Source organism: Arachis ipaensis, chromosome B5, assembly GCF_059453495.1.
Source record: "Arachis ipaensis isolate K30076 ecotype BB chromosome B5, ASM5945349v1, whole genome shotgun sequence".
In the NCBI taxonomy this organism is placed as follows: domain Eukaryota; kingdom Viridiplantae; phylum Streptophyta; class Magnoliopsida; order Fabales; family Fabaceae; genus Arachis; species Arachis ipaensis.
This window is the reverse complement of record NC_142440.1, coordinates 138,170,864-138,242,952: the sequence shown is the minus strand read 5'-3', so window position 1 is coordinate 138,242,952 and position 72,089 is coordinate 138,170,864. Positions and strand designations below refer to the sequence as shown.

Here is a 72,089-nt window from a genome sequence, read left to right as displayed (position 1 = left end):
GAGGTGGGTTGCATAAGGATCATTTCCAAATGGACCTCTCTTGTTGATTTTATCTTTCAACCGTGTGTCTATATTTTTTTAAGAGATTTGTTTTCTTTGGGTTTACAGATTTTGCTCGGATCTGATGGAGCAACTAGATCTATAGTTGAGACTCAGGCAGAGGAGATTAAGAAGCTTAAGCGTACGGTCGATGGTCACGGAACCCTACTGGAGATACTGTGGTCGGAATATGCAAAAGGACGAGAAAGGCCACTAACGCACCAGGAGAGGTATGGTTCAACTAAAGGTCTTGCTGTTCACGATGCAAAGAAGCAAAAGAAGGAGTGGCACCGAAAGCTGAAGCTGGCCTCTGAGGATGTCTATGCGGTGGCTTTAACCAACGATGTCGATGCTATAATAGCCAAGATCGGCGCTGGGATGAATGCTGTAAACACAAATCCCGACCTTGCAGAAAATACTGACAACAACAAGGGTACAAGGCCAGCAGCACAGTCTAGCACTGTTAAGCAACAACCACTCAAGGTAACAATGCTGCAAGGATTCACTGTTGGTCTCTCACTTGAACACTGTTTTATTTGGAGGTTCTTAACATGTATAGATTTTTTTATCACGAGCTAATGCTTCTTTGTTTCCCAGATTCATTTAAAAAAACCTTTGAATTACTCTATAACATTTTTTACGTATACAAGATCTTGTTATACAATTAAGAATATCTTGTAAACCAAACTTAAAAAATACATGTCAATAATGGAAAGAACTTATACTCGAGAATTGGAATGAACTAACACTTGAGAAATGTTTACTAGAATAGTAAGAAAAGATAATGAAATGAAGGTGAAATTATAATACTCCAAGCGGGCGAACTCAAAATCAGTGCATGCGTGTTCGTGGTTGAGACAAATGTGTGAAAACTTATATTTCTCTCGATGGGTTACATTGCAATGCATCGCCTGGTGATACAAATTCCTGGACCTGAGAGATTGTATATCATCTGATATTTCTTTATCCTTAAAATGAAATCAAAAGTGGGAACAGGAAAATTGAAATAAATTTATAAATTGCATGGCTAACAAATAGAGATGCTGCTGTCTTTCAATCTGCCCTCAACTGCAAAACTATTTCTTCCAATATATGTAGGTATAACAACACCATAATTTAATTTTCATGCTAACTTGGATGCAGCTGCACGATTCCGGGCATTAGCCGGATTAACGGAATACAAACCAAGGAAATTTAGAACGCTTAAAAAGTTGGTAACGTATAAAACATTTTTCCATCCATACAAAGAACACCATGTGCTCAATACTTTCAACAGCGATCTTGTAACAACCGCAATATTTCCAACACCTACAACGAAGAACCTCACATTAATCCAAACTCACCCAAGATCAATGAATCACAGTAACTGCTTCTACTCCACAATGACTATAACAAAATCAAGTACATGCAGCTAATTTGCAAGTTCCATAACAATAAATTCATAATACAAACAGCGCCATGAAATATCATCAAGAAATTCTCAAACACAATCCCTGCCACAAAGCATGTTCTATGGATGGAGAAATCAGAATACGAGTAACAATCGAAAGGGAGATTACCAAGCCACAAGTCGATTACCTCTATGTTCCAGTCGACGGTGTTACCCACTCCGCCCATGTTCCTGGTTTGGCTTTGCGCTGTGCCTATTACATGGTCCCATCTGTCGTTTGCTCCGCCATCTTGCTCACTGCAACTATCATCTCCCTCTTCTAACTGTTTGCCTTGATCAGCGTACAGGTTAAAGTGTGGAGAAACAGCCTACATGACAACAAAATTGATATAAAATTGCTTACATAATGAGGTAAAACTAATTTAGTAGTGAATATAGGGTTTGCAACCAAGTGTTTACCTCGAGTTTGCTAACTCTCGTTTCCTTCCTGGGACAGTGTTTATATCTTGTCGAGGTTAAGATTTTTTGTGGCTCCGTGCACCTCCGCTTTGTGTGCCCGATTTTCCTGCATCTCGTGCACTTTCTTTTTCTACCTTTGTGTCCCCGTGTGCTGGGTGCCCCTTTGGTGCGCACAACGGTTGGATTCTGAACAGCACAGGCAACGTTCGGACTCCTATCCATCGTGTTATTGCCGCTGCAGGCTTCTAGATCACAGCATATCTGCTTGATCCCGCTCATGCATTTCTTGTACAGATCGTCGTTTTGAGATCCGACGAACAACATCCACTGTGAAGTAGCATGCAGGGCTCCATGTCTCAACAAGAAACCTCGCTCATCCTCTAGTCCCATCTTCTCAGTGTATTCGTTGACTGTCTTCACATCCTTCCTCCATCGTCTCAAAATCAAGCTTTCGGGAATTCTTTTTACGTGCTCGTGCTTCATGACAAAAAAATATGCCTGCAAGGAAAACCTTCTTTCTCCCAAAATCCACATAGACATACCAACCTACCTCTTTTTGGATCGTACAATGCCACCACATTCTGACCGGGGAATTCATACTCCTCAACTGTGTACACCATGGTTGTTGAGACCCTTCGTTTGCTTACGAAGTTAACGACCGAGATAGACTCAATCTCCTTCTTCACTTGTGTGAATATGACCTTTGTGTACACCGATGCAGCAAACTGTTCGATGGGATCAAGACTGGTCGTCATAACGGGAACACCGTAAATTGAACTGAATTGTGCAACCAGCTCACTATTCTGGTACTCCCGTACTAGTAGCTCCAGATTCTGCACAAGCTTTAGAATAGTGTGCCTAGACGACAGAAATTTTTTTAGATGGAAATTGATGCCCTCACACCGAGACGTCGTGCGAAACCCAGCGTAAAACTTGCGATGCAAGTACGCATTTGCCCACATCTTCCTCTTTTCATACAATTGTAACGCCCAATACTTATTAAGTAACCCATACTGTTCAGCAACTTATGCCCATTCACACTCAAACTCTTCAACCTCCATGTCAGCATACAACCACTTGGCAAAGAAATCACAGAACATCTGCTCGTTGGTGTTCGAGGTCACATTCTTCTGCAGATGCCATGCATACAACCTATGGGTTGCCCGAGGCAATACCTCCCTAACTGTAGCAATCATTGATTCATCCCCGTCGGTAACGATTACAGAGGACAACTTCCCACACATGACTTCTAACAAGTTCTCCAACATCCACTTGTATGAACTGATTGTCTCATCTAAAACCAAACCGAAACCAAAAATTGTTGTTTGCTTGTGATTGTTTGAACCTAAGAATATGACAAGGGGTCTATTGTACTTGTTCTTCTTATATGTCGAATCGAATGCAACAACGTCTCCAAAGTGTTGAAAGTCAACCCTGCTAGGACCATCTGCCCAGAACATGTTTCCCAACATACCTTCTTCAGTCAAATTGTACCGGGCCATAGACATGGGATCAGCAGCTGCCTTGCCTTCTAGGTATACTATAGCAACGTTCATGTCTCCATCAACCACCTTTGCACGCTTCGACCGATCCATATAGTTGTATGCGTCTTTCTCGGTAAAACCCAAAGAAGAATAACCACCCGCAATCCCAGCCATGTACCCCAATATCTTAGATGTCGGCAACCCATACATATGCATTCCATCCATGTGGGCCTTTGCAGAACCCGATATCGCCCGGAAACTTCGGATCATATGAACCATTCCCATCGGTATCAACTCGTGGTTATGCTCGAGGATTACTTTCTGAACCTTCCAAACCGAGCTACCCTTATCAAGGTATACAGACATCAGGGCCTGGCAATTCGTGCGTGTCTCAGGCCTATGGCATCTCTTCCTGTCTAGTCTGTTGTAGTGTTTTCCATCCCTTAGGCCAGCCCGATTACAGAAGAACCTCCTTCTCACTACACTCCCATCTTCATCCTTTGCATAGTCTCCCTTACGGACCCCAAATCCATTGCATTTTCCTAACCTACCATAAAACTCATATGCACACTCTTCACTTTGAAACACCTTTTTCATTATATCCTCTGCAGTCAACCCAGTCACGTAACCATATTCACGATCATCTTCATCCGACAACAACTTAACCTTTCTTAAGTCATTCTCGTCAACAACGTTGTTGTTTGAAAGGCATAACTCATTTCACTTTCATCTGGAGACAAACCGTTTGCCTTGCCCATCCCACCATAGCACTCCATCTATTAAGTTGTAATAGTTGGTTTTTTAAATAATAACTTTTTTCTGCTATAAAAATACACAGCCTTAACCTCTACACAACAACAATTTAACAAACAGACAACCACAACACCTAAATAGATAATCTGGCAATTGAAATTGCAAAACCCTAAAGAATTTTGCAACTTAAAAGGGCAGCAGCAAACCAATTTAACACACAGTCAACTTTACAAATTCAAGTAAAGGAAATCGGTACAGAAATCATCAATTATACAAAAATTTTAACCACAATATTGGAATAATAATTAACCATATACTTATTCACAAGGTATAATATCAATGAAAATGTACAAATATGCATTGAAAATGTACATAATTTCAATAAAGATTACTAAATAGAGGCAAGAGAGAACAACCATCATTCAGCAACAAACACTACAAAACAGCAAAAAAAAATCACACTATTACCAAAGTCAAAAAGAATGAAAACCAGATAAACACAATCATAAACACTGTTACCAAATTAAATCAAAAGTCAACCAAATTTCACCTTGAAAATCCAATTAAAAAAACCTCTTCAGTTTCTACCCTAAACACCAATTAAATCACATGAACCAAAATTAACTTGAGGGAAAACACAAATTTCATAAGCACGAGAAGTCAGTTATCATTTATCACAAATTTCATATCTAAAACACAAATCAAAACTCAATGAATCAGAGATATTCAAAATCACAAATCACTACTTTAGCCTTCAGAGACATTCAAATTCAATAATCCAAGTACTTCAGAGATATTCAAATTCTGCCTACAGCATTCAACAATATACAAATTTCCACCATTAGCATCAGAGTAAGCTTCTGCCATTAGCAACCATATAGTGTAAATTCCGCCTAACAGAGTGAGTTTCCACCATTAGCAACCATACATACAAATTTCTACAGAGTAACATAGCATTCAGAACCATACATACAAATTTGCAAATACAAGATGGAATCAAACTTCAAACCAAGACTGAAGATCAAAGAAGAAGAATCCAAGAATTGAACTTCAGAACAAAAATGCAAGGCAAGACCGAAGAAGACTTGAAGAAAAAAGAAACAAAAATTCAAGAAGAAGACCACACCCTCAGTGAAGATGAAGACGATAAGCCACTAACCTGGGTCCGTGCCGAGAAGCCAGCGGAGATGAAGACCCGATGAGGACCTACCGAGTTACTGCGTCAGGCGGTGACGATGGAGGATCTGGGTTAGGCGGCGAGGATGGAGGAAGAAGCTGCGGTGCTGAGGACCTGGGACGGCGTCGGCGCTGAGGACCTGTGTTAGTCGGCGACCATGCAGGGCTAGGCGGAGGGCAAGGCCATGAGGGTTTCTTTGATTCTGCATTCTCCTGTACGTGTATGAATGAATGATTCAGGGACAAGGGGAGGGAGTTGGGTCACGAAGGAGGGTTGGGAATGACCTGGGCCCCTTTTTTTTTTTTTTTTTTTGTTAACAGATTAAAAAATAGCATCAAAACATTTTTGTCCAACAACGAAAAACGGGCCAAGACTTGGGCCCCTAATCAGCCAAAACTGATTACTAATTATAACACCTAATTACCCAACCTAACTATGCCTTCCCTCACGTGCTTCCATCAACTTTTCCTGCAACTTTTGTGAAAATCTGATCAATTTATCCCCTCCTTATAGCACATGTCATAGCCACAGCTTGCCACCCATTATTTACACATGTAGATACTATCTTGCTGTCTATACCAAAGACTTTACCCATAACTATATGATTATTAGTGAACAAATGAATTATTGGATAAGGTATTAATAGCACATTTGAAAAATTGAAAGCGATGAACTCGTGATGGGGAGACAATAGTAATGAGTGAATATATGAAAGTCTCTACATAACATTTGTTTGGTGCCGCTAAGTTATTAGAACTTTTTATTTTTTAGTATATTTGACGAAATTTGAAAAATAAAATTAAAAATATTAAAAAAATAAAAAATATATTTTTTAAAAATTATAATTTATATCTTTTTAAAAGATCTATTTTACATAAAAAATATTTATTTAACATAATAGATAAATAAAATATACTTTTATATTATTATATTTAAATATAATTATTAAATAAAAAATATTTTTTATGAAATAATCAAATATAAATTTATTTTTATTTTTTAAATAATTTTTTAAAACAATATTTAAATTATTTGGGGGGTAAAAACTCACCCAACAAGTCTATAAAAGAAAAGAAAAAGAAAGAAGGGTAAAAAAACCTACTTAGTTAATTAGCTGATACTTAATTAGTTGACAGGCCATTTTCTTTTAATAAATATCTAAAACCCGTTTATGAAACTATGATTCCTACCTATTTAATTCTGTTTTTTAATTAGTTGTTTGGATAAAACACCATCTCTTAATATGTTCAAGTAAATAATAATATTAAGGTTAAGTATGATTTTGGTCTCAAATTAGGGGTGCATATGGGTCGGGTAAAGTCGGATTTGATGTGACTCAGACCCGACCCGAAATATACACCGGGTCTATTTATTAGACCCGAACTCGACTCTAGATCCGATGAAACCAATACACTTTCGGGCCACAATTATACCGGGTCGTTAACACTACATTACGTTGATACCTTCTTGTAAGCTAGCATGTAAAAATATCCAAATTTTCAAGACTCCAACCATTATTTAACATGGTAAAATTCACTTTGAAAAATATAACAAGAACCAACCCTTCTTTAAAATTAAAGTATAAGCACAAGCAATACTAAAGCAAAACCACAATCAATACTAATATTGTCTAATAATACCAAATATTTAAATCAATACAAATAACACAATATTATGCATTAGTCTAAAGTCTTATGCATTCTAAACATAAAACATTAACTTATAGTCTTATAATGACTAATAATACAAAATATTAAGGTTTACAATACTTAAATTCCACATAAGAATAGTCATGATCCATCACTAATAACACAAAATATTAATTGTGTATGATGACCGGGCCACCGGGCCAACCTCGGGTGACCCGAGCTATGGCCCGGACCCGACCCGAAATAATGACCGGGTCTATTTTTGAGACCCTTACCCAGCCCTAAACCCGATGAAATCACACCAAATTAACCCCTAAAGTGTTCGGGACCAGGCCGGGCCTTCGGACCGGGCTGGGTCTGTGCACCCCTATCTCAAATGTATAGATTAAAAATATTTTTTATTTCTAACCTTTTTTTTGCATGCAACATCATTCCTAAAGTTCAAATTGATTTTAAAATCGTATTTCGGATAATTATACCCTTCTCTTTCTTCACCAAAATACTCAGCAACAACAATAAATGAATCAGAAGCAACAACAATGAAGTTATCTCTTCTTTTTTTCTTTTTCAACAATAATAATGAAACAAAAAATCTTTTTTTTTCTCTTCAGCAACAACAATAAAGCAAAAACAAAAGCAGAATTCGAAATAGAAGAAACAGAAGCATAGGTAGAATTGAAAACAAAAGCAGAAGCAAAATTGGAAATAGAAATAGAAGCAGAAATATAAGCAAAATAAAAAACGTCAAAAATAGAAGTAGAAGAAACAGAAGTAGAAGAACAATGGATTAGAAAAATAAGAAACAGAATAAAAAATAGAATCAGAAGCATCTCTGCTTCCTTTTCTTCTTCTTCACCACAGCGCCAGTGTAACACCCTAATATTCATATCCTTATGCTCGAGTCATAAGTCAATGATAATAAGGTGGTACGACTCTCAAGGTGGATTTTTAATACATAGTTATAAGTATAATTGAAAGGAGTATTAATCGAGAAGCCTGAAAAGAGTAAAAAGAAAATCGCGAAGTCGTATTGCTCACATATCGGCAACTAAAACATAAAGCGTGAAGTCGAAAGCGATATACTGATAAAGGCATTAAGGAGAATAAGAGAATGATAGTATATAGACATATAACATAAGTAAATAGCCACTAGTCGCGACCCGCGAAGTTTAGGCTGGCTAGGGTACAGTATAACAGTAGTTAACAATAGTATCTCCTAATATCTCCCAAACGAAACACAAAAACCTCTACAGGCAAGTTCAAAAGAGTTCAATACATAATATAGGCATTTCAAAATAAAGGTGGAGAGATTCTAAACAAAATATAAAGTAGAGAATATAAAGATCTTTGCCATCTCTCAGATGAAGCACAGCTCACTTCTGAGCACCTGGACCTGTATCTGAAAAATAAGAGATATATATGGACTGAGAACCCCCGACCTATGGGTTCCCAGTACGGTAAAAGTGTCAAATAAATACAATGCATTGTAATAAAAAATCTCTAAGCATTTTAAACTTCCTTTCACCAAATATTCACCCTATGTTCTCGCTAATCCATAAACAGGCAACTGTCATAAGGAAATGTTAAATCTAATTCATATTCCTCATGCTTCCCAACTTTCTAACTCTTTGACAATTCACAATTAGAATTATATCCAAAACCATCACCAACTATTTTGTCTCCGCAATTCTATATCAATACCTCATATCCTCACCTGGAGCAAGTGAAATCACTTCACTGCGTCTACCCAGGGAGCGCAAATTGTCTCATTTTCTACCTGGAGCAAGTGAAATCACTTTACTGCGTCTACCCAGGGAACTCAAATTACCTAATTCAATAATCATCATTTTAAATTAATCATATCATTATTCCATTTCAACAAGAACAGCCCCCAGCGTTAACCGACACCAGCATGAGTGACTTCTCAGTTGTACAAACACAATCAATACAGACAAGTAATACACAATTACGGTACAAGTAGAACAGATAACATATAGTCAGGTAACATAGCATATATGATATAGCAATCCAAACAAATAGGCAAACCCAAACAATTCAAACATACGCAAATGATGTATGCTTACCCTATGGCTTATGATATCATCTGTCAGTTATATAGTCAACCCGACACGTCCTGGTAGCTAACCATTGGACTGTCCCTTGTCGCGCATCCCCTACTCGAGTAATTCTCAACATAAACATATAACACCATCACTGGTGTTTATCCACGGAAGCGAGGTCATCCGGAAATTTCACAGTGTCTGACCACACTTATGACATGGAGTCAACAGAATCTCAGATCTCAACCTGGAGCAAGTGGAGCCGACCCACTACATCTACCCAAGGAAGTCCGAAACTCAGATAGTTTAACCAATCTTAAATCCACCTCGACTGGGAGCAAGTGGGGGCTAACCACTACATCTACCCCAGGAGTTGTAAACCAAACCCGGAGCAAGTAGAATCAATGCCACTGCATCTAGCCAGGCAGGTATATCTCACCACATCTCGGAGCAAGTGGATCAATGTCACTACATCTACCCAGGCAGGTATTTAAAAGCTCAACCTGGAACGAGTGGAACCACCACTACTGCTGCTACTACCCAGACGTCACAATCTCTAACCTGGAGCAAGTGGGACGTACCACAACCCTTTCTACTACCCAGGCATCTCAAACATACATTTATTCAAGACTCCATAATTAAACTCATTTATCATAATCCTCCTACCCCATCTCATACCCAGAGCAAGTGGACAACGCCACTGCCCACTACCCGGGGTCACACATCACATTCAACATTTTTCCATCATTATTCATTCACCACATTTAATCATTAATCATATACATATACATACTCAGCCATAATTCAATTCTTATCACAGCCATCTGGCTCATACTATGCACAGCACTTCCACTACCATCCTCAGCAACTCATACAATCATCATTACTCATCATTCGTTATTGATTCTCACTTTAATTCCTCCACAAGTTACCACATGTCCTAACTTCTTTTCATTACTAGGAATACTATAAAAATTTAGGACTTAAAGGATGAAAATGGAGGCTTAGAAGTCTGAAATTCGGCTTAAAAAACTCAAAAATAAACTTTTTGCTGAAAACAGGGTTACGCGTGCGCGTCGACCACGCGCACGCGTCGAAAGCGGGAAAAAGGAAGTGACGTGTGAACATCGTCCATGCGCACGCATGGGAAACAAAAAGGTAGCGCGACGCGTGCGCGTCAGTCACGCGTACGCGTGGGTGGTTTTGTGCTCCTCGCACAAAACCAGTACAATACCAACGCAACTCTCTGGATTTTCTACTGGGCACTTGCATCAATACAGCGACGTGTACGCGTCATCCAGGCGCACGCGTGAGAGAGTAAAAATCGTAAGTGACGCGTTCGCGTCAACCATAAATGCGCGTCGGCCATGCGTGCGCATCGGAGTACGTTTTACCAAAAATTTTACTAAGTTAAAAAGCTGCAGGATTATATTTTCAAACCCCAAACTTCCGACACACAAAACTTATTCTACAAAATTTCTTTTTCAACCATTTCTAGTCCGTTGGAAAGATCGTTGAATGAACTTTCATAAAAATCTAATTTCGAAGAATTCCTAACTCCGATGACCGAGTTACAGACTACTGAAGTTGGTCAAAAATCATTTCTTACCCAAAAATAGAAATCACCAATTTTTCCAATGTTCACAAGCCAAATTCATTTCCACTCATCCAAATGACCACAACCCAACCACATTCACATAATTACACTCAATCAAAACCAAACCTACCTCATCTATACAATTTCACCCAAAACTATCAAATTCCACATCTCAATTCCTCAAACCTTATTATTCAATAATCAAACCAATTATTCACACATTCAATATCTAAAATCCATCCAATCTCTTATATCATCACACAATATACACATCAACTTACCTTCCTTACCTCTTTTCGGCCTCTGCCCCAAGATTCATGGCCTCCGCCCCAAATTCACAATTTAAATGCATATTCCACAAACCAATATTCATTATCCAATTCATCAAATCCTCAACACACCAAACATACAAATTCACACAATTCTCAACCCAATCATTAATTTACATTACATATCAACTATGCATATTAGTACCAACCATTTACACAATCCAAACTTAATCCTAGGGGCATCCAGCCTAGGATTTCTCATCACACCACACGGTACTTAAATGAAACTTAAACCGTACCTCTTGTAGCCAAAATAATTGAGCTTCTTCTTGGAAGTCTCCACCAACCCTTAGCTCCAAGCCTCACCAAAGCTCCTCAAGTAACACCAACCTCCCAATTGTGCACCAAAATCACCCAATACTCTAACATAATCAATTTTCACACTTATAATCAACCTAGGATTCATGAAATTGATAAATCACAAGGGTTTGAGTACTTCTTACCTCATCCTGAATGAAATAAGGAGAGAACCCACTTAGAATCCATGTTAGACTATCCCTAAATAACCAAAATCACAAGATTTTAACATTAACTACCCAAAAATGCATAACAGTAGAGAATTTCGAAAACTGGACAGAGATGAATGGAATACTCACCACAAAACTTAGATATAATTGAAGAGGATAAGAAGAGCGATGCGTGGCTGTAAACGGCTTGTCAATCAGAGTTTCGGAGAGAAAGTTATGGTGATTTAAAGTTTGGGAAGCTAGGTTTCCTTTCCCTCTTCTCTCTATCCTCCCCACACCCCTTCTTTTAGGGTTAATGAGCTGAAATACTCATAACTAATATTTATATATGTTGGATCTTGTGCCCACTTGGGCCTGATTCACTTGGTTTGGTCCGTTGGCCTAATTTTGGGCCAAAACCTCTAAGATTAGAGTTTTAAATTGTATTTTAAATATTTCTATCTTCCCAAATTATAAATTCTTATTTCTTAAAATTATTCACTTCTAATTAATTTTCTCAGCCACAGTACCGGACAGATTGCAACCGGTACTTCCGGTCAAATTTCCAGTGCGCATTTTTATTCAGAAAACTATGTTTTCCGACTCAGAAAAATCCACTGAGTCCAAATATCGTATTTAAATTATCAAATTCCGATGGCTAAATTTTCTAACCATATTCGCTTCTATTTAATTTATTTTTAATTAATTACGGTTTGACCGGGTTTTATATTCTACCCACCTAACAGAAATTTTCGTCCTCGAAAATTCGCTATCAAATCTTCATATAAGCTCTCTCATATTCAACCAACCTCTTACCATTTTTTTTTACCATTCTTTAACATCAATTCTAACACCCTATTCCTGATTCCAGCTTAAGCTATATTTATCCGTTATACTCTTAGCTTCTTATATGTTTCTCTCAATAACTAACCAAATGTTATGTTCATCTCACCCTTCATAAAGCTTTCTAAGCTAAAACAACTGATTGATATCATAACTTAAGATTTCTAAACTCTTTAAGTTCTTTCAGAATTCCGGCAGAACCTCCCTTATAAAATTTGGGTTTACCGCCCTTCACGGTTTCCCTTAAATTAACCTTATTACAACCTTAACGTTTCAATTTACTGTCTTCCAACTCCATCATTCAAAGTCCAATAATTTATCCATCAAAATTTAGGCACGAATCCAATTACACGTCTAGTTACTTATACAACCACTTTAGAATCAATCTAAACCCATAGCCACAATTAAACTTAACTACTTGCAAATCACTATTGGCATTAGCTCACTAAGCCTGTCAGGTATCCAAACCTAAAGTATTTCTAATCATTCTCCACAACTCCCATTTGCAACTATTTCATTTTAATGCTTCCAAAAACTTCTGCTGCGTGACTCTGATTTTTCGTCTAGTACTAATCCTATCACTTATTTTCTCAAGTACTAAACCACAACTTAGCATGGCCGTCATTCACTAGATTTCTATCTATGATAGCCAAAATCAAATACCAACTTAAGCGTACTTTTAGCACGTTGTTACCAATCATTCACTTAGATTTTTCCAAATCGTCGGAACTAGCGGTATCCTCCGTCGTCATAGTGAACACACGACCTTGTTGTTGGCCCTTGGCAGTATTCCGATTGACCTTCTCAGGACAGTTCCAAGACATGTGTCCAGCTTCTCCACAACTATAGCAAAGTCCCAATCCAGCTTGACACGGAGTTTCCGGATGGTAGCTTCCACACCGCCTACAAGTTATTTCATTCTGAGGTTGCTTTCCGTACCTCCTCCCTTGATGATTGTTGTTGTTGTTCCTTCAGAAATTGTCTTGGGCTTCCTGAGGCTGTGGATTATAACCTGCTCTCTTAAAATCTTGACCCATTGGAGCAAGGTCCCTCCCTTGGTTCTGTTGAAAAGGTCCCCTATGACTTTCTTTCTCCGCAGCCGCCTTTTCCACACACTCTTCAGCAACCCTGCTCTTATTCACCAACTCTGAGAAAGTTTTGATCTCCATTGGTCCCACTAAACTAAAGATATCGCTCCGGAGCCATCCTTCATACTTAATGCACTTTTATTCCTCGAAGTCCCCTAGAGTTCCCTGACACATGCGGAAAAACCTGAATAGCTCCTCAAATTTGTCTATATACTCAGATACGGACATAGTACCTTGCTTCAGCTGCAGTAACTCCAGTTCCTTGGCCGTCCTGGCAGAACTCGAAAAGTACTTCTTATAGAATTCCACGTGGAAGGCATCCCAGGTGAAAGGGTTCACCCCGCTGTAAGAGACGTCAGGCTCCCTGCCACCAATGCAATGCTTCCCCATTGAGCAGATAGGTAGCAAATTTAACACACTACTCATTAGGTACCAACTGCACTTGCAGTGCTCGCTCCATAGCCTAAAACCAGGTATTGGCTTCAGTCGGGTTGGTAGTTCCCTTGAACTTAGGTAGATTAACCTTTAAGAAGGTTTCCAGTGTCATCGGGCCCTGAGCTCCACTTCTGCCATTGTCATTATTGTTTATCTGTTACCCAAGAGCCTCCGTAGTGGCCTGCATAGCAACAACCATGTTCTCCAATACCGCCATAAAATTTACCGGGTCATTTGGGTTGATTCCTGGTCCCTGAGTACTAGTACGACCTCTCCTACGGCCTCGACCTCGTCCATGAGTCATCATCTGGTTCCTATACACACCAAACAATCGATATCAAGGTGATCAGACTCAATATCTCAAGTCAAGTGCTTCAAATTACCAAAGGTATATTCATGAAATTCATGCTAGATGTATCGGTTGGATACCCCAACTAGCACAGGCACAGACTCATAGTATGCATTGAAGCATAAGCAGTTCCATCCCTTAGGCTCACGAGGACGAACTACTCTGATATCATAATGTAACACCCTAATATTCATATCCTTATGCTCGAGTCATAAGTCAATGATAATAAGGTGGTACAACTCTCAAGGTGGATTTTTAATACATAGTTATAAGTATAATTGAAAGGAGTATTAATCGAGAAGCCTGAAAAGAGTAAAAATAAAATCGCGAAGTCGTATCACTCACATACCATCAATTAAAAGATAAAGCGTGAAGTCGAAAGCGATATACTGATAAAGGCATTAAGGAGAATAAGAGAAGGACAGTATATAGACATATAACATAAGTAAATGCACACTAGTCGCGACCCGCGAAGTTTAGGCCGGCTAGGGTACAGTATAACAGTAGTTGACAACAGTATCTCCTAATCTCTCCCAAACGAAATATAAAAACCTCTATAGGCAAGTTCAAAAGAGTTCAATACATAATATAGTCATTTCAAAATAAAGGTAGAGAGATTCTAAGCAAAATATAAAGTGGAGAATATAAAGATCTTCGCCATCTTTCAAATGAAGCACAGCTCACTTCTGAGCACCTGAACCTATATCTGAAAACAAGAGATATATACGGAATAAGAACCCCGACCCATGGGTTTCCAGTATGGTAAAAGTGTCAAATAAATACAATGCATTGTAATAAAAACTCGCTAAGCATCCTAAACTTCCTTTCACCAAATATTCACCCTATGTTCTCGCTAATCCATAAACAGGCAACTGTCATAAGGAAATGCTAAATCTAATTCATATTCCTCATGCTTCCCAACTTTCTAACTCTCTGACAATTCACAATCAGAATTATATCCAAAACCATCACCAACTATTTGTCTCCGTAATTCTATATCAATACCTCATATCCTCACCTGGAGCAAGTGAAATCACTTCACTGCGTCTACCCAAGGAGCGCAAATTGTCTCATTTTCTACCTGGAGCAAGTGAAATCACTTTACTGCGTCTACCCAGGAAACTCAAATTACCTCATTCAATAATCATCATTTTAAATTAATCATATCATTATTCCATTTCAACAAGAACAGCCCCCAGCGTCAACCAACACCAGCATGAGGGACTTCTCAGTTGTACAAACACAATCAATACAGACAAGTAATACACAATTAAGGTATAAGTAGAACAGATATCATATAGTCAGGTAACATAGCATATATGATATAGAAATCCAAACAAATAGGCAAACCCAAATAATTCAAACATATGCAAATGATGTATGCCTGCCCTATGGCTTATGATATCATCTGTCGGTTATATAGCCAACCCGCACGTCCTGGTAGCTAACCATTGGACTGTCCCCCTGTCGCGCATCCCCTACTCGAGTAATTCTCAACATAAACATATAACACCCTCACTGGTGTTTATCCACGGGGGCGAGCTCGTCCGAAAATTTCACAGTGTCCGGCCACACTTATGACATGGGGTCAACAGAATCTCAGATCTCAACCTAGAGCAAGTGGAGCCGACCCACTGCATCTACCCAGGGAAGTCTGAAACTCAGATAGTTTCACCAATCTTAAATCAATCTCAACTGGGAGCAAGTGGGGGCTAACCACTGCATCTACCCTAGGAGTTGCAAACCAAATCCGGAGCAAGTGGAATCAATGCCACTGCATCTACCCAGGCAGGTATTTAAAAGCTCAACCTGGAGCGAGTGGAACCACCACTACTGCCGCTACTACCCAAACGTCACAATCTCTAACCTGGAGCAAGTGGGACGTACCACAACCCTTGCTACTACCCAGGCATCTCAAACATACATTCATTCAAGACTCCATAATTAAACTAATTTATCATAATACTCCTTCCCCATCTCATACCCGGAGCAAGTGGACAACGCCACTGCCTACTACCCGGGTTCACACATCACATTCAACATTTTCCCATCATTATTCATTCACCACATTTAATCATTAATCATATACATATACATACTTAGCCATAATTCAATTCTTATCACAGCCATCCGGCTCATACTATGCACAGCACTTCCATCATCATCCTCAACAACTCATACAATCATTATTACTCATCATTCATCATTGATTCTCACTTTACTTCCTCCACAAGTTACCACATGTCCTAGCTTCTTTTCATTACTAGGAATACTATAAAAATTTAGGACTTAAAGGATGAAAATGGAGGTTTAGAAGTCTAAAATTTGGCTATAAAAACTCAAAAATCAACTTTTTGCTGAAAACAGGGTCACGCGAGTGCGTTGCCCTCGCACACGCGTGGAAAGTGGGAAAAAGGAAGTGACGCGTGAGCGTCATCCATGCGCACACATGGGAAGCAGAAAGGTAGCGCGACGCATGCGCGTCAGTCATGCGTACGCGTGGGTGCGTTTTGTGCTCCTCGCACAAAACAAGCACAGTACCAGCGCAACTCTCTGGATTTTCTACTGGGCACTTGCATCAATACAGCGACGCGTACGCGTCAGCCAAGCGCACGCATGAGAGAGTAAAAATCGTAAGTGACGTGTGCGCGTCGGCCATGCATGTGCGTCGGCTAAGCGTGCGCGTCGGAGTACGTTTTACCAAAAATTTTACTAAGTTAAAAAGTTGCAAGATTATATTTTCAAACCCCAAACTTCTGACACACAAAACTTCTTCTACAAAATTCTTTTTTCAACCATTTCTAGACCGTTGGAAAGATCATTGAATGAACTTTCATAAAAATCCAATTTTTAAGAATTCCTAACTCCGATGACCGAGTTACGGACCACCGAACTTGCTCAAAGATTATTTCTTACCCAAAAATAGAAATCACCAATTTTTCCAATGTTCACAAGCCAAATTCATTTCCACTCATCCAAATGACCACAACCCAACCACATTCATATAGTTACACTCAATCAAAACCAAACCTACCTCATCTACACAATTTCACCCTAAACTATCAAATTCCACACCTCAATTCCTCAAACATTATTATTCAATAATCAAACCAATTATTCACACATTCAATATCTAAAATCCATCCAATCTCTTGTATCATCACATAATACACACATCAACTTACCTTCCTTATCTCTTTCCGGCCTCCGGCCGAAGATTCACGGCCTCCTGCCCAAATTCACAATTTAAATGCATATTCCACAAACCAATATTCATTATCCAATTCATCAAATCCTCGACACACAAAACATACAAATTCACACAATTCTCAACCTAATCATTAATTTACATCACATATCAACTATGCATATTAGTACTAACCATTTACACAATCCAAACTTAATCCTAGGGGCATCTAGCCTAGGAATTCTCATCACACCACACGGTACTTAAATGAAACTTAAACCGTACCTCTGGTAGCCAAAATAATTAAGCTTCTTCTTGGAAGTCTCTACCAATCCTTAGCTCCAAGCCTCACCAAAGCTCCTCAAGCAACACCAACCTCCCAATTGTGCACCAAAATCACTCAATACTCTAACATAATCAATTTTTACACTTATAATCAACCTAGGGTTCATGAATTGATAAATTACAAGGGTTTGAGTACTTCTTACCTCATCCTATATGAAATAGGGATAGAACCTACTTTGAATCCATGTTAGAGTATCCCTAAATAACCAAAATCACAAGATTTTAACCCTAACTACCCAAAAATGCGTAACAGTGGTGAATTTCGAAAACTGGGCAGAGATGAATAGAATACTCACCACAAAACTTAGATATAATTGAAGAGTATGAGAAGAGCGACGCGTGGCCGCAAACGGCTTGTCAATCGGAATTTCGGAGAGAAAATTATGGTGATTTGAAGTTTGGGAAGCTAGGTTTCCTTTCCCTCTTCTCTCTATCCTCCCCACACACCTTCTTTTAGGGTTAATGAGTTGAAATGCTCATAACTAATGTTTATATATGTTGGGTCTTGAGCCCACTTTGGCCCAGTTCACTTGGTTTGGTCCATTGGCCCAATTTTGGGCCAAAACCTCTAAGATTAGAGTTTTAAATCGTTAAATTGTATTTTAAATATTTCTATCCTCCCAAATTATGAATTCTTATTTCTTAAAATTATTCACTTCTAATTAATTTTCTCAGCCACAGTATCGGACAGATTGCAGCCGATACTGCCGGTCAAATTTTCAGTGCACATTTTTATTCAGAAAACTACGTTTTCCGACTCAGAAAAATCCACTGAGTCCAAATATCATATTTAAATTATCAAATTTCGATGGCTAAATTTTCTGTCCATATTCGCTCCTATTTAATTTATTATTTAATTAATTACGGTTTAACCGAGTTTTACAGCCAGCAACAACAATAATAAAATCAGAAGAACGTAATACAAAGAGATCAAAGATCAAATCAAAAACAGAAAAAATAATGAACAATAAAATCAGAATCAGAAGTAAAATATCAAATTAGAAGCAGAAGTAGAACAAATCGGAATCCTAGGGAGGACCAGCGGCGAAGACCAGAAGCATTGACAGCAGTGGCAGCAGTGGCGGAGCGCGACGGTGACGGGGCACCCCTCTTCCTCTCCTTGGCCGTGTGTTTTCTCTCTCTCTATCTCTCTCTCTCTCTTCACGAGCTCTTCGACGACAGCAAGGCGTGGCGAGGAGCAGCGGCGAGCGGCAACGAGTGAGAGGAGAATGAGCAGAACGACGAACCTTCCCTTCTCCCCACCTTTCTCCCTCCTTCTTCCCTTCCCTCCTCCTCGCGTGATTTCCTTCCCCTTTTCATCCGTTTTCTTTCTTCTTCTTTTTTTCTTTTTTCATTTTATAATTTTTTATTTTGATAAAAAAGACTATTTTAAAATTAAGTTAAATCTTAGGGACGATTTTGGATGTAAAAAAAAGTTGGAAATGACAAAAATTTTCGACCTATAACTTCGAGACCAAATTTATACTTAATCCTAATATTAATATTGAATTCTTTTATTTGATCTTAAATATTATCTTGGTCGTTCGTGTAATCTTTTATCTACTTATTCGTTTGCTTGTTACATTCATGCATGACACGTACGTGGCATTATTTAGAAACGATTCACATCAATAATTTACAGTTTTTGCTTTTTTGAAAAGCGATGTTTGAATTGATGCTCTTAGATGTAATAGTCTTACACATTTAGACTATAAATAATTTATGAATAACTAAGATCTCAGTGATATTTATGAATGTAGTGAATATGATAAAATAATGAATAATAATAGTGAATATAAAATATTGATATATTCCCAATTCATCAATCACCATCAAAATAATCAAAATCTTCGGAAGGTAACACATGCATGATGATTCGATAATAATATCTTAATTTCAATCACTAATTATATAATGACGAACAATAAGGATGTTTATTAAAAAAGATTTTACATTATTCGAATTGCAAGTTAAGATAATTACACCGACAAAACACAAGGCCCATTGTTATGTAAGAAAAAATGAAATAATAAAAACAAGAGGGAATAGTTATTTTGGCAACGGAAAGATTTTGATTTTGTTAAAATAATTTTTAAAAAAATGTTACGACAAAATAACTCAAAAAAATTACTAACAAAATGACCCTGAGTTCAATAAATAGTTAATTTATTTAGCCAAATGTTAAGAATACTAAACAATATGAATAATGGATATGTCAGATATTTAATTCAATAAGTATGCATATGATTATGTTTATTATTTTTAATTGAATGATTATTTCTTTTGATTCGATTTACTCATACACAGTTAACAATAGTTGGATGTTCAATTCACTAGGTGTGCAAATGGTTATCCTAATATTAAGATTTAGGAGGTAATTTGAGAGTTGAGTGTTTTTTTACTTTATTTGGTCAATTCTAGAACCCATTGTTCACATTGTTTACGAAAGTCATTGTCTACATAGCAAAACCGAAAAAAACCGAAATGTTAATTTTTTTCGGTTTTGCTATGTAGACAATGACTTTCGTAAACATAGGCTTTAAAATTGGTTCAATAAAGTAAAAAAATACACTACACCCCTAGGAAATAACGAAAATCACAAGTGGAGAAGGGAGGTTACCATATACGTAACTGCATTGTTCACTAAACTCATTGTCTACCTATACTTTTTCTAATTTTTTTAGGTTTAATTACTCTTCAAGTTCCTATAGTTTTACCAAATTTTTAATTAGGTCCTTATACCTTTTTTTCTTTTCAATTAGATCCCTAGATGTTTTTTTTTTCAATTTAGTCTCTATTAACGTTAAACGTCAAAAAAAGTTAGTGAATTGAGAAATTACTTGTATACCCCTGTCTTCCACCTATAAGCACTTCGTATTTTTAATATCTCTGAGATTTCTCTTCTTTTCCATTTTTTCTTCTTTCAGATTTTCTCTTTTGCAAACCTATAGATCAAAGTCAAGGAACCTCTTTCATTCTCTCTTTGAGAAGTTGTGTTTCGAGGAACTCCAACCCGAAGGAAAGAAGACACCTATGTTTTTGTGGGGAGGCAGTAACTGTGTGCCCTTCATCGGCCGTTTCTGACTATTGTAAGAGGTATGTTGCTTGTGGGAAGATTTCAAAATGCAACTTTTTTTAGTGGATTAATAATTTTGAGTGGATTGGTGATGATGACGGTTCGAAGAATGAGTGGCCAAAGGAAAAGGAAAGGAGGGCTTACTATTTTTTTGGTGACACTCTAATTCTTTAAACTTCTGGAACAACAAAAATTTCTAATAGAAGATTTATTTTTTGCCCTAACAGAAGATGCAATTTTTTTGAGTGGGTTGATAAATGTGGTGCAACAAAAAGTGTAACACCCTACCACACAAAACTTTACGCCTAGGACATAAATCAAAGGTGGTGAGGAGATACGACCTCAAAATAAAAATACGTAAATAGATATATAGGAAGAATAGCTTAACTAGGAGCCTTGGGAGAAAGGTTGAACAAAACAAGACTGAAAGCGTGTCACACTCGAAAAGCGATTGGATAGAAGGCTTATACAGAAAATCAAAGATACAAGTATATAAACAGAGTTTCAAAAAATAGATACATAAGCAAGCTCTAAACTCAACCTGCAAAATAAAGGTCGGCTAGAATATATATATATATATATATATATATATATATATATATATATATATATATATATATATAACCCCAAAAATAAACCAACAGATAAATATAAATCATGTTTCTCCAAGTCAACCTCTATATATATATATATATATATATATATATATATAACCCCAAAAATAAACCAACAGATAAATATAAATCATGTTTCTCCAAGTCAACCTCTAAGAGGGACAAAATATAATGTATACAAGATGGAGAATTTATACACATATTTAAACATAAACCAAATACAAACACCAAGTCCCAAGATAGTTCTTCGCTTCCAAGAGTCTCCAGAATGTTTAGTGCGGTGCCTCGCATCCTGCATCTGAAAACAATAATATATGTATGGAATGAGAATTGGGGATTCTCAATATGGTAAAGGTGCCTGCATAGTTAATATATAAGGTCCCGAAAAAGTAAGAGACATTCCTAAAACTCCAACATTCAAAATTAAACTTAAGGAAAATAAACTAAACTAGAAAATAGGTAACTGTCTAAGGTTCTCAAGTCCTGAATCAACTTATAACTTAACCCTTCACTTTCTACTTTCTCCAACCCTCTGAAACACTGGTGCATAAACAATCAATACAGACAAAGCAAACACAAGTAAGGTACATATACAACATATAGCAAATATAGCAGTTAAGCAGAATAATCACATAGGCAAGCCCAATTAATGCACAATCAAATAAAACACACATATGCATATGATGTATGTCTGTCTTATGGCTAATGAGCCTCATCTGTTGGTTATATAGCCTACTCGACATGTCGTGGTAGCTAACCATTGGACAGAACACCAAACACGGAGCAAGTGGGACAACGCCACAACCCTTGCATCTTACCCGCGTACCTGGAGGAAGGGGACAACCTCACCCTTGCCTCTTACCCAGGTGGTGTTACAGTTCTCAACCCAGAACAACCGGTAAGAAACTCAACCCTTGCATCTTACCCGGAATCTTGAACTCTTCCAGAGCAAGTGGATAGCACCACTGCATCTTACCCGGCTTATCGACTCTTACCCGGAGCACGTGGATAACACCAATGCATCTTACTCAAAGTCTCAACTTATACCCGGAGCGAATGGACAATGCCACCGCCTCTTATCCGGTCACATATATCTCAATATCATTCAATTTTATTCAAAAATCATACTTTAAAATCATAATCTCATCATTCTTCATTCTCATTCAATCATCATCATTCCTTCCATTCCGTTCATCAATAATTCAAACTTAAAATATAATTCATTCTTTTTTAAATAAATCAAACTCAAAACGTATCCTTTTCTTAATAACTCAGAATCCAATCATATAATCCTTAAAACCAAATTTTTCTAAATAATCACTTCAAACAAAAACTTCAGTAGTGTTATTTAATATGTTTTTCTGTATCTGTCCTGTTAATCATATTTTACTTTTTTTACTTCTTTATTAGTTGGAATTGCAAAATATATGTCATAAAATGGTTGGAAACAATCGATCCCAAAAAGATCAAAAATAAAAAAATACAAATGTAAAAACTGGAAACAGGTAAGTATCATTAAAACATAGTTGATCCTCTACTTCTAAATTAATACATATTAATAAATTTTGGTTTATTTTTTAGTTTAATTAATACATATTAATAAATTTTGTGTTATGATTTTTGTCGCTGTATACATTCAATCTGTTTTTGTTGATGATTGAGTCTTTTTGACTGCTTGTTCAAATCTAAACTAATTTCGGTTCATATCTTTGTTCATTTCGCTTCTGAAAATTTAGGATGAACCTTAAGTCAGAATGAAATGAACCGAAATTTTTAAATGATTGCAACATACAATCCATGTTCAAAAATAAGTTGATTTGGGTTAATTTCTTAGTTCATTTGGGTTCATTTCTTAGTTTATTTCGGTTCATATGAATAAATTTCTTTCAATTGTAGGAACAAGTTGATGCTTTCAGGCATGAATATGGTCCAACTATTCTCTTGGACAAGATAAATAAATTGAGAGACAAAGTCATCCAGGGATCTGAAGGCATAAGAATCTCAAAGTCATCTGATGTCCTCTCAAGTCCTTTTTGTAGATTCTCAAATAGGGATATAGAAAGTAAATAGGTTCAACCTTCTAAAATGTAACGAATTTCTATTAACATTCTTGAACACTATTTTGTAAGAAATTGTAAATGTTAATATATATATATATATATATATATATATATATATATATATATATATATGATTTATTTGATGGAAATGTCTGATCTGTATTGAGATCACATTAATTTGAATGAATCTAGGTTCACATTGAATAGATTGAATGTATTTATCAAACCTCAATAGTGGCAAAACCACAAATGAACCGAAATTTAGTCACAAATGAATCAAAATGTATTATAATAAACACATGAACTGTTTACTACAACATAATTGCAAAAGCTAATTTGGAAAACTAAAAGTGACTATTCAATAAAACATAACACAAATTAGAAATTAACCCTCATTTTCATCAAAGGAGAAAATATTATATGAGTAAAACATTAATGAACCGAAATTTATTTTACTAAACACCGTAAACTTCTATCATAGTGTGTCATATCCTCTCCAGGATAATTCATATCCTATGCATGATAAAGGTTGGAGCTTGACTAAATCATTGATCCACCATCTAAAAAGTAACTTCAAAAGAAGTAAATCATATATTAGCAAATGTACTAACATACACAAACACATCTTTGCCTAATCAAAAGCAAATCAATGTTACCTCACTTAGAGCTGCCTTTTTCTTTTTCTTTGATGCATTTGTGATATTTTTTTTCATATTCGATCCCAGTCTATTATTGGAATGTCCTCTTGTTCTAACACGTGGTGGACTTTGAAGCTTGTTAACATCATTCAATGTAGCATCTTCATGAGATAACGAACATTTACTTTTACTTTTCGCTTAATATTCTTGCATCTCAGCCATGACATTATCAAAAGCGTGGTGCAGAATTACAGTAAACTCCTTAGATGATGTTGCAAATTCACAAATATTGTGCGAGAAAAACACCAAATCATCAAATCTCTTGTTTCTTGTCTCCGATAAAGGCTCGTCTTGGCTGTTCTTGATATGTGTATGCCTCCTCTTTACGTTCTTACTCTAGTTGCAATATATATTTCGGTGTCATTTTATCTACTCACTCTAAGCTTAAGGCACTCAAAGAATGATAACACAATATACCCCTTGACTAAAACAATAAGCACTGGCATTTTACTTCGCATGATATCGCATCATACGTAACAACAAACTTGTTGAACGTCGAGCCGTAAAACCTAGAGCAGACTGCGCTGATCTTATAATGCAATTTACCTTTCCTCTAAATTGTGCTTGAACTTCCCTGAACTTCTTACGAGTATACACATGCTGAAATTGAGCCTCTATTGATGATTTTACTGCACAAGGTATGACAGTATGAAAATCTGCAGCATCAAATTCTCTCTCTCTTTGCTCTCTACTTCCTAAGTAATTATCATATTACTTCACAAATTGAATCAATGAGCTATTGCATGTAATAAACTTGTTAAAAAAATATGCATGCTCTCACTCCTTTGTGTGCTTCTCATCCGAACCCAAAAGTGGTGATCAAGATAAATTGGAATCCATAAATGACGATCTTCAAATAGATCTGCAAATGAACCGAAATCAGACACAAAACGAACTAAAAGTTATACCCATTTTTACCGAAAAAATAAGAACATCAATTAATTCGAATAAAACCTCGGTTACCTGAAATCCACTTATTACCTCCAACACCATACTTCATGAGAAAATCATTCTAAATTCTGTCAAATGCATCTTTTGTAAACGAGTTCTAAACAACATGAATCATCTCTTGTTCAATTTCTTTGTGTCTCTTGTAGCCATTTAATTAATATAGAATCTTCTTCAGAATATGACAAATACACTACCTGTGAATTGTTGTTGGCATACAAGTCCCAATAGCCTTTTGCATCGATGCACATTGATCAGTAAGAATCTCTTTTGGTGTCTTTCCTCCCATGTAATGAAGCCAACATTCAAATAACCATTTGAATGACTGGTTATCCTCATTTTTTTTTATCAAAGCACATCCAATCAGTATCGACTAACCATGGTAATTCACACCTACAAAAGATCCAAAAACCAAATTGTACCTATCGTGAACACCAGAAGAAAAAACTATTATGAACGAAACTAGTTATACGTATGAACCGAATACTATATCACAATGAACTAAAACCAGAATGGCAAAAATTACCTGTCTGTGTTGTAAGTCGTATAAAATGAAACAGCATCTCCAAAATACTCATACGCAGCCATGTTTCTTGCATCAGCCCAAAATACATTTTTGATAGAGTGATCAACTTCAAGATTAATCTCAAAAAATAAATTTTGATTCTTCTCTTTCATTTTTTAATAAATACTTTTCAAATTCTTTGGCATCATCTTATTCAGAAACATTCCTTACTTTCCTTGTAATGTAATTTCTCACATCTTTTCAATAAAACTTAGTTCACGATGACCACCCACTGCTGCTACAAATGACTGATACGTTTTACTCGGTCTAATTCTGGCTTTCGCGTTATTTTCAATGGTACGATGCACAAACATGCTTAGTTCCCTGTGTTGTTTAAGCATCTCTACTCGATCTAGACAGCAAGGATGTGAATGATTCAGAACAATTTTAGAAATGATCAAAAGACCATCGTCCTTCAATATATGTCCATAAATCCTGGTTGGACAGTTTATTCCTACTGAGGGGTTTGTCTTTAGAGTTGGAAATATCTTAGATTTCCATTTTCTCTATCTACTACATGTAATTAATTGATTCTTAATTTCATCTCCTTTTCGATTGTTCCTTATTTTCGTAGAAAAACCAGCAAGTTTGGAATAATCTTTGTAGAACTTTCCAGATTCTTCAAGTGTCTAGAAAGTCATCCCAATCTTTGGGACAAATTGTTCATCGACAACACACCTGAATTGTAAAATGAACCAAAATATTATCACAACACCATTGTGCAATAACAAATGAACCAAAAATTGTACATTCTATAATTTAGATACTCTTGCGTTCTATCTAAATTCAAATTCATAAACTACGGTGATTTTAGCAAAGAATGATGAAATTACTCATTATCACTTTATTCAATTGCATTCCATTCCATTCAATTCAAAATTATTGAAGAATGAACCGAAATGTTATCATAACAATACCATTGTGCAATAATAAAAGAACCGAAAATTGTCCATTCTATAAATTCAGAAACTCTTGCGAATATCCAAATTCAAATTCATAAACAATATTGATTTTAGCAAAGAAGAATGAAATTATTCATTATCACTTTATTCAATTGCATTAGATTCCATTCAATTCAAAATTATTGAAGAATGAACCAAAATTTTTTCAAAACAACACCATTATCTAATAACAAATTAACCGAAAATTGTGTTCATAAACAACACTGGTTTTAGCAAAGAATAATGAAATAATTCATTATCACTTTATTTAATTGCATCTAATTCCATTCAATTCAAAATTGTTGAAGAATGAAACTAGATAAAATTAAGAACGATCCAAACCTCGTCTACTTGATTTGATTCAGAAAAATAATCCAAATCTCTCTCATTCAAATGATTTGAATTTGAACCATTCATTGTTTTAGAAACAATTACATTATTCGATTTCACAAAAAAAAACAAAGGCATATCGAAATCTAAAGAGAAAGAGAATAAAATCAAACAAGAACGCAATAAAATTGAAGAAAACGAAAATCTAAAGAAAAAGAGACAATAATCAGACGAAAATACAAAAAAATTAAAAAAGAAGGGAAATAAAAATGAAGCTTTATGTTAAAGAAAAACGAAAAAAAAAAATATGTTAAAAATCTGTTATAAATAAGTGGTGCGGTGCGTGACTCTAAATAATTTAGATGAATTTGATTAATGAAATTACTTGCATATAGAATTTTATTGTATATATATAAGGAATCAACTGCTTATAAATCAACGAGACTGCATTTGACGGTGGGTATTTCCGAGCAAAGACAATATTCAAAGTTTTCTATGACAAAATTAAAATAATAATAAAGTCCACATTAACTGTACTTAAGGTAGAGCGTGATAACTGATAAATGAACGTCATTATCAAACCTATATGAAGGAGTTTGTGTGATTGAGTCATTCTCCAAGGAGTCAATACTATTTCCCTTTGTTTTGATATAGCTGTGAAGAAAATGGACCGTCTATAGTTGAAGTAATCATGAATTTGTTACCATAAAATATCGTATTCGGGGGAATGGATTCTCTCAATTGTTAAAAAAAATTGAGAGTGTAAAGTGTGATTTTTAACCTTCTACTATTTTCTCTCTCATATTTATTTTTGGTTCCATTTATAAAACTAATAATGAGAGATTACAATTTACTTTTTTAATTATAAAAAAAAATAAAGAGGATCCATTCTCATATCCGGGGCTCTAATTCTGACACTTGTTGCAGTTTCATATTGGGAGCAATAATTTATTCCTAAATTGGAAAAAAAAAGTATAATATAGTCCTAATGTAGGAATCATACTTTCCATCTTAGCGCAATCAAATTATATAGGTTTTGGACAACAAATGGAACCGTGACATATTCTATATTCTTTATAGTGGAATTACCTATCAACTAGCTAGAGTTTAAAATTTCGAACCCAAATATTCGTGTAGCTGTCATAAGTTAACTTACTATGTAAACATGAATTTCTTTTAATGAGATTAATTAAATTTGATAAACGTTTCAGAACAAACATTTATGTATATCTTATGTATTCATGTCATTAAAAGCATGTACATATTACAATACCCACGTCAAAAATCATATTTATGAAGATGTTATAAGACTAGTTGACAATGTATCGATTTAAAGCACGATCATTTCATTATTATTTTCTCACCAAATTATTACCTTTTAAGAATTTCAGCGTCTGTTTTAGTTCTATTTTTATATCCGATATTTTCATATTTTTTATTTTCTGTTTACATGGTTCCGAAGCAATACCAAACATAAAATAAGAATATCAATTCTTGTTTTCTTTTACTATTTCTCTACTGATTTTAAAAATAAGAAAAAGAAATATCTAACCTTTTGTTGGCATGGTTAGATAATAAAATAGAAAAAGTCTATAGAGCAAATATTAATTCAACCAATTAATTTAGAAATCATCCAATAATTAGAAAATAAATATAGAAAAGTCTAGGGGCCAGCAATTTTGTGAAATTCTGACCAGCATGTAACCAGCAAAGAAAAGTTAGTCATTGGATAAAATCTCACACCCATCTCACACCATTAAAATCATCATTAATGGCTATTTGATGACTACAAATCACAAAGTTGCTGGCCCCTAGCATTCCTCAATAAATAAATATAAAAAAACATCCAAAATTAATAATAATTAAAAAAATTCAAAAAAAAAAATAAGATTTGAAACTTGAAAGTGAAATAAAGTAAAACTAATTTGAATTTAGAATTGAAGGTTTAGAATCTAAGATTTAAAATTTAGGATTTAAATTTTAAGATTTAGAATTTATAGTTTAGAATTTAAGGTTTAGGATTTAAGATGGTCGACCAAAAGTGGTATGCGGTGGTTGGCCGACGGTGGTGGTAGCAAGGTGCCGGTGACAGTAGATGAAATTGTGGTGTTGGAAGTAAGAAAAAAAAGTTATTTAAAAAAAGTGAATGAGTTTATTTGGTTGTAGCTTAATAATTGATTATTGGTTGAAATTGACTGATTTTTTGTTAGTTGGGTGATAAATTTAAATAAAATAAATAAAAGATAATCCTAGTAGCTTTATCTAATTTTCTGTTTGGTTTCGTCCATGATAATTTAAAGTATATATTATTTAAATTTTATAAAAAGATATATTTTTTATAATAAAAAAAAAAAGAAAATATCATTTAAATATCTTATAGAAAAAGAAAGTGTGGTCTCATAAGATAACCCTAGCCACCAGCTTTGTCTGATCTTCTGCTTAGTTTTCATCCATGATAATTTAATTTTCGGCATAAGAAACATAGCTTAGCTTTCGGCAAACCTATGTTGGGTGCTAGCAATGCAATTAGGATTAGAATGCTAATGGTTGCACATGGGAAAGAAGCGCAAGAAGAGCAATGAAAATGACCAACAATTCGATATCAACGCCAAATCCAAACTCGGTTTATGTGAGTTATAATTATTTTTTAGTGGTACAAAATTATTTTTCATCAAATTCTACGTCCCTTATCTTCAAGTTGCGGCTATCGGTGGCATTGAGTCAAAAATCTCAACATGCACGCACTCGGTTTTAGGCTCATCTAGTATAATATATAGAGTTAAATAATTATTATGCCAGCAAAAATTGCATGAACAAACAAACAGAACAACTTGTTCACTTTACTACCAAGAAAACTTCACCGCCAATGATTAATGGCAAGTTTTATTTGGAGCTAAAATATATAGAAACTTTATAACAAAAACTAACAAGAGTGGTGGAAGATTATGAAGTTGCTAAGAAGTTTGAATTAGTTTGGTGGTATATGTATGTTAAGAGAACAAAAACCATCGATTTGGCATTATGTATAGTGCATGTGCTTGATTGATTGGAATTGGAAAATGTAAAGGATATTTCCTTTCATGCCGAACTCCACAGAAAGACAAAGTCGGTATATATATTGAAAACAAAAATAAACTACTCCGATCTCCATGTGAATGATCTTTGGTTTTGTGTTAAGAAATTAACACTCCAGCCCAGATTTTTTTCTGTTGTCCCCCAAAACATGTCATTAACCAATTACTAACAAAGTCAATTTGCGAAAAAATGGTTGTCACAATTGAAAACAATTTCGTTAGGTAGACAATGGAGGTTGTGAACAATGTGAACAACGGACTGCACACACAGGTCCAATTACCATGAAAGACACATCCCATCCTAATTACCTAGATTTTCAATTTCACTTTCATCGTTTACTATTATCTACTTTCAGTTTTACTTACCCTAAACCCTATTTTCACCACACTCAGTACACCGCCGCAGCAACTATGAACGCTCATCACCGCATCCTCTGTGACGCCAGCACGAAGCAGCTCAACACAGCATTCAGTCGCCGCCATTGTACCGCACATTCAGAGTCGCTGTTAGACTGGCGAACATCTACCCTTGCTTCGACAGTGGGCCATCGCGACTTCTCCCCATCCATTGCATGTGGCTGTTCTTCCCACCTTAAAGGCACGGATTGCCATCGCTACCTCGCCGAGACAGCGTCTTCGTCCCGTCGCTGCCCCGACACTGCACCTCTGTCCCTGTGTCAATGCCACTTGGTCGTACGTCCTGCTCTTACATCGCGCCTCTTCTCAATGTTCCTTCATTGGACTACATAAAGTCAGTATAAAGTTAGGTTTCTATTCTACAGAGGATGTTTGTTTGAGTCCTGTAAGAACCGGAATAACCGCTTTAATAGAATAATAATTTTTAACTTCTCGGAATAGGTTCGAAAATATAGAAATTATATTTTGAAAATAAAAGGGTGAAATTTAAATTCAATGAATTTTCTGAGTGGAAAAATATATCTTTTACAAAAAATTTTTGTAAAAATGCGTATCAGCAGTTAAGCCGGCAGTACCGGCTCTAGTCTGACCAGCACCGCGTATTGAGAAAAATAAGATTTTGAAAATTGAATTTATTGTTTTGAAAGGACAAAAATAATTTAGAATTGAAAACCGGGCGCTAATCTTAAAGGTTTTGGCCCAAAGTGAGCTAAACGAACCTAAAACGCTAACGGGTTAGACCAGACCCAAATTGGGCCCAAGCCCAACATATATAAACACTCTTTAATGAGCACTCAGCTCATTTCCACCCTAATTTGAAGAAAGGGGCACTATAGTGAAGAGAGGAAGAGAGACTGAGATTTCACTATTCATCTCCTCCTTCATTTGGCCATAATTTGAGCTATGGAGTTCCGATTGACGAGTTATTTGCAGCCACGCGAAACTCTCGTCAAGTCTGTTATTTCTAACTAAGTTTTTCTGGTAAGATCTCGCGTCCCCTGCTCTAGTTTTCTTCCCTAAGTAATTTCACGTTTTTACGTTTGGTTTTTGAGTAGATTTTGTGATTTTGGTTGTTTATGGATGATCTAGCATTGGAATATTATTGGACTTTGCTCCTAATATCGTTGGGTAAGGTAAGTCTCATCAAACTCTTGTGATTTGATGTTTTGGTTAGCTATAGTGTTGATTTTGGTATGTTATATGTGTATAACTTGATTTTGGTGAGTTTTGGAAGTGGTGTTGGTGCTTGAGGCTTGTTGATCTTGTTGGAATCAAACTTTGGGTGTTTGTGCTTTTGGAAAATCGGCCAACGTATAGTTTCAATTTTCTTTATATAATATGTAATACTTCTAGACACTTAGGCTAGTGAACTCTAAGATAGAATTGAATGATGTTGGTGCATGATTAATTATGTGTAAATTTATGTTTGATGATGAAAAAGATGATATAGAGTGTTGGAATGTGTGATATATGAATTATGTTGATAATATGAAGAATATTGGTGTTGCTTATGATTATGGTGATTGATGAAGGATATTAATGAATTATGATGTTGTTGTTGGTGAATGGCATTGATTATTGAGATAGAGATTGAAAAATGATAATTTTGAGGATTTATGGTGAAATATGATGAATGATGTTTATGATGAGTAAAATTGTGTAATTTGTTGAAGACTGAGATCTTGAGTTGGGAATTTTTGTTTTTGTTGAATTATGGTAGAAAGATTGAGTGAAATAGAGGTTGAGTTGATTGAAATGCAATGGAATGGTAAAGTGTAGTGTGTGGTAGTGTTTTTTGTTGAATTGAGTAGGTCTTGGTTTGGTTTGGTTTTGGAATTTGGAAACTAGAGAACTTGATGTTTTTGTGTAAAACTTGATTTTGGTGAACTTTGGCGGATCATAGCTTGAGCCTCAGATATTGAAATTGAATGCTTTTCAAGAGCTTTAAAATGATATAAAATTTGAGGGAAACAGAGTTTTGTAGAGGACGTTATGAGCATTTGAAGTTTGGTGTAAAAATCTTATTTCTGCAGCTTTAAGATTTTTTTAAGTTTATTACAGCATGCGTACGCGACCCAGTACACACAACGCGAGCATTCCATTCGGGTTGAAGCACTCGCGTACGCGAGCAGGGTGCCGCATATGCAGACACATTCTTTTTCAACGAGTGCGTACGCACGGCAGGGGTGTGCGTATGCACAACCCCTGTTTTGCTGAAAAATTACTTTTCTTCGTTTTTCAAGGGTTCTCTAGCTTTCTAAACTTCTTTAAAGTGCAGTTTGAGATTACTACATAGTAATTAGGCCCTAAGACTAATAGAGATGGGTTAGTGAAATGATTTGGTAAATTTTTGTATGGATTTAGAAGATGGAGATTTAGGTTTTTAAAGTTGTGAGTATATGGGTGGAGTGTCACGTGGGTGACGACTATGAGAACTTGAAAGTGATGACAAGCTTGCGAAATTAAGAACTGATGGTTGTTATGATGGTATGGAACTCGGAAATGAATGAGGGACTTGTTGGTTATTGAAAGAGTGTGCAGGGCACTATATCCCTGGGATGAAATTATGTTTGATAACCTTTTCTGCCGCTTGAGTGTGCAGGACACTATATCCCTGGCGTGACAGATCTTCTGTCGCAGGAGTAAGACGAGCACTATATCCTTGGGATGCGCATGATATGATAGTGTGCAGGGCACTATATCCCTGGCATGGCAGAGAGCCAACATCCCCGGAGATGTGTCGGGTTGGCAATTTGAACCGACAAGTGATATCACGAGCCAAATAGGATAGACATTCATCATATGCATCTTTACATGCTTGCTTGCTATGATTATTTGAGTTATGCCTATTTGAATAACATGCCTAAATGCTAGTTGATTACCTGCTATATATATGTATACTACTTGTGTTTTACTTGCTTGCATTATCTGTGATTGTCTGGTGCTGAGGAGGTTAGGTAGGCGGTGGCGATGAGATCGCATGGAGGGTAGGTTGGCGAAGGCTGTGGGATACAGCGGTATGATTGGTATTAGTTAGAAATCCCCTAAATTTAGATAACCCTTGCTATGGTTTATGGTTTGTGTTATTTATTTTGTTAAGCTTGAATATCTGTATCGGTGTAAAATTCTAGGATTGCCTTTGGCGTCCCGGAACCTAACATCTTATATACTGGGCACTGTTACTATACTGAGAACCTCCGGTTCTCATACCATATGTTGTTGTTGTTTTATAGATGCAGGTCATAACCCACCTCGGTGAGTTTGCGGACATGGTGACAGAGCGGAGGATGATCTTTCTTACTCTTTATTTTACTTTAATTTTGTTGTAGTTATTCTCTCCCCTTTTATATTCTATACTTTAGGTCCTTAGAGGCTTGATTTGAGAGATAAGTTGTATAAGCTATTTTAAACTTCTAAAACTCTTTTGTATTTTAGTTTGACTAGCTGGCCTAAACTCCGCAGACTGTGACTAGTCTTCTTTTTGGTATATATATATATATCTTGTTAATTCAATTATTACCTTGTGTATCCTGGAGCTATCTACAAGGTTTTATATATATATTATGTCTTGTTCTGCCCGTGCCTATGTGTTTTATCATGTGTGAACGCTACGCATTTCTAATTCCGTTTTTATGCGACTTTGAGCTTACTCCTTCATCGGGCTTCTAGTTATATAAATTCTTAGATATATATTATATATTATAAGCTTTAGAATTATCACGGTAATTTGTTATCCTTTGCTTTATGGCTAGAGGTAACTCTTAGGGTAACGGCTTGTTACATTTATGGTATCAGAGCGGTTCGTCCTCATGAGCCTCAGGAATGGACCGATTGTGCTTTGTTGCACACTATGGGTCATTTTTCTTTTGTGCTATTTAGAATATCTTTTTGATATGCATAGCATGCTTGCTTGTGAGTGCCTTTCTGGGATAATTGAAGCACTAGGCTTGAGATATTGAGACTGATCACCTCGATATCGATTATTTAGTGTAGGCATGACCCCGAATGGCAACTTGCGGACAAGGTCAATCACATTCACGGAGAGATAGTGAGGATGACTAACCTAGCCAATGCGTTACAAGCTCAACATGTTCCAGAAAACCAGTTCGTATAGTTTGCGGCATATCAGTTGATGGGTGAGGCTCAGCACTAGTGGCAGGGGAAGTGCCAACTGATGTAGCTACAGAATGAGGATAAATGATTTTGCGGTTTTTAATTAAGATTTTCAATTTCTAACTAGTATGGTCTTGAACCTTGTTGAAAAAGTTTTTAAAGCCTAGAATGATTTTTAAATAGGTTTGAAACTTTTGATTAAAATGATTTGGTTTTGAAACTAGGTCAGAACTCTTGAATTAAATGATATGGTTTACAGAAAAAGTGAGTTCTATGATTTTGTCAATTTATGAATTTGGTTTTTAATTTATCTTATCGAAAGGGATTCAAATTGAAAGTTATGATTTAAGGATTTTAATTAATTTAAGAAAAATCATTATTTAAAGTAATTGATTTAAGAATAAATTATTTTTGAGCCTTTTGAAAAAGCTTTGAAATTGAACTAGTTCAGATTGAACTTGTTTTGAAGGTTTTGGAAAATGTTATAAAAGAGGTATTTGGTTTAAAGGAAAATTTTTGTTCGATGTAATGGAGTAATTCGAGTTATTAGTGACGAATAATCAGAGTGACGCAGCGGAAAGTGTGGGGTAGCATCGACACGGTAGAACTATGATGGATGGGTTGCTCTGACGACTTGATTAGGTTGACGACGTTAGTAGAAGGCCACTTCATGGAGGAAATATCACGCGATTTGGATTTTAGGGACAAAATTCCTAATTAGGAGGGGAGAATGTAAGAATAGAAATAACCGCTTTAATAGAATAATAATTTTTAGCTGCCCGAAATAGGTTCGAAAATATAGAAATGATATTTTGAAAATAAAATGGTGAAATTTAAATTCAATGAATTTTTCTGAGTGAAAAAATGTATCTTTTACGAAATTCTTTTTGTAAAAATGCGTACTGGCACTTAAACTAGCCGTACCAGCTCTAGTCTAACCGGTACCACGTATTGAGAAAAATAAGATTTTAAAAATTGAATTTATTGTTTTGAAATGACAAAAATAATTTAGAATCGAAAACCGGGCGCTAATCTTAAAGGTTTTGGCCCAAAGTGAGCCAAACGAACCTAAAATGCTAACGGGTTGAACTGGACCCAAGTTGGGTCCAAGTCCAACATATATAACCATCCTTTAATGAGAATTAAGCTAATTTGAAGAAAGGGGCGCTGAAGTGAAGAGAGGAATAGAGATTGAGATTTTACTATTCATCTCCTCCTTCATTTAGCCATAACTTGAGCTACGAAGTTTCGATTGACGAGCTGTTTATAGCCACGCGAAGCTCTTGCCGAGCCCGTTATTTCTAACTAAGTTTTGCTGGTAAGAACTCGCGTCTCCTGCTCCAGTTTTCTACCCTAAGTAATTTTGCATTTTTTTTACGTATGATTTTTGAGTATATTTTGTGATTTTGGTTGTTTATGGGTGATCTAGCATTGGAATATTGTTGTACTTTTTCCCTAATATCATTGTATAAGATAAGTCTCTTCGAATTCTTGTGGTTTGATATTTTGGTTAGGTATAGTGTTGATTTTGGTATGTTATATGTGTATAGCTTGATAGTAGGTGAGTTTTGGAAGTGGTGTTGGTACTTGAGGCTTGTTGATCTTGTTGGAATCAAGCTTTGGGTGTTTGTGCTTTTGGGGAATGGGCCAAGGTATGGTTTTAATTTTCTTTATGTAATATGTAATGTTTCTTGACACTTAGACTATATGAATTATGATAAGGGTGGTAAACAGCAGAAAAGGAAGGTTGCATAGAAAAAATTGTTAATATAAAATTAGGATTTCCTTTCCACTTGAGACACTTCAGTTGCTTCTTTATGTTTTCTTTGTGTTCCATTTTTTATGTACATTTGGATCTTTCCTTTGTCACTACATAAGATGTTTCTGTTTTGATAGACAAGATGAATCTTTTCTTATCATACCGAATATTTGATCTTTCTTTTTATATATAGAATTTCTTTCACTATATTGGATGTTTCTTTTTCATCATAAGTAGGTGACAACATCCTTAACATAACCAGGCTGATCAGGAACATAAGAAAAAGAGTCATATGAAGTTTGCTTGAATTCTCCATGTTTCTCCATCTTACATAGACAATTTACATGTTCTTAGTGTTCTTTATTAAGTAAAAGCATACTCACCCTTACTTTTTAGGATACATATTACTTTAGGATACATATTACTTTTTAGGATACATATTACAAGCAATACAAATTTATTTTGCATTTTGTTTTTTTTTTATATAAAAAAATAGAATGAATGATGATACTTGAAGGATAAATGATAGCATGAAATTTAGTCACAATTCAAACAAAACACAAAAAAGAAACAAGTTGAGGCTAAACATGTAAACATAAAGAACAAGAAAAAGAAGGAAATGAATAACCACATATCCAATTATGCAACTTCTTCAAAGAAAGGAATTTGGTTCCTTTCCAAAACCCTCTAAAAGCAAACTGACCCTCCTAAAGAACCTTGAAGTTTGTAAAGGACTCCAACGTTAACTGTAATGAACAACAACAATAACTAGAATAAAGTGAGATGGGTTTAAACCAATTTTCCTTTTATACAGCTCTCTCCTATATTTTTCTTATATAAGGGATGTTTCTTTTCCTGTCAAAACAGATGCTGGATACTTCTTTTTATATACAGGATGTTTCTTTTCGCACTGTACTAAATGTTTCTTTCTTGTAATTATTATATTTCTGAGATGAATACACCATTTTTTTAAAACATCTTAAAACAAATTAACAAATATTTCTTTTAACAAAAAAAAGTTACAACCATCAACACAAAATATACGTGTATAATCCATGTTCAACACAGTCTAACTATTTCTAAAAGAGTTTAACAAAGATACGAATCTGTCAAATCCTTGCGATTTATTCTGTCCAACATATGCATCTACCTTTTCGTTTCCAGTGGCTTGTACATCATTATCCTGAAAAAGGCATCACACAAACAAAAACAACTTACTAACTCAACAAACACAGCTCAACAAAAAATCCAACTTTAACTAATTTAAACACATACCGGAGGTAAATTTCTCTTCCTTCTCTGCACATATTTCTTAATTGATCTGTCCATGTTAGCTCCAAGCCTCTTAGATCTTGGCCGACCCTTAGTGGTCACCCTTGAAGGGCCTTGAATGTCATCGACACCAACCATGAACTCACTCTGTGTGGCCATGTTGTTGTGGGTATCAGCAACACTTTTGGACCGCATCTTAGCACGATAATCAGTTAGCATGGACCTTGCATCGTCCAGAGCAGAATGCAACATGATTGCTTCCTTGTTACAAGTTACGAATTCCTAAGACATGTTAAAAAAGTGTGCACAAAACCTCTGAATAAGTTATGACTTTCATCCGAACGCCTCACGTCATGACCACTCTTGATGTAGGTATGCTTGTGCTTCAGGTTCTTACTCCATCGAAGGAGAACATAGCAGGCAGGTACTCTATTTACTCTGTAAAACAAAAACACAACCAGTCATTGGTAACACAGTACTCCTGAACTTTCAAACATGTTGCACTCGCACTGAATCTCCTGAGTCGAAAGGTCAAAATGAACGACATAAGTAGGGTACGTAATCTTCTGATAGACTAGTTTTTTCTCGCCCACCTTCGCACAAACCAAATCACCCTCTTGTGCAAATGAACAGAAGGTGCAATCACCTTTTTTACCAAACTCCCATTGGACTTCCCTAAACATACCGTTGGTGTACTCCTGTTGAAATTGCCTTTCAATGGCAGAGCTAGATGCACACGGGATAACTCCTTTAGAGTCTGCAGCATCGTCCTCTAATTCCTTTTGCTCTTTGTTCCTAAGCACATTATCATACTCATGGATGAACTGAACCAAGCTACTCTTACTATGTAAGATCTCCTCGTAAAATGCATGCATACTCTCACTCCTCTGCGTACTTTTCATACCAGCCTAAAATTTACCCTGGAAAAAGATCAGAACCCACATTCGTTGGTCATCATAAAGGTCTACACAAAACAAACCATCAATAGCACCATTTAGAGCGAACCAGAGTACCACATTTATATATGCAGCAAAAAGATGGAACAAAAAATATTTTCAAAAAAACCTACAAGCACACCACAAACGTAAACAAAAATGAAACATGCTATAGTTTAATAGTAATGAACCTAATAGCCATCTGTTGTGATCTAGATTGTACTTATCTATGAATTCGGTCCAATCATCCTCTAATGACTCCATAGAATGAGAATTCCATACAATGACACTCAAGTCAACATTCAAATCTCTGTAATGAGCATAACCTTCGGGCTTTTGTGGTATCTTCTTCAATATGTGTCAGATGCACCATCGGTGGTGAATATGGAGTAAGATCTTCCTAATAGCACTAAACATTGACTTGCATTGGTCCGTGATGATTCGATGTGGCACAGTTCCCATGCATTTCACCCATGGCGTAAACACTCACTCAAAACTAAGAATCTCCTCATTCCCTAGTAAACACAACCAAGAAGAATAGACTTTTCATGGTGATTGTCACTGACAGAGGATTCAAGTAGTAATCCATGCCTACAAGAAGAACAACCATAGGTAAGAACATCCGACAATGACAAAACCGAAAAGGTTTTCACAAGTCACACATACCTGTTTCTCCTGTATGTGGTATTAAATGACACCACTTCTCCATGATACTCATACGATTCCCTGCACCTCGCATCTACCCATATTGCACTCCTGAACTTGTAATGTTTGGATTGATCTCTTTCATTTGCATGAAATAATTCAACATGTCCTTAACATCCGCATTGTCATCAGCAGAACGGAGTTTTCTTGTAATGTAATTCCTCACATCCTTTTCTAAGAAACCCAAGTTCAATGACCCACCAACCTCGTTAGCCAGTGCAAGGTAGGTCTTGTTAGGTCGTATGCCAGCCTCATCGTTATCCTTAATCACGCACTTAACATGCATGGTCAACTCTCTATACTCATGGTAGTACACTGCTTTTTTAGTAGAACAGGGATGGGAATGCCTCAATTCTGCCTTCAATAACACCCAGTTTTTTCTTTTCCCTGTCGAACTTCCCATACACCCTTTCTCTGCATCCCATGGCTGCTATCTTGTTCTTCTGAGTTACTGCTCTCATACGAGACTCGCAAAAACCCTCCCGATTATAAAGAATCGACTGGTTAATCGGTTTCTTCATTTTCTTTGTTGTACTATCAAAAGTTGTGGTCCTAATTTTAGTTACGAAACCAATTTTCTTTGCATAGGTCATATAGAATTTCTGTGCCAGCTGCAAAGAAGCAAAACACAATCCTACATTTGGAATTTCCTCTTGACGAAGGCCACTGTGATCTGACAACTGTAGATCAATTCACAACAACCATCATTCAATGCCACAGATGATTAAAATTAGACTCTAATATCTCCCTATTGTTAAATTAGCAATAAATTATAGTTTGCACCTCATAACTTAGTTCCACCTCATCATTTTCTAACTCAATAACGTTTGTATCTTTCACGACCGACAATTGTACACAAACAAAGAAAGCCAAACAAACCAAACATTTGAGATACCATACCCTGAAGTAAATATCAAGCATGAAACAAAATACACATCCATTCAACGACAAAAAAAGTGCTACTCCAGATAAAAACTATACATAAGTCAAATACTCATGAAACAAAACACCCATAAAATACAATTTCCAAAGAACTCTCCACCATCAATCTAACAAAATAAATTCACATAAACACAACAAGAAACATACATTTGCATTAAAATTCATGTAACTTTAATGCTTAACGGATGATAAGTTCACTAAAAAAGAATCCAAATCCCATGCTTAAACAAGAATAAATAATAAAAATAGATAATGAAACATCCAAGTTGCATGAGAATAAAGCATTAAAGTACGTACAAAAATTCAAAGACGTACCTTGTCATCACATTGGACATCATCAATGCTCACATTGCAAAATCGCCCTCCGTGTGATTAGAATGGTAGTCACTGGTATCATAAAACGGGGCATTAGAACCTCTTTCATCCAGCGATGACTCCATCTCCGGTACTATTTACTAACCTTTAGCACCAAAAACGGGAGAGGTGCTTGGTATAGCAGTAGTAGCGTCGCCCTACAGGGTTGCGAGACAACAGCCACTTCGGCAGCATTGGGGTCGTGGATAGCAGCGGCAGATGCAGCCCCAGATCACGAGATAGAAATGGCGACGGCTGCATTGGTATCGCAGGACAGCGGCACGCTCAGACGGAAAAGAACCTCGCGTCAAGCTCACTCCTCCAACGACGGCAAATTGTGGATGCAGACCAGCGAGACACTGTGGAGGTAGACCGGCGAGGCATTGTGACTGTGCGATGATAGGAACGGTATTGTTGTGAAATTTTGTTTAGGGGTGCAAATCCTAATTACTCAAAAAGGAATGCTAGGGGCCATCAGCATTTATTGTTTTTTGCCATCAGTTAGTCATCAATGTTTAAATGTATAGGATAAAGTATGTTATTGGATTACTAGACTAAAATAATTAGACTAAAGGAATTGAATTGATAGTTATGTGATAACCAAAAACAATAAGTTTTGATAGGTCACTAGCATTTCTCTTATTCAAATTTGACTAATGTGATTGTTTTTAATTAATTAAAATTGTAATATTTACAATTAATAAAACATTCCTTAATTAGCTTGTTATTTATGTTGTTCAGAATATGTGTTGTTCTTCTATACTTTTCTCAAGTTGAAAATAACATCATATTCAACTTTTATTGCTCAATGAAACGTATATATTTTTAAAAGTGTTATTAAATCCTCTATCCCAAAAAATTTAAACGGCTGGGCTTGAAGTGTGAATTTTGCCTAGCATTTTCTCAATTCTTGTTTGCATTGTGTTATTATTATTTTTTTCTTTTGGAGTAATAAATATCAAATTCAGAAGTTTTTTTGTGATAAAAATCGTGCTTACTCCAAAAGCTTAAATAGTTAAATAGAAGTACATAAATAATTATATGTAATGACACATTTTCAAAGAATCTGAATACAAATTCTAACCATAATAAAATATTCGATTTGAAACTTACTTCTACTTTTAAATAATACAATAAAAAAACTATTACTCAATTGGGGTAGCACTAAGTTGCATGCCTATAAATCCCCATCCTCATCCATTGACTAATCCTCTTGATATCACATTACAAGTCTCTTTCTTTTCTACTTCTCTAAGCTCTGTAAGTCACTTCCATACTTTGGTGGTAATCTCAAGAAAACTACAACAACTAGGTATCGTTTTTAGTTTTGTTTTTTTCAATTTGTCTTTTTTGTCCCATGTTTGGTGAGTTAATCATATTGAAGAGTGTTTGTTTTTTTGGTTCAAAGATCATGCAGGGATTCAAGATAAACGAGAGTAAGATACTAAAAAGGATACTTAGCTTTGATAATTCCAAAGGAGATAATCAGAATCCATCACTAGCCAAGAAGGGAACTCATTATAATTTGAATCAATCATCTCAAAACTCAAGAACATGCTTCCATCATCACACCAAAAAGTATGAGATATTGTGTTGGCTTGTTCTAATTATGAATTATTATATTTTACAATTATCATTCAAAGTAATCATATCTAATAATCTTTATGCTATTCTGAAATAGGATCTTTGTTGGTTCTTGGAATGTTGGAGGAATCCAACCGCCAAAGAATCTGGACATGGAAGATTGGCTAGAAATACAAAATAATTTTCCGGATATCTATGTTCTAGGGTAAGTTTCATAATGGTTTTGGATTAAATATTTAGTTTTACTTAATTCATAGACTAATATGTGATGTGATCAACAACTTTGTTATACAAGGTTCCAAGAAATTGTTCCTTTGAATGCAGCAAATGTGTTAGGACCCCAAAACCGAAGAGTTTCAAGGAAATGGAATTCGCTCATCGGCGCGGCCCTTAACAAAAGAATGCCAACCAAGAAAGGAGAAAGAACAGCAGAGCCTCAAAAGGTGTATCCCCTGAAGGATCAAGAACAAGTTTGTGTAGAAGGTGATGTTGGACAAGAGTTCCAATGCATCATAAGTAAGCAAATGGTTGGAATGTTTGTCACAATTTGGGTTCGATGCGACCTCTGTCGATCGATCCATCACTTGAGTGTTTCGTCGGTTGGATGTGGAATCATGGGTTGCTTGGGAAACAAGGCATGTTTTCTGCAAAATTGTATATGCTTGAGAACTTTTTGATATGCAAGTTTTGAAAAATTTTATACATTGTTTCTTAGAGTGAGTTTTTTTTTTTTTTAACCTTAAAAATACAGGGTTCAATATCAATTAGATTTTGCTTGCATGAAACGAGCTTCTGCTTTATATGTAGTCATCTAGCTTCCGGTGGAAAAGAAGAAGACCGGAAACAGAGAAACATCGATGCAGCCGAGATTTTGTATCGGACAAGCTTCCCTGCTGATCCTCTTCATGATATGCCTGAAAAAATTATTGATCATGAGTAAGTTTATTGGTTGAATTCATTCAATAAATGAAGTTCAAAAGTGAAGCTGTGGAAAAAGAATGAGCCACTTAACAATGATTATGTAGTATCACTATGTTGGCTTATTGTTCAGCAGCAAGAAGAAAATCGTGTAAATTAGATTGACCTCTCATGTAATTAAACAATGAGTAATGGTTAAAATTATTTTATTTATCTTAAATTTTAGATCCTAAATTATAAATTATTAATTTTAAATTTTAAATTATAAATCCTAAATCCTTTAAGAAGTAAAAATTTTTATAATTTAAAAAAATGTACTAATATTAACTAACTAAAAATTGTTCCCTATACTTTCTTTTAAAGAATATTTTACATGACACTTTCTATTTGTAAAAGTATGTACTAATTTTTCCAAAATTTAAGGCTACATAATATCTGATTGATATACTTGACCTGGGAATTTCTCAAGACTGAAAATTGCATAGCTATTTAGATTTGAGAACTTTATAACACATTATAGTCACCAAAACACCATGTCCAAAAAAAAAAAAAAAATAGTCACCAAAACATGAACTTGATCTAAAATGTGTACATATTTTTTCCATGCAGCCGGATAGTGTGGCTTGGGGATTTGAACTACAGGATCTACCTGCCAGACTTTGCAACAAAATCATTGATCAAGAGAAGACAATGGGAAACCTTGTTGAAACATGATCAGGTAATTAAGAAATACTAAGTTTTCGCAATAATTAGTTACTATATATATATGGAAAAATTTCAAGTGTACCGAAAATACCGGTGTTCTAGTTGTTTTAACCGTTGATTTCAATTAATATATATTATATATATTTTTTATAATTCAGATCAACGGTTAAAACAACTAGAATACCGGTGTTTTCGGTACACTTGAAACTCTTCCTATATATATATATATATATATATATATATATATATATATATATATATATATATAACAATAACAATAATATAAGTTCATCAAGATTTAAAACTCTATTCTAAATATATATATTATAGCTAAAGATGGAGCTCACGGAGGGTCATGTATTCCAAGGTTGGCATGAAGGAGCTATAGAGTTTCCACCTACCTACAAGTACCACCCTAATTCTGAAGATTACATTGGGTGTGATCAGAAACAATTGACCAAAAAGAAGCGTGCTCCAGCATGGTAAATTAAAGAATTTTGATTGGCTTTTTACCTTTTTTGGGTTGGGAGCATTAAATTAAAGAATTTGAATAATTTGCCTTTAGAATTTATTGCTTTATGAATGCATCAAGAAAGCCAAAATGACCAACAATATGAAAGATTCTTGTTACCATATTGTATTACTGAGTCCAGTTCATTGTGCCCTACTTTGTGTGTGTAAATCCAAAATGTTTAACACTTTTGCTCCCCTAAAACTGGCTCCATAATATCATAATTTTTGGAAAGGTTCGCAAATTTTTCAACTGTGATCTCAATCTTGCTTTTTCATGAATGCTAGGGGACCAGCAATTTTAGTGTTTTGTTACCATCAATTGGCCATTAATAGTATTTTTAATGGGGTGAGATTATATCTAATGGTAGAAAATCACTCACTTTTGTTTTGATGGTTAAGTGTTGGCCAGAAAACACAAAAGTTGCTGGCCTCTAGACTTTTCCTATAACATTATATATTGTAGCATTTCTATTGGGAAGAGTAGATAGATGATTATCTAACACAAGAAGGATTACAGGTGTGATCGAATACTATGGTTTGGAGAGGGAATGAAGCAAAGTAAATACAGCAGGAGTGAATCAAAACTCTCTGATCATAGGCCTGTTAAGGCATTGTTCAAAGTTGAGATCAAGGTGGCCGAAAACTCTACTTGATTCAAAGATTTACAAGGGCAATTTCGTCCAAGAGATTTTGACGTCTCATTGTTTAACATTCTTGAATTATGTTTTTAGAATTCTAGGAAGGTATTCATGTGAAGGCTCAATTCTTTGTGAGACGTATTTAATTTGCCAATAAAAAAAGTTTTTCTTTTCTTAGAGAAATTTGTACAAGTAGATGTCAGAATTATTTTGACAAAATACATGAGTAGTTGATGAGTCATGAATGTGATAGTGTTGCATAAACACTAATGAAAGAAAATGCCAATTGTCAAACTTGTATTTCACAACATTTTGAATTTCTAACATTTTAGTTCTTATCATTTTCCCCCTCATTTATTAGAGTACACATTGCTAAGCTATGAACATTATTAGGAAAAAGGTGCATTTTGGGACAAGAACGAATCGTTCAACTTATAGTTGAAGGAACAAAGCAAAACTTCTCTAAAGATTTATCACAGATTCACAGCCTAACTTGCAATCAAGTTAGGTAAAAAAAATTATAGTTGCAACTCATTCCTTGTAGTCTAGTATTTTTATTTTCATTTAAAAAATAAAATAAAACTTGAGTCAAAAAGTTTAGTAATATCTTAACTTTGCAACCCTTTTTATTTAAGGGCATATAAATATTATGGAAAATGCTAAACATCCGAATCTTTTACTAGAAACAAGAAATGTAGGGTCAAAATAATGTGAATAATAATGTTTGGTACTTTAATTGTCATGCCATGCACGTAAAAAAAAACACACACTGCAGTCGCACCATAATTTTAATGTAGTAGCTATCAGATGTTTCAGTTAGAAGAATTTCTTGTGTCTAAAACTGCTTCATGTTCAACTTCATACCAATTACCCATTGATTACCCTACCCAAGGTTTCTGACAGTTCAGACAGTGATTTGTACAAATCATCAAGGTCACAATCTTACAACCCACCTTTGACGTCATTTGGAAAATCATATTTTGGCAATTCAAAGAACATTCTAGTAATTTATACTATATATCAACAAACTAACCACCATTATGTCATTCAAAAACAAATTTTGAATCATTCCAAGTATGTAGCACTTGCAACATAGTAGCTACTCATCATCATCCTCCGGATCAAAATCCTTAACCTTCACATCTGCATCTTCTCCATACTGGATGCAGTTGTCGATTTGGTTCAACACATATTGGATACTGTAATGAAGAAACAAATGAGTATATTACAAAATTGGTGTTACTATAGGTAAAATTATAGGAGTCAATGAGCTGTAAAACAACTACTATGTCAAAAGGTTTGTACTATGACAGGCAAAACGGTAGATAGGCACTAGAGTTTACCTTCTTTCCTTCCTCAAGTCCAGTGGTATAAAACTCACCATGCTATAGTTATTTACCTGTTGCATGATAAACAAATAGATTACTAAATAGAAACCAACTATTGCAAAAGATGGGGAAAGAACAAAAACTAAATACTGTAAAATTGAATCAATCTTCATCATAAGCCTTAACGGCAGGACGAAAATCAAGAATAGCTGTTACAAAATGGAAGTGACAATTGCCAAGATGGAGTGAGACCTTCATTCCTTTTTAATTTTAGGTCCAAAATATGGAGCCAGCAATTTGTTCCAATGTTCTTTGCACAAAAAGAAAGCAAGAGCTATGTCCTAATGGAAACAAAAACCCATAACAATGTATTCTACACAAGTCCCTAATTCCAGATGATAGATGTTCATGTCCTGCCTAAAATCACAATTGTTCATGTCCCACCTAAAATGTGGGAAGAAAAAACATCAAATTAAATGCAATATAAACATGAAGGACCAATTTAAACTAAAACTACAGGAATGTTTGATATGCCTTAACATTTGTGAGTAAGTTTTCCTGTCCCAAAAACTCCGATACCTTAATATATTATCACATACAACCTCTTCCATTATTCATCCTCTTCAATGTTCTCCTAGATTCTAGGCATAAAGTTAGATCCTCCTGCCTAGTTGCTTGAACTATAATAGAGCACAGCCTTAACAATATCAAATTGGCAAAGAGATGTGAAAAGCGCATATATTTTTAAGAATATTTGGATACCCACCAGTTCAATCAAAGCTTTATTAAGCTTCGCAAACTGAGGACCCATTCGTTGATTCAATTCAGACAGTAAAAAAGTAGGCTCTGGATCCAAGAACCTAAAAGAGAGAAAAAAAATACGTAGATTATGATTAAAATGAATGTTATTAAAAGAGATTAGGTAAAAGGATTTTGTATCAGTAATTACTCTTCAAGATCCTTTTTGTTAGTCACAAGGTCCATTTTTGATAGGATATTCACATGTGGTAATTCAAGTTGAACCATTGCGGAAAGGCAAGCCATGCACCCACTGATAAATTTTGTCACATCACTCATGAACTGGAATCATGTAAAATCGTTAGGGTCAACAAAGGTAATGAGAATAACAATGAATATTAAGGAATGTTACAGAATTGATATATCAAAAGGAAGCAAAGCTGGGTTTATGAGCAGCTGCCACATACCTGTGAATCAAGCAAGTACACAGCACAAATGTTGAAATTTTTACGTTTCAAATGTTCCACAAAATTCTTGAGCACAGGCACATGTGAATAAAGTTCTATCTGGCCTGAAAAAACAATAAATGGTTGAGTTGATTTAACAGTATTTATCAGGTCAAGTTTCAACCACACAACTTATAGAAAACAATTAAAAGAAATATAAACAAACTAGCAAATCAATTTCTATTGTTCAAAAAGATCATGTACTAGCTACTAACTCATGCATCATGCAACTGGATTATACCAATATTACCACTTCGCAATGAAAATTTTGTGGTATTGTAACATTTGCACCCTACTTTGACAGAAATCGAAAAGTGCCAAGGGATAAGCAAGAATACCAGGGCAGTCAAAGACCAGGTAATCATCATCTAAATAGTTGTCCAGCTCTTCCTCAAGCCAATCATCGAGGTTATCTTCAAGGTGTCTAAATAAGATTGCTAAGGCAACACGGTTTCTAGCAAGTTTTTAATGTAGCAACTAAATGTAAATAAACAGGAAAATAGTAAAATAGCAAAAGATGAAGGTCATTTATACTAGCAAACAAAATCTCTGCCTAACTCAGCATCGCAAAAAGCAATGATACAGGCTTATTATTACAGAAAAAGTTTGTAAAGAAGATGAAACAAAGAAAAGGATACTCCATGCAGTACATAAGACCACCATTAGGGCCTAATCCAAGCTCCTCCATAACATCTTCCAGGGAAATCAGTTCCCTTATATCTGCAAGCATGTTAAACAAAAGCGTTAAGTTTCAGAAAACAACAAACTGAACCCAGAAAAATACTAACTACAAATAACACATTTACGTTACCCATTGCAACAGGATAGTCAAAGTTTTCAGCGGCAGGGTCCAGGTTCACAATATTTATTGTACGCCTTGCAGCTACACAATGTTCATACAAACTCGAGCAATATGTTGACTAATAGACAAAACAAAAATAAACTCTCATGAGTGTCTTAACCGGTTTAAGAAAAGTAAAACAGCATGTAGGTCTGTAGTTCAACAATATAGATGAGGCAACAACAACAATGAAAGTTCACCCCAACAAGGCTGGGTCAGCTACACAAATTAGAACTAGCTCATAGTTGATAGCCCTCCTAATTTAAACAATAAATTGGATTCCTATAACCGTGACTGCAGCCATAATACCGCTGTTGTGGTGCTCTCTGCAACCTCATTGCAACAGCAAATTGTGGCTATATTGACCATATTTCCCCGCAATCACAGTAACAACAATGTAATTACAATTTAGATACTATGAGTGAAAAGGTAGAACAAATGAGGTGACACAATAAAATACCTTGCCGCTACCAGCTGGACCTATAACAAGTTGTGCATAGCCCATGATGTCCTCGTATCAAATTCCAAACAATTTTCCCTCTGAAGCTCAAGCAGAAAGACAATTGACGGCGCGAAAGGAAGTAAGAATGGCAACAGTAATGTAAGCAGAGCACCAAATAGCAATGGCAAACAACAATTTCAGGAGATCAGAGTAGTCCATAAACAAACAAGGCACTCCCAAAGACAGTACACAGTACCAGAAAACCTGAATATAATATCAAACACCAGAACTAAATATGAACAAATCAAATAATATAAATAACAAAGGAAAAATAAAAGCTTCTTTCCCATATTTTGAAATTCGCAAAGCCTAGTTTTCTAGTACAGAAATCAAATTCAGAACAAAAACACAAGCAACACAATCAAGCTTTGGCACAACCACAAAAGCAAATGGATTAAGAAAAGACCCAACAATAATAATAAAATGTAATTAGCGGCAATGCAAAATAACCGTAGTTTAGCTCTCTATGCACAAACACTGAACTTATTGACACACTGTCAAATTAGGGCACATTAATGACCCGATGAGCAGCAAATCAAAGCATAGCAAATGTATTATTATTTCTACAATTGTATCCGTAGCAACATTAAATTTGTTCAATGATGGTAGCATAAGTTAATTAAAGCATACAGGTTACAAGGAGGGGGAAAATGAAAAGGAACCGAGTCTTGAACATATTAAGTGATTAGTACAGTAGATGCATGAAGAATGAGTTGAAGTATGTTAATTTTGCATTGTTTATTGGAACATCCGAGAAAATCCATCATGCAATAAGACAACTCATTGAAGAAGCTAACAGACAAACCAAAAAAAACGTGTTACTTATGCAGATTACAACTCTCAATACCATAAGAATATAACAAATCCATTGCAGTTCACAAAAAAGAAAATTTTAGGGAAAAAATGAAATTTGAAACTCATTCACACTGACGGCGGAGGCCACGGCGGCGATTGCAGCCCCTTACCCTGTTTTGCTCCCAATCAATCCGCTGCCCTAGTGTACTGGAGGCAGGGTAGACGACAGAGGGACTGAGCTGTGTCCCGCCGCAAGGTTGCGAGAACCGAACCGGTCAATGAACCGGTAAGATAACTGGTTCACTGGTTCAATGGTTCGACCGGAGTTCAACCGGAGTTTAACCGGTTTAATTAAATATTCATTAAAAATTTAATATATAATTTCAAATATTTAAATTTGATAATTTCTAACCTAATGAAATCCAAAATTTCAAAATTTACCATAATGTTCCACAACCAAAAAAAATATTAACAAAATTTTCAACTAAATACAGGCACTAATCATCACTAATCAGTAATCATCAGAAAATCAGCAACAAGCCAACAATATATCATCAAGCAACAACATCATCATTTCAGAAAATCAACAATTCAGAATAAGCAAACATTAACAAAATCAACTCAGCAACTCAGAATTAAACCCAGCAATTCACAATTAAACCCAACTCCAATTCAGAAATAAACAAAGGCACTAATCATCACTAATCAGTAATCATCAGAAAATCCACAAGCAGCCAACAATATATCATCAAACAACAACATCATCATCATTTCAGAAAATCAGCAATTTAGAATAAGCAAACATCAACAAAATCAGTATTACTAACTCAGCAACTCATAATTAAACCCAAATAACTCATAATTAAACCCAACTCCAATTCAAAATCAAAGGCACTAATCATCACTGATCAATAACCATCAGAAAACCAACAAGAAGCCAACAACATATCAGTAACAATATCATCATCATTTCAGAAAATCATTCTAGAATCATAAATCAACCATCAACAAGATTATTCCAGTTTCATAAAATAAGTAAGAGCTATGTACTCATTCACAATTTTAGAAATAATGAAAAGTTTGATGCCAAATGTAATTATATTTGTCCTGCATCTGTCTGCTTTCGAGTGAAGTGATTTGCATCAACACTCAGAGTGCTTACTGCTTACCGGCGGCGAGGAGGAAGGGGAGAACGGCCACACCGGCGAACAGAGAGAGAGAGAGCGCTTGAACAGAGGAGATGGCGACGGCCACAGAGCTTCCACACGACGGCGAGGGAGCTTCCTACGACGGCGACACAGCTTCCTAGGACGGCGACGGAACTTCCACGGCGCTACACCGGCGAACAGAGGAGAGGAGATGCGGTGGCTGTGGGTTCCGCGGGGCTGTGGGGCTGCGGGGTTGCGGTGGGTGCAGCGGCTGCGTGCTACGGGGTTGGGGGAGATGCGGTGGCTGTGGGTTCCGCTAGGGTTCTTTTCTGTTCTTTCAAGTTTGAATTGAGTTTTTGAGAGAGGAGAGGAGAGGAGATGAGTGGGAGTGTGGGACTGGGGGGTCTGGGCTTCGGGTAGTAAATTTAGGGGTTTTTCTATTTTAAAGGTCAAAACGCGCCGTTTTGAAGGGGGTTCTCAAACCGGCAGACCTCTTTAAAACCGGCCGGTTCCTCCGGTTTGCCAGTTAACCACTAATTTGACCGATTTTTTTATCAATTTTTTGCCAAGCGGTTTTTGAAACTAACCAAACCGTCCTGATGATCGGTTTATCCGGTTGAACCGATCGCTCTGGTTCGATTTTTAGAACAATGGTCCCGCGTATCCTAACCCAGATTAATTACTCACTTATTCCCTTGACCGGATGACCCGACATTAGTCCAAACCCGGTTCAGTTCTTTGATAGGATTAGGATAGAATATTTTTATTTTTCTAGTCTGATCGAATAGTCACGAAATTGGACTAAAATTAGTCCAAACTGATCGGACTTGGTCTGGATTTTTGGTCCAACTAGGCTATATACACCCATATTGTTGAGTCATACTCCATGTTTTAAAAATCGAACTAGTCATCGAACCACTTTAATTACTGATTTATTGGTTTATTAGTTCAATTAATTCAACTGTAATTCAATTAAAAAAATATTTTATAATAAAATAATAAATAAATTATAAATAAACACCTTAAGATATAATTATAATTTAATCTAAATTTAAAATATTTATCAAATTTAAAGCACTAGAAATATCATCAACCAAAATCTTATAATCTTATCAAAATACAAATGTAAAAGTTAATTAACAAAAAGAAATATCCAAATATAAAATATCAACATGAAAATTTTATCATTAATTATCAAAATCTACAAAAACTTGCTGCAGATCTATAGACAATTAACATAATTATACTTCCATTAAAAATAACAGAGAATATTACCTTAATGTAGTTGTGTCAACAAATAAAACAAAAAATGATAGTGTTGTACAACAAATACACAACAGAGCCTGAAACAAAAAGAATCCAACATGGAGGAGAGACAGCGAGTCAGCAGATATCGAGAGCAGGGACAGTGCAACCAAATAATGAACAAAATAATGAAAATATATTTTTTTAAATAACAGAACAATCAAAACATGAATCATACGATCACCAATTGCAATTTTTTTCTTCATAAGAACATAACAATGAAATCATAAAGCATATAATCAATCAAAAGATCACCAATTGCAAATTCTTTTAATAAGAACGTAAGTTAGAACAATCAAAAATGAAGAGTAAGGTTGTGCCAGCGGACAAGACGTACGAAATTGTTGTGCCGGCGAAGAAGACGAACGAAACAACTGGAGTAGAGAGAAGACAATGCAACGCTCACGGTGGAAAAGACGAAGACGACGGATGTTGAGCTCAAGGAAGAAGTTATGCGCCTGCGATTGATGAGAGCGAAGAGAGTTTGGAGACTTGGAGAATGCTGACAGGACTAAGAGAGAAGCCTCTGAGTGCGATAGACGGCGACAGTAGCTTGATGTGAAGGCTTTTGTTGATATAGAATTTCCTCAAATGAAATCTCGTTGCAAGTATAATTCTAAACCAACAAAGAATCCTCACATGCAAAAATATTGGTTTTGTCACAAGTATAAACCCCAATGAAAATTAACCGAAGTATTTAGACTCCGGGTCGTCTCACAAGGAATTGCAATGAAGTGATCAATTATTGGTTATGAGAGAACAAGGGGTTTGATTGATAAAAGGGGCAATAAAATAAATGACAAGAAAAGTAAATCAAGCAAGTAAAGAAAGCATGTAATAAAGAGAGACATTCATGGCAAGGATTGAGATCATAGGCTTTCCATCCTAGTCACTAATAACAATAATTAACAAGAATTTATCTCATTTCGTCATTCCCAATGTTAGAAGAAGGTGTAAGTTATATTCCATGAGAGAAAGTCAAACAAGACTAGTTAATCTCAATCCAAAAATCCTAATCAACTCACTAATTGAATTAGCAAGAGATTAGAGTCAATGGAAATAATATTAACTAACAACTCAAGATCACCCAATTTCTCTTTTCAAGCCAAGAATGCTCAAGATCTACTCTAACATCCAACCAAGCATTTGTCAAACACTTGGAAGGCATAAAAGGAAAGCATAATAAAAGTGTAAGAAATATAAGTCTACCAACTACCAATTGCAAGAAAAGTAAATCAACAACTCAAATCATCAATAAAAAGAACATCAAACATTAAATTTCATTAAAAGAGGTTCAAATCTAACATGAGTGCATGAATATAAAAGAGAGCATAAAAGGAAAATTAACACTACAAATCATGAGAATGAAAGAGTAGGAGCAAGAAATCATAAAGGAAACAAGATGAAATCAAATAATCAAATCTAGATCTAAGAGAAATTAACCTAATCCTAACATAATTCTAGAGAGAAGAGGGAGCTTCTCTCTCTAGAAACTAAACTACATGCTGCTATTCTATAACTAAGTACTCCCCCTTTGCTCAATCTTTAATTTTGCATCAAATACCCTCAGAAACAAGTTGGATTTGGGCCTGGGCAGCTCAGAAATCGCCCCCAACGTTTTGCCTTTAAGTGAGTCACGTGCGAGCATCGACGCGTACGCGTGGGTCACGCGTGCACGTCGCTTCGCAATTTTCCTATCCACGCGTACGCGTTATGTGCGCGTACGCGTCGCCATGCAACTTCACTTCCACGCGTGCGCGTCTTCTGCGGGTGCGCGTGGGTTGATGTACTCCAAATCCTTGTTTCCTCATGCATTCTCCACTTTGAATGCTTTTCTCCTCATTTCTTCCATCCAATACTTGCCTTATGGACCTGAAATCGCTCAACAAACACATCAAGGCATCGAATGGAATTAAAGTGAATTAAAATCACCAATTTAAGGGCCTAAAAAGCATGTTTTTACACTTAAGCACAATTTAAGGGAGAATTACAAAACCATGCTATTTCATTGAATAAATGCGGGAAAATGTGATAAAATCCCCCAAAATAAGCACAAGATAAACCACAAAATTGGGGTTTATCATGGGTCACTCCTTGCGGCTGTGGTGGAGGCTAGGGTTGAGGGCAGTTCTGCTTTCTGAAGGAAGGAGATTGAAGAAGGGGCTAGGGGCACAAGGCACAACGGGAGGAAGAAACGGTAGCCCCTGAGTACAACGGACGGCAGGCACTGAGTCTCTCCTAGTAGCGGTGGGCGAAATAACCTAAGGTAGAAACTAGAGAGTTGAGAGAGGAGAGAGTCTGAGGAATGGGGCTCAAGGGAGAGTGGGAGACTGAGCAAGGAGGAAGAGGATTTTTTTATCCCTGAAGGTAAAATCTTAAACGACGACTTTTCATCCAAACCAGTTGGGTCCCAGTTCGATCCGTCTTGTAACGACCCAACTCCCGGTATGCCATGGTCATATAAGAAGCTAACTGTCACTAACTTGTTTTCCTAATTATTAACTATTATTTAATATATGAGCCTGTGCCTTGCTAGAGCGTTGCCAATTTCATGATTGATCTTTTTTTTAAACGCTTGGATTGATAAATGGAATTTCAAAATCAATTTTGCAAATAATAACAGATAACACAATTATAAACAACCACACTTATATACATCTCAAGTAGTTAACAACACTCAGTTATCCAGCCTTTATTAAAGTATAGATCTTAGTTAGAACACCCTTAGAAGTAGCTATATAATAACTATATACATATATACATACAACATCGCAGGCCCTGACCTATTCAAGAAGTCCCTAAGCTAGCGCTCAAGCTAGCCTAGACTCTATACTCACCTAATCCTTCTAAACTACAAAAGCAAAGGAAAGTACATTCTAGGTCTTCAAAACTCGTGTCAAGTAGAACGTCATCAAAAGGCGGAATATCGTCTACTACTTCTCTGCATGATCATACATCGTCAAAGAGCATATCTCTAGTACTTCATTAAGTTGCAACGTAACAGTAACATCGTATAGAGGACATAGGTTAAAGTTTGTAGATAAATGGGGTGTAGATGTTGACTGGTCTCACGATATATATATATATATATATATATATATATATATATATATATATATATATATATATATATATAAAAACAAAAAATGAATCTTGCTCTAGACTCAGAAGACTACTAAAGCAGAATTCTTTTGCAGAATGACCACCAGCGGATTATGAAAGAGTATAACTGCCTCCATCTGAAGGAGGAAGAGAGAGAGAAAGGGTAAGAACTGGGAAGTTCTTAATAGAGTCGGGCTAATTAGTCATGTTAATTGGCTCCATCGTGCTTTTCAGATAGTAATATACTTTATAGAAGATAGAGAAAAGCAAAGAAAGCAGATAAATAGAAAAGCAAAAAAGCAGAAAACAAATAGAAAAATACAAGAATAAAGCACAACATTGAGAATATGCAACAAATAGTAATGCGCACACAAGAATGATGCATGTCTGGCTCTAATGCAGGTAATGAGCTCATTTATTGGTAATGTTCACACCCTGGGTCTAGCTGTCCGACCCGGGATGTTCAGTAACAAAGCGACCGACCTCTTCGGGTCAGGCTATCCGACCTCTTCTCAAAAGAGGTTGGCCAAATTGACAGGAAAGCCCAGTAAATGGACCAAATAGAGGAACACGACCCAAATCCAAAGGCAGTCCAAGCCTATAGAGATAAGGGCGGTTCCCTTGAAGATAAGCTGACCTCAACTCAAAGATAAAGATAAGATAAGATAATTAACTTATCTTATCTAAAAAGGTCACTCCACACCATTATAAATACACTGGAGCACCCAGGTATAACTCATACTCTGATTCTACAATAAACCTGCTTAATACCCGTGCTAACTTAAGCATCGGAGTCTCTTGCAGGTACCCTCCACCCTCCGGTGACCACGGATCAGAAGTGAAGCCAGTCCAACAAGTCAGACACAACAGCTCCAGCCATCACCAGCCAGCCGGACACGTCATCTCCGACCAGTACAAAAGATCTCATCCGAGATCGGCCTACAGTTTCAGGTAACCCTCGGAATATTGGCGTCGTTGCCGGAGACCTGGAAGTCATCCCATCATTATGGCGGACGACCATGACAACGACCATGATTCAGATCTAGAGGATAGAACGCCGCACAAAAATGCGGACGCTACACCAAAAGATACTCCAGAATCTAACGAAGACAAAAACTCATCACATTCGGGAGTAATAGAAGTGCTTCAAGATCGTCTAAAGCAACTTGAAAAAGAAAGCCAGCATCAACGAGAAGTTGGAAAGGATCTACAAAGAAAGGTAAGGAGACGTCGAGAGCTAGAAGATAAAATCCTACAACTCAAAGCCGATCTCAAAGCAAAAGCTACCCGGACCACCCATGAGGACAATTCACGCAAAGATCAAGATCCATTCACTAGGGACATTGACGTTAGGATTTTTGCCAGTAAAGAATTTTATAAAAGCAGTCGTATTGTAGATATAGTCTCTAAACCAACAGAAATTCCTTTGTACAAACGTTTTGGTTGTCACAAGTAACAAACTCCTTTGAAATTGATAATCGAGTATTTAAACCTCGGGTCGTATTCTCAAGGAATTGTAGGAAGCTGTTCTTATTATTGGTTATGAAAAAGTGTGTTTTGGGGTTTTGGATTAAGGTAAAAAGTTAGTTGAATGATAAGAAAGATAAAATAATAATAAAAATAAACTCTTGGCAAGGTATGAAGAACTGGAAGTCCTATCCTAGTTATCCTTATCAATTGTGATGAGAATTGGATTTTTCTTCCACTTTGTTAACCTCTAACTATGAAGGTAAGTTAAGTGGATGAATTAATTTCGATTCCTCGAGTCCTAGTCTTTCCTTGGAAAAGGCTAGAGTTATTGGAACTCGAATTAATTCTTGAAGAATTCCAATTTTCAATCAACAATGAGTTTGATAACTCAAGAGTCACCAATTAATCAACCAAAGCCAAAAGGGAAAAATCTAAATTATTTATATAAATAAAAGAAAGCAATCATAAATCTGAAATACCTCAAATAATATTAATTAAGAAAATCATAACATGAATGTAGCATAAGCCAAATAGGCAACATAACTAATATAAGCATTAAAATATCTGAAAGTAAGAGATAAATATAAAGTAAAAGAACATTGAACCTGGGATTGAGAGTCACTCCTAAAACTAAGAGAAGTCCTAAATCCTAATCCTAAGAGAGAGGAGAGAACCTCTCTCTCTAGAAACTACATCTAAATCCTAAAATTGTGAATTTTGAGAGCTTATTATGAATGGATGCATTCTCCCACTTTATAGCCTCTAATATGTGTTTTTTGGGCCACAAACTGGGTCAAAAAAAGCCCAGAAATTGCCCCCAGCGTATTCTGGTACGTACAGGTCGCGGAAAAGTGACGCGGAGGCGTCGTCCACGCGTTCGCATCACCTGGCGTCGGGGCAGATATGGCCTATTATATACAAATTGAAGCCCAGACGTTAGTTTTCCAACGCAACTGAAACCGCGTCGTTTGGACCTCTGTAGCTAAAGTTATAGCCGTTTGAGTGCGAGAGGTCAGGCTGGACAGCTTAGCAGTGTCTCCAACTTCTTGTATTCCTTCCACTTTTGCATGCTTCCTTTTCATCCTCTGAGCCATTCCTGCCCTGTAATCTCTAAAAACACTTAACACACATATCAAGGCATCTAATGGTAATAAGAGAGGATTAATAATAAGCAAATATAAGATCAAAGAAGCATGTTTTCAATCATAGCACAAAATCAGGAAGGAAAACGTAAAACCATGCAAATAGTATGAATAAGTGGGTAAAGAGTTGATAAAATCCACTCAATTAAGCACAAGATAAACCATAAAATAGTGGTTTATCAACCTCCCCACACTTAAACAATAGCATGTCCTCATGCTAAGCTCAAGAGAAACTATAAAGATGAAGAGGAATGGCAGGATGTATGAAATGCAACCTATCTATATGAATGCAACTACATGCAAAAATGTTTCTACCTACTTGGTTAAAAGCAAATAAGTTCTCCAAGACAAACATAAATCAGATTTCACTAATTCAAATTATACAATAAGAGACAAGTAAACTTGTAAGAAGATAGCTCATGAAAGCAGGGAACATAGAATTAAGCACTGAACCCTTACTGGTAGTGTATATCACTCTAGTCTTTCAAGTGTCTAGGGTCAATCACTCTACTCTTCTCTAATCATGCTTTCTAAACCTTGTTCTTCATCTAACCAATCAACAAATATTTAATGTACCAATGCAAATATCATGAGGTCTTTTCAAGGTCGTAATGGGGCTGAGGTAAAGGTAAGGATATATGTATGGCCAAGTGAGCTATAATATGAATCTTTAATTAACTTAAGCTCTCACCTAATATACATATACTCTATATACTTTTAAATTCATGCCTAGCTACCCATAATTCCCACTTTTGTATAATTCCCATACTCATGTACCAAATTTTCTTTAATTTTTATCACATGTGCATTGATCTTTTATTAAACTTAATATTGGGGTAATTTTGTCTCCTTATTTATTTATATTATATATATATATATATATATATATATATATATATATATATATATATATTTTTTTTTTTTTTTTTCTTTTTTCTCTTTTTTTTTGAATCATAAAAGCAAACATAACTTATCAATGCACATGGATTCTCCATTATTTTTCTATTTTTGTTTTTCATGAGTAGGTTCCCAAATTCCCAATATTCAAATAAATTAGAAACATGATACATTCCCTTATTAACCCATGTTCCCACAGTTTCCCCACACTTAATTGTTACACAATCCCTATCTTAAGCTAACCAAAGATTCAATTGGGATATTTAATTGTTTTTCTGCTTAAGGCTAGTGATGTGGTAAAATACAGAATAAATGGGGATTAAAAGGCTCAAGGTGGCTGACAAGGACGATTTAAAGGGTAGGCTTATTTGGGATAAGTGAGCTAAAATCAAATAATGGCCTCAATCATATGCAAGTATGTAAATACACTAAATATTAGACATATAAAATGGAACAAAGCTAAGATTGCAATTATAGAGAAGAAAACACACAAGAATAAAAATATTATGGTTAAATAGTGTAACCATGTAAATGAGCTCAAAATCTCACAGGTTGTGTGTTCTTTGGCTCAAAAACCATGTTCCAAATACAACTTCAAACAAGTTTTAATAGAAAAGTTTTTAATTTAAATTAGTGAAATACTATATAAAAAAAATTTGAAAAAAAAAATATTACTTCAACCAAGTAGTAATTAAATGCACAAAATCAAACAAACATGCAATTAAATATGCAAATGTAGCAATTAACAAAGAAAATAAAATATTGGTGTTGAGAAGAAAATACTAACCCATGGAGATCGGTATCGACCTCCCCACACTTAAAGATTGCACCGTCCTCGGTGCATGCTAAGATGTGCAAGTAGACGGGTGGCTTCAACTGATGCTTTTCTCTATAGATTGTGCAGATTGACTTGCCTGTCTCCCCATGTAAACGTCTTCCGGTTCTCTTCCGGGTGGCCATCCTGAAAGAAAAAAAAGGGAAGAAGAGTAACCTAGAAATAAAGATAGGAAAATAAATACAGTATGGGTTGGTTAATGCCAAATAATAAGGGTCTCAATTACATGGTAGCTACAACATGCAAGTGAGAAAATAATAGAAGCCATGGCATGCCAGTGGTACAAAATGTACAACAATGGGGAAGAGAGTGGGGAAGGAGAGATAATATAAATTCATGTCAATGCAAAAGTAATACAGATATAAAAGATTGGCATTGATTTAAATAATATTACTCAATCAGAATTAAACAAGTCACTAAGCACCAAGAAAATACTAGAAAAGATGTAACAGCTGAATAAGAACATTTGAACACTAATGGTAAAATAATAAATTTAGAAAAATAAAAATATGCAAATAAATAAAATAAAATAAAAGATAAGAAGAATGAGAAGGGAAAGAAATAAAGTAAGAAAGAAAGAAGAAAGAAGAAAAGATAGAAGAAATTAGGATTAGAGAAGAAAAGATAAGAAAATTGGCACTAATCTGGATAGGTTGTGTGACGCTGGCGACGCAGTCGCGTGGGTGACGCGGTCGCGTGATGCGCAATAAGGTCAGGCGACGCGGACGCGTGGGGCACGCGATCGCGTGACTTGATTTGTGCTAGTGGCGCGAGTGCAGCCTCGCGGTCGCACAACTCTCTGTTCAAAACTTGGTATTGCCAAAATCCAGGGTGACGCGGTCGCGTGGTCGACGTGATCGCGTGAGTGGCCATCATGGGGATATGACGCGGACGCGTGAGCCATGCGTCCGCGTGGTAAGGCGTGTGCGGTCAGCACCAGTCCAGCACCACTCTCGCACAACTTTTGGTCGTGCACCCTTCGTACGTCGATTTCCAGGTCATGCGGCCGCGTGAGTGACGCGGTCGCGTGGGAGCCATTTTTCCCACATGACACGGATGCGTCAGCGACGCTGCCGCGTCGCGTGCGTGCTTCTCTTTTTTTTTATGCATGAAAAATGTAGAATGCAGTGTTAATATGAATGTGATGCAAAACTCTAGGTTCAATATAATAAAATAAAATAAAACTCGAAAACAAATAAAACTAACTAAAAATGAAAAAGGAACGACCATATCATGGTGGGTTGTCTCCCACCTAGCACTTTTAGTTAAAGTCCTTAAGTTGGACATTTGATGAGCTTCCTGTTATGGTGGCTTGTGTTTGAACTTATCCAGGAATCTCCACCAATGTTTGTAATTCCAATAGCCTCCGGGATCCCAAACTAGGCACGTAAAGCCTTTGAGCAGCTTCAAACAGATTCTTAGGCTCCCGGGGTTTTGGATGTCAGAACAGATTCCAGGATCCCAAATCTTGCTTTTACACCCGTCTTCAAGTTGATTATCATGATTCCATTCGGGTGGTTCAGATTTAGAATTCTCACTGAAGCGTCCAAACAACTTCCTAGACCCATTCAATTGAGCTTTACACCAACCCTTGCGTTTAAACTTAAAGCTTCCAACCATAATGAACCTTGCAGGATAATTCTTACCACTGGCCATCTTTCTCTTACTCTTAATGTTACAAAGAGCTCTAAGTTAACCATCCGTCTCCAGTAGCCCATATTCAAGTGGAATTAGAAAGCTAAGGGATATGAATTTTACCCACTTGAATGTTGTGAAGGATGATGACAACTTAGGGGGAGGTATTTTTAATGAAATTGCAAGCTCCACTCCCTTGTGCTCTTCTCTGATAATTACCACCTCTTTGCGAGCTTCTTCAATTTCAACCTCTTCCTCTTGGTAGCTTTCTTCCAATTCAATATCCTCTTCATTGCTTTCCAAGGGCATGGGAGGTTGTGCTTCTTCTTCTTGAATCTCCATCTCTTGATCAACCTCTTCCAAGTCTTCAACTGTGATATGCCTTGGAGGTTGTACACCCTCCTCAGCATCAATTTCAAACGTCTTGGAAGGGGGTTCTATGACTGGACTTTCCCATGGAGGTTCTGCATCTCCTAAGTCTTCAACCACTTCTTCTTCTTCAATAATTCCGGCTTCCTCCACTTGTTCCAGTACAAAGTCATGCTCTGTACTGTTCACTGGAGTTTCTAGTATCTCCTTCATGCTATGTTCTTCATTAGATTGTCCACATGAAGCCATGGGGGTTCCTTGAGTGTCCGAACGTCGGAAAGCTAATTGATTTATTGCTTGCTCCAATTGACGAATGATTGCCTGAAATCGATCCACTATTTCCTTGAAATGATCCTTTGTCTCTTGATGCACTCGGCTTTCATAAATAGGATCATAGTGCTCTTGGATTGATGGATATGGAGATGGTGAATATTGAAGTGGTGGTTCTTGTGAGTAATTGGGTTGGAATTGGGGTGGTTCTATATATGGTTCATATGGCTCATAAGGTGGTTGGTATGGTGGTTGAGGGTTAGGGTCATATGGAGGTGAATGGCAGAAAGGGGCTTGTGAGTTTGGTGGTCCAAAGTTATGTTGAGGAGAGGGTTCATAGGTGTATGGTGGTGGTTGTTGATAATCAAAAGAGCGCTCACCATAGCCATTGCCTTGATATGCATCACAGAATGGTTGTTGACAGTCCATTGGAGGTGGTTGTTGCCATGAGAGTTGATCAAATTCTTGTGGCTCCTCCCATCTTTGATTGTTCCAACCTTGATGCCTGTTCTCATTGTAATTTCTTCTTCCTGCAACATAATTGTAACCAGACTCAGCTAAAGGGGTGAGAGTTCATAGTAGTGAGAGAAAATAAAAACAAAAACTAAAAAGAAAATATTTTGAAAAAGAGATGATTTTTAAAAAAATTGAATTTTGAAAAATAAGATAAGATAAGATAAAAGTTTTAAAATAAAAATCTGAATTTTTTTTTTAAATATTTACAATAACCAATAATAAGGCACACGTTTGCAATTCCCCAACAACGGCGCTATTTTGATGAGAGAACTTTTGCGTGGTCTAGAAATTTACAGATAAATCCTCGTTGCAAGTATAGTTTCTAAACCTTCAAAAGTCCTTTCACACAAACGTTTTGGTTGTCACAAGTAACAAACCCCTTTGAAATTGATAACCGAGTATTTAAACCTCGGGTCGTCTTCTCAAGGAATTGCAGAAAGCTGTTCTTATTATTGGTTATGAAAAAGTGTGTTTTGGGGTTTTGGATTAAGGTAAAAAGTTAGTTGAATGACAAGAAAGATAAAATAATAATAAAAATAAACTCTTGGCAAGGTATGAAGAACTGGAAGTCCTATCCTAGTTATCCTTATCAATTGTGATGAGAATTGGATTTTTCTTCCACTTTGTTAACCTCTAACTATGAAGGTAAGTTAAGTGGATGAATTAATTTCGATTCCTCGAGTCCTAGTCTTTCCTTGGGAAAGGCTAGAGTTATTGGAACTCGAATTAATTCTTGAAGAATTCCAATTTTCAATCAACAATGAGTTTGATAACTCAAGAGTCACCAATTAATCAACCAAAGCCAAAAGGGAAAAATCTAAATTATTTATATAAATAAAAGAAAGCAATCATAAATCTGAAATACCTCAAATAATATTAATTAAGAAAATCATAACATGAATGTAGCATAAGCCAAATAGGCAACATAACTAATATAAGCATTAAAATATCTGAAAGTAAGAGATAAATATAAAGTAAAAGAACATTGAACCTGGGATTGAGAGTCACTCCTAAAACTAAGAGAAGTCCTAAATCCTAATCCTAAGAGAGATGAGAGAACCTATCTCTCTAGAAACTACATCTAAATCCTAAAATTGTGAATTTTGAGAGCTTATTATGAATGGATGCATTCCCCCACTTTATAGCCTCTAATCTGTGTTTTCTGGGCCGTAAACTGAGTTAAAAACAGCCCAGAAATCGCCCCCAACGTATTCTAGTACGTACAGGTCGCGGAAAAGTGACGCGGAGGCGTCATCCACGCGTCCGCGCGGGTTGCGTTCCTGCCAGGTCACGCATCCGCGTGATCCATGCGTTCGCGTTGCCTGGCGTCAGGTCAGCTATGACAAATTATATATCAAATCGAAGCTCCGGACGTTAGCTTTCCAACGCAACTAAAACCGCGTCGTTTGGACCTCTGTAGCTAAAGTTATAGCCATTTGAGTGTGAAGAGGTCAGGCTGGACAGCTTAGCAATTTCTCCAACTTCTTGTATTCCTTCCACTTTTGCATGCTTCCTTTTCATCCTCTGAGCCATTCCTGCCCTGTAATCTCTGAAAACACTTAACACACATATCAAGGCATCTAATGGTAATAAGAGAGGATTAATAATAAGCAAATATAAGATCAAAGAAGCATGTTTTCAATCATAGCACAAAATCAGGAAGGAAAACGTAAAACCATGCAAATAGTATGAATAAGTGGGTAAGAGTTGATAAAATCCACTCAATTAAGCACAAGATAAACCATAAAATAGTGGTTTATCAGACATCATGAAAACTAAAATTTCTAAGGACTTTAAACTCCCGGATATGACTCTGTATGATGGCACTACAGATCCCAACCATCACCTCAGCAACTTCAGAAGCAGAATGTACCTCACCGATGCCTCGGATGCTGTTCGCTGCAAAGCTTTTCCAACGACCCTCACGAAGACAGCAATTAGATGGTTTGACAACTTACCTCCTAAGTCCATCTCAAGCTTTGACGACCTAGCTAAAAAATTCCTGGCCAGATTCTCCATCCAAAAAGACAAGGCCAAGCACGCCCCCAGTCTACTAGGAATCAGGCAAGGAGATCGGAAAAGTCTTCGCAACTACATGGAGAGATTCAACAAAACATGCCTAGACATACAAAGCTTGCCAACAATGGCCGCCATCATGGGCCTCATCAATGGCCTATGAGAATGATCTTTCAGCCAATCTATATCGAAGAAATATCCCACGTCTCTGGATGAGGTGCAGGAGTGAGCGGAAAAATATATCAACATGGAAGAAAACTCTCGGTTGGGAGAAACCTCAAAATCCGGATTCTCCTACCGAGACAAAGATAAAGAATCCAAAAAGAACGAAGATCGACAAGGGGAGAAAATTAAAAAATATCATAATTACACCTCTCTTAGGGTATCCCTGGTAGATATCTACAAAGAAGTCTGCCATACAGAAAAGATACCCCCAGCTCGACCACTCAAAGGTAAAAGAGGAGGAGAAAATTGGAACGAATACTGTGAATATCACCGAGTCCGAGGGCATTCCACCAACGAATGCTTCGACTTAAAAAACATCATAGAAAAATTAGTAAGAGAAAGAAAACTAGATCGGTTTCTGGCCACCCGAGATGATGATCAAAGAAAGAGAAGAAGGGATGAAGATGTCGAACGAATCGAGCGATCACCTCGTACGCCAGAAAGACATGTCCATATGATACACGGAGGATTTGCAGGAGGAGGAATCTCCAAATCATCCCACAAAAGATATCTCAAAGAAGTATATCATGTTGAAGGAAAGGAGGAAGCTCCCGACATCCCTGCAATCACATTCACCAAAGAAGATGCATCCGGTATCATCTCAAGACACGACGACCCCATGGTCATCACCATCATACTGGCAAACGCCAATCTCCACTGCACATCAATAGACCAAGGGAGCTCCGCCGACATCTTATTCAAAACTGCCTTCGACAAGCTCGGCTTAGAAGAAAAGGAGCTTAGAGCATACCCTAACAGCCTGTTCGGACTGGAAGATACCCCAGTACAACCGCTGGGATACGTGTCACTACATACAACCTTCGGAAAAGGGAACCAATCCAGAACACTCAAGATAAACTACATCGTGGTCGACGTAAGTTCAGCCTACAATGCCCTAATAGGTCGGACAACACTAAATCAACTCGGCGCAATAGTCTCAACTCCACATCTATGCGTGAAATTCCCAACTACAGAAGGGATAGCTACAATAAAAGCAGATCAAAAGATGGCACGCCGCTGTTATAACGAAAGTCTAAACCTCAGAGGCGGAGGAGAAGAGTTCCATACAATTAAGCTCGGTGGAGTTCAGAGACGAGAAGAACTCCGTCCACAACCCGAAGGAGAAATAGAGAAAGTTCAGATCGGGGATACCTCGGACAAAACAACTAATATTGGCACGATCCTGAAGGGAGATGCAAAAGAATTACTAATACAGTTCTTATGAGATAATGTCGATCTCTTCGCATGGAAAGCTGCAGACATGCCAGGCATAGACCCCAAGCTAACGAGTCACAAGTTGGCGGTCTATCCAGGATCTCGGCCGGTACAGTAGAGACGAAGAAAACTTGGGCCAGAACGATTCCAAGCTGTAGAAGAACAGGTACAAGCACTACTGGAGGCAGGATTCATAAGAGAAGTCAAGTACCCACTATGGCTAGCTAACGTCGTCTTGGGGAAAAAATCAAATGGGAAATGGCGAATGTGCACCGACTACACTGATCTCAACAAAGCCTGCCCAAAAGATCCTTACTCGCTCCCAAGTATCGACGTTCTGGTAGATGCTTCATCCGGATATAGATACCTCTCGTTTATGGATGCATATTCCGGATACAACCAAATTTCCATGTATCCACCAGATCAAGAAAAGACCTCGTTTTTGACGCCAAAAGCAAATTACTGCTACATTGTAATGCCCTTCGGTCTCAAGAATGCGGGAGCTACATATCAAAGGCTAATGAATAAAGTCTTTTCAGATCATATCGGAAAGATCATGGAAGTCTACGTGGACGACATGTTAATAAAGATACAAAGTGAAGAGACATTATTGTCCGACCTGGCCCAAGTGTTCGACACTATAAGGAAGCATGACATGCGCCTCAATCTCGCAAAATGCACTTTTGCAGTAGAAGCAGGCAAGTTCTTGGGTTTTATGCTCACACAAAGAGGAATTGAGGCAAATCCGGATAAATGCCAGGCCATACTCAACATGAAGAGCCCAACTAGCTTCAAAGAAGTACAACAACTCAACGGGAGGTTGGCATCCTTGTCCAGGTTCCTAGCGGGATCGGCGATAAGATCCCTTCCTTTCTATGCCACTCTAAGGAAAGGAAAGAACTTCGAATGGACAATGGAATGCGAGCAAGCTTTCCAGGATTTCAAAAGTTTCTTGGGACGACCACCTATCCTAACTCGACCACGAAAGGAAGAACCACTCGTATTGTACCTTGCGGTAGGAAGTCGGGCAGTAGCCTCAACACTAGTTCGAGAGGACAAGAAAGGGCAACAACCTGTATACTTCATTAGTAAAGCGCTGCAGGGATCCGAGCTGAACTACCAAAAAATAGAAAAGTTTGCCTATGCTCTCATACTGACATCTCGACGACTCCGCCCGTACTTCCAGGCTCACACCATTAAGGTTCGAACCGACCAGTCCATAAAAGAGATATTGCAGAAAACAGATTTAGTAGACAGAATTTTACAATGGGAAGTCGAGTTATCAGAGTTCGACCTCCAATATGAAGCTCGGACAGCCATCAAATCACAGTACTTGGCTGACTTCATTGCAGAATTCACAGATACCCTGGAAACCCCCACAGAATGGAACCTCTACGTGGACAGGTCCTCAAATAAGACTGGAAGCGGCGCAGGTGTGATGATAGAAAGTAACCAAGGAACCCAAGTTGAGCTTTCCCTCAAATTTGGGTTCCCGGCCTCAAACAACCAGGCGGAATATGAAGTGTTACTAGCTGGTTTGAAGCTGGCTAAGGAGGTTGGAGCTCAAAACTCAACATCTTCAGTGATTCACAAATAGTCACCTCACAAATAACAGGGAGCTATCAAGCCAAAGATCCCACCATGAAAAAGTGTTTGGATAAAACCAAGGAACAGCTCAGACAACTCGGGGAATATAAGATCTGCCACATACCCCGCGAACAAAATGCCCGAGCTGATGCACTCTCAAAACTAGCCAGCACCAAACCAGGGGGAAACAATAGAAGTCTCATCCAGGAAATGCTGCAGAATCCATCAATCTCGGAAGAGGAAAAAGTCCTAGCCATAACAAGTTAGGATGAAGGATGGATGACCCCCATAATTAATTACCTCAAAAAAGAAACACTCCCCACAAATGAGAAGGAAGCAAAGAGGTTAAAACGGGAAGCTCAGTACTACACCATCATAAACAACACCCTATACAAAAGAGGGATTTCAATACCATTGTTAAAATGTGTGCCGACCTCTAACACAAAGGAAGTTTTAGAGGAAATACACATCGGCATTTGTGGCAATCATCTCGGGGCACAAGCTCTCACCAAAAAAGTACTTCAAGCAGGATTTTACTGGCCAACTCTACAAAAAGAAGCTACAGAATTTGTAAAGACATGTCCCACATGCCAGAAACATACCAACTTTCACATCGCCCCGCCAGAAGAACTCATCAGCGTAACATCGCCTTGGCCATTTGCAAAATGGGGACTCAATCTTCTCGGACCCTTTCCCCAGGGATCAGGACAAGTCAAATTCCTCATAGTCAGAGTAGACTATTTCACAAAGTGGATTGAGGCAGAGCCCCTAGCCAACGCCACTGCTCAAAGAAGCCGGAAATTCCTATATAGAAATATTGTCACGAGGTTCGGGGTTCCATACTCCATCACCACAGACAATGGCACTCAATTCACAGATGCAGGCTTCAGGAAATTAGTAGCCGACTTGAACATAAAGCACCAGTTCACCTCCGTCGAACATTCTCAAGCCAATGGGCAAGCCGAAGCTGCCAACAAAGTCATATTGGCTGGGTTGAAACGGAGACTGCAAGATGCGAAGGGAGCTTGGGCTGAAGAACTTCCACAGATCCTATGGGCATATCGAACTACGCCACATTCCACCACAAACGAATCACCGTTCTGATTAGCGTACGGAGTGGAGGTAATAATCCCAGTAGAGGTCGAGGAAGGGTCGCCTAGAGTAGTCCACTACAATGAAGAAGCCAACTCTCAACTTCAAAGAGAAGAACTCGACCTACTTCCAGAAATCCAAGAAAGAGCTCGGATCAGGGAAGAAGCGCTAAAGCGCCGAATGGCTTCAAGATATAATCAAAAGATAGTGCCAAGAGGTTTCGCGGAGAATGATCTCATCCTAATCCGAAATGATATTAGAACAACTCGACCCAGAGAATGAAAGTTGGCAGCAAACTGGAAAGGACCCTACCGAGTCATAGAAGTACTTGGGAAGGGCTACTACAGACTGTCCGAACTCGATGGACGAGAACTCCCCAGATCGTGGCACAGCTGCAACCTAAGAAGGTACTATAGCTAGAGAAGGTAAAAGATCTCATCATAGGATACACTCTTTTTTCTGAAAAGGGTTTTTAATGAGGCACCAAGTTGAGATCCAGATATTATCCGACTTAAAAGGATGAAAAACTCCAACATGTATATATTTGCACTTTCTTTTGAATAAAATATATTTTAGATATTCTACAAATTCTCAAGACGCATTAATCTGAAGCATTCATCGTCTGATTATAAAGCAACAGATCGGCAGAAAGTGAAAAATAGATTCACTACACGATCACGATAAAAAACCAATAAAGATGAAAACGCGATTCATCTAAAGGTCGACCAAAGAAAGACAGAAACCACCTTCTACAAATCGGCAAAGATGAACACAGAATAATGCAAGAAGTTATCGAAAGTGATCCAAAAAAAGAACCTGACGAGGTCTTATGGATTGCTAAATAATAACTTAAAGACTGGCCGACGTTGAGAAGTCGGACCAAGTCAACCCAAGTTATCAGCAAATCCCTGGAAAGAGGTTTGGCCAACCCTATAAAAGAGGAATTGCTATAACTTAGAAGAGATCGACATAAAGAAGTCGGTCTCCTACGAAAAATAAGTTATAAAAGTAGTCCCTGAAAGAGACCTGACAAAGGTCCAAGAAAGAGGATTACAAAATAACTTAGAAGATATCGACATAAAGAAGTCGGTCTCCTACGAAAAACAAGTTATAAAAGTAATCCCTGAAAGAGACCTGACAAAGGTCCAAGAAAGAGGATTACAAAATAACTTAGAAGAGATCGACATAAAGAAGTCGGTCTCCTACGAAAAACAAGTTATAAAAGTAATCCCTGAAAGAGACCCGACAAAGGTCCAAGAAAGAGGATTACAAAATAACTTAGAAGAGATCGACATAAAGAAGTCGGTCTCCTACAAAAAACAAGTTATAAAGGTAATCCCTGAAAGAGACCTGACAAATGTCCAAGAAAGAGGATTACAAAATAACTTAGAAAAGATCAACATAAAGAAGTTGGTCTCCTACAACAAACAAGTTATAAAAGTAGTCCCTGAAAGAGACCTGACAAAGGTCCAAAAAAGAGGACTACAAAAACAACTGGAAAGAGGACCAGCGTAAAGAAATCGGTTATGGATGGCCAGAAATAAATACAAGTAAGAGCCAGAAAATCGAAACACGAGTTGGATCCACACATCCGCAAAGGATCCAAGCTACAAGCAATAAGTACAAAGCAATCCAAAGAGGCCGAGCAGCAAGGCTTCGGCATTCTCAAAACCCAGAAAGGTGCCAAAAAGCATGATATAAAATGCAATATTATAAACAAGCTTCAAGATCAGGCCCAAAGCTTGAAAGCTACTTGTTATTTTTTTCAAAATAAAAAAGTTGCTAAACAAGCAACCAAAAGGAGTATCAACAGTCAGCGAAATATTCAAATTACAGAAATAAATAGTTTAAAAAGCCCACAAGTCGGGCTATCTACACAAACATCCAAGAAAAATTAGTTAAGATCGGGAGCCTTCTCGGTAGCATCAGTCTGGGGTGAAGTAGGGCGAGTTTGAAGAGGCACTGCATCCACCGTACCGTCGTCCCTATTCAGAATCTGACAATCAGGATCTAATTCTGGACGAGCAACCTCAGCAGGAGGAACTATAGAGGTCGACACTTTAGCAGCAGGCGCAGAGGGAGGTATAACATCATCTTGGTCATCGGGGACAATCTTGCCATCCCTCACAATGTTGTCCAAGCTAAAAAGAGTAAGATCAACCTCAGGAGCGAGAACTTGAACCTGCTCCTTCAAATTATCATAAGCAGCGTTTACGCTGCCGACAAAGTGACCTTGGAGCTCGGAATAGTCAACTCGGGCAGACTCCAACTCCTCCCTCAGACGTATCACCTCCCGATAAGATGTGACATAACTATCTTTATGCCTCAACGTAGTGTCCTCGGCCAATCTCACAGAAGCCGCCAGGGCAAGAGAGCTAGCCTTTTCGTTCTCCAGATCCTTCTCCAGTTTGGCTACTTTCACCTCAAGCTCCTCTTTCAAACCCTTCATCCGGTCGAATTCCTGTTTTGCCTCCTCCATGAAAGCTTTGGGGGCATGGAGAGGAAGATTTTGAGCAGTTCGGTACAAGGCAGCTCCCATATGTGCCATTTTTACACTACTTCGAGTTATAAAGTCCAAATGACGAAGAAGTGATACATCATCCATAGGAAGGACACCGTATGGACCGATCTGCTGATCTACAAACTCGACCGCGTCAAAATCAGGGGCATCAAAGTTGAAAGGCTCAATTGTTTTTTGTTTCTTGTTGGGAGGAACACCAGAAGTAGCAGCGAAAGACTGCGGAGGCTCAGCCAGGCGAACCCTAGGAGTGGGAATTACCCTCTTCGGGCCAGGGGAACTCGGCACAGGCGGCTTGGTGCACGAATTGTAAATCACACTTTTTACAACTCGTACCACTAACCAGCAAGTGCACTGGGTCGTCCAAGTAATACCTTACGTGAGTAAGGGTCGATCCTACGGAGATTGTTGGCTTGAAGCAATCTATGGTTACCTTGTAACTCTTAGTCAGGAAAACAATAAAATAATTCACTTATCAAATTTGATTGCAAGGAAAAAAGGGCAGAACACAAATTATACTTGTATGCAATGATGGAGAATAAGTTGGAGTTTTGGAAATGCTTTGTCTTCTGAAATTCTGCTTTCTTCTGTTTTCTGATTCACGCACGCACGTCCTCCTATGGCAAGTTGTGTGTTGGTGGATCACCGTTGTCAATGGCTACCATCCATCCTTCCAGTGAAAAGGGTCCAAATGCGCTGTCACTGCACGGCTAATCATCTGCAGGTTCTCAATCGTACCGGAATAGGATTTACTATCCTTTTGTGTCTGTCACTACGCCCAGCACTCACGAGTTTGAAGCTCGTCACAGTCATTCAATCCCTGAATCCTACTCGAAATACCACAGACAAGGTTTAGACTTTCCGGATTCTCTTGAATGCTGCCATCAATCTAGCTTATACCACGAAGATTCCGATTTAGAGATCTAAGAGATATTCATTCATTCTATGGTGGAACGTAAGTGGTTGTCAGGCACGCGTTCGTGGAGGAATGATGATGATTGTCACGTTCATCACATTCATATTGAAGTACGAATGGATATCTTAGATAGGAACACGCATGTTTGAATGGAAAATAGAAATACTTGCATTAATTCATCGAGACACAGCAGAGCTCCTCACCCCTAACAATGGAGTTTAGAGACTCATGCCATCAAAAGGTACGAAATTCAGATCTAAAATGTCATGAGATCCGAAATAAACCTCTAAAAGTTGTTTAAATACTAAACTAGTAACCTAGGTTTACAGA

At 36.9% G+C, this 72,089-nt stretch overlaps 3 protein-coding genes and 1 pseudogene across 5 annotated transcripts; 1 reads left to right on the top strand and 3 right to left on the bottom strand.

The window, feature by feature from the left end:
- Positions 1-1,411: 1,411 nt before the first annotated feature.
- LOC148565921 (protein FAR1-RELATED SEQUENCE 5-like) lies at positions 1,412-4,148 on the bottom strand (annotated as a pseudogene).
- A 32,304-nt stretch (positions 4,149-36,452) lies between these two features.
- Positions 36,453-38,372, bottom strand: LOC148565920 (uncharacterized). Its single transcript, XM_088487305.1, has 5 exons — positions 37,993-38,372; positions 37,848-37,935; positions 37,501-37,779; positions 37,328-37,408; positions 36,453-36,488 (listed from the first exon to the last, which is right to left on the bottom strand). The coding sequence occupies exons 1-5, from the start codon at positions 38,370-38,372 to the stop codon at positions 36,453-36,455; spliced, it is 864 nt and encodes a 287-aa protein (XP_088343431.1).
- Positions 38,373-41,648: 3,276 nt separating this feature from the next.
- On the top strand, positions 41,649-45,144 carry LOC107641091 (type IV inositol polyphosphate 5-phosphatase 9-like). The gene is made up of 8 exons (XM_088488666.1): positions 41,649-41,745; positions 41,842-42,011; positions 42,115-42,222; positions 42,313-42,652; positions 42,769-42,953; positions 43,545-43,653; positions 43,971-44,122; positions 44,671-45,144. Exons 2-8 carry the CDS (start codon positions 41,845-41,847, stop codon positions 44,804-44,806), a joined length of 1,197 nt encoding a protein of 398 aa, XP_088344792.1. The 5' UTR covers positions 41,649-41,745; positions 41,842-41,844; the 3' UTR covers positions 44,807-45,144.
- A 472-nt stretch (positions 45,145-45,616) lies between these two features.
- LOC107644091 (P-loop containing nucleoside triphosphate hydrolases superfamily protein) lies at positions 45,617-51,086 on the bottom strand. Of its 3 annotated transcripts, none has more exons than XM_016347881.3 (10): positions 50,671-51,086; positions 48,665-48,910; positions 48,175-48,283; positions 48,002-48,083; positions 47,702-47,787; positions 47,325-47,428; positions 47,069-47,199; positions 46,886-46,979; positions 46,135-46,190; positions 45,617-45,990 (listed from the first exon to the last, which is right to left on the bottom strand). In XM_016347881.3, exons 2-10 carry the CDS (start codon positions 48,707-48,709, stop codon positions 45,891-45,893), a joined length of 807 nt encoding a protein of 268 aa, XP_016203367.1. In that variant the 5' UTR covers positions 48,710-48,910; positions 50,671-51,086; the 3' UTR covers positions 45,617-45,890. The 3 variants fall into 3 exon arrangements, with proteins under 3 accessions (XP_016203367.1, XP_016203368.1, XP_016203369.1); XM_016347882.3 differs by having other exon boundaries at positions 50,664-51,063; XM_016347883.3 differs by having other exon boundaries at positions 48,665-48,744; positions 50,671-51,063.
- Between the last annotated feature and the right edge of the window lie 21,003 nt (positions 51,087-72,089).

Bases quoted from the DNA above. Each gene is read 5' to 3' on its own strand.
- LOC148565920 (XM_088487305.1), bottom strand. From the start codon at position 38,372: ATGCATGCATTTTACGAGGAGATCTTACATAGTAAGAGTAGCTTGGTT. The intron at 37,936-37,992 runs GTTTGAAAGTTC...TTTGTTTTACAG, and splicing joins ATTCAGTGCGAGTGCAACAT to AGTAAATAGAGTACCTGCCT. The intron at 36,489-37,327 runs GTATCTTTGTTA...GTTCCTGATCAG, and splicing joins CGCAAGGATTTGACAGATTC to CCTGGTTATGTTAAGGATGT.
- LOC107641091 (XM_088488666.1), top strand. From the start codon at position 41,845: ATGCAGGGATTCAAGATAAACGAGAGTAAGATACTAAAAAGGATACTT. The intron at 42,012-42,114 runs GTATGAGATATT...ATTCTGAAATAG, and splicing joins TTCCATCATCACACCAAAAA to GATCTTTGTTGGTTCTTGGA. The intron at 42,954-43,544 runs GTAAGTTTATTG...TTTTCCATGCAG, and splicing joins GAAAAAATTATTGATCATGA to CCGGATAGTGTGGCTTGGGG.
- LOC107644091 (XM_016347881.3), bottom strand. From the start codon at position 48,709: ATGGGCTATGCACAACTTGTTATAGGTCCAGCTGGTAGCGGCAAG. The intron at 48,284-48,664 runs GTATTTTATTGT...TTTGTCTATTAG, and splicing joins GTCCAGCTGGTAGCGGCAAG to TCAACATATTGCTCGAGTTT. The intron at 46,980-47,068 runs GTAATTACTGAT...TCTCTCTTTTAG, and splicing joins AACAAAAAGGATCTTGAAGA to GTTCTTGGATCCAGAGCCTA.